Below are 70,844 nucleotides of genomic sequence, written 5' to 3' on the forward strand. Positions count from 1 at the left end.
TTCATATTGACTAAGTTGACAAAGCCCTCCATCCTCGTCAACTTAGTAGGCCCACAAGTCAGCCACCCACTATGGTGGGTCCCAGCTAGCAGGGGGTATTCATTTTTTTGGTGCGTAATAAGGAGGCACTTCCTTGCGTGTGAAGATATAGCTGGTGGGTCTGACCTGTCAGCGGGGGAATGTTTTTTTTCTCGAAATACAGAAGCCCTTCCCACGTACAGTGCACGTACAGTGCGTAATAAGGAGGAACTTTCCTTGCGTGCGACCATGGACCTCGTGGGTCCCAGCCGTCAGGCTCTCCACGTATAGTCCTCTTCCGATGACTCTCGTATGTTGACCATGCCGCACCGAGCACACCGAGGCGGTGGACGACGGCGAGGCCCCAGACTGGAACGACCCGGAGATGGGGAAGACACGGCAGTGGAGTCGCAGACGGAGAGGAATGGGAAACTTGACTGGTTCGGGTGCGGGGTGGGCCTACACTCGGCAGAGAATAACAGGAGGTGCGGAGTGGAGGGATGGCCTGGCCGTCGGCGGGGTAGCGTTTCACTGAGGAGCGCAAAACAACGCCGCTGGACGCCGAAGGCTGGAGCAGGCGGTTCCGGCAGCGCTGGGGGAAGAAGACGAGAGATTGAAGAAGAATGTCGGCCGTTGGATGTAAATCCAATGCCTTCTTAGGCTTTGACCTACTGGCCCACACGTCAGCCAGTCCATTTGTGTTTTTAGTCCATTTTGTGGGCTGGGTGAAACAATGATGTACCATCTATGCAGCCCGTTTAAATCCCATTTGCATTTTTCTCGAAATCCGTGGACTTGCTGGGCTGGGTGAAAATATCATGTTGGGCTAGACGGAGAAATGTTATAAAAACATAAACACATGATTGCACGTCAGTAAAATCTTTGCAAGCTTATGTACGCAATCACTAGGAGTTAACTTGCCAAGTTATGTATAAACAATTATTATTATTATTTTCTAAGAACTTTCAACTTACGAAATAAAATATCATTTTAATTTGATGAGTTAATAGTACGTGGGGTCTTATTATTTTTTAGGCTAGACGTGGGATAGTTGAGTTGGTTCTAGGGGAAAGTACTGGGAGAAAACTCAGTTTACATCGAAAAAGAAAGTGGGAGAAAATTCAGAGACCTGCTGGGTCCACCTGAGGAGGGGAATATGTTGGGAGGAAGGAGATTCAAATCACGGCAGCCGAGTGAACTAGTTTATTTTACGGACAAGTGAACTAGTTTACATACATAAGCAAATAGCCACTAAAAAAGCAATCAGGTTAATGGGTTCTTAAAAGAAATATTTCAGACAAAACAGATAATTACGACACATAGGCTAATGCATGAAACACTCAGATGATAAAGGTGCTTATAAACAGATAAAGTACAACATCTAGACCTTCCTGGCACGCTTGATCATGACGTTGCGGCTGTCGGTGTACTCGTCGGTTACGGGAAGCAGACACGCCCTCATGTCCAAGATCTGCCTGTACATGTTGTAGCATGTGTATGCGTCCTTGGCCGCATAGGTTATGTAGGCTAGATTCAGAGGTATCTCCCACATGTTCAGGTCGTCTTCTTTCATGTTGGCGTATCAGGTTTCGATGATGGTCTCAGCGAGGTCAACCACGGAGTCCTTCTCCTGCCCGTTGCTGATGATCTTGTATTGCTTCTGGATGTCGACAAGCTTGTTGCACCAGATGGCCGACTCATCGCGTTCTTCCTTCTCTCCACAGTAGCGAAGGTGCAGTCGGCGCTGCCGATGAAACGGGCGAATGCTCCAGAACCTGGTGCAGCCATAGGACTGAGGCGAGGCAGAGCTTCACCGAGTCCGTATCGTTGGTGTACATCACATTCAACTTGGTGCAGCCATAGGACTGAACGGCGAACTCAAAGGGGAACTCCTTGCTGAAGTCCATATCCAGCAGGCTCACCCCTTGGATCGCCATTGGAGTCTCTTCGAGTGAACGAGTGTGTAGGCGGCGGCAGCAGTTCGTTTTTCAGCTCTTGGGGAACTGGATTCAACAGTAAGCTGAGTGTGTACAGGCGACAACAGTTACTACCCCTCCCTCGTCCGCTGCACGCCCGGCAGAAGATGCACCCTCGGCCACACGTCGGTTCACGAGCGGGTCTGTATTGGTACTGTAATAACAGGAGTTAGTGGTCACTTTACTTAAATTTAATTAGCTTTAATAGAAATTTATACTTAAAACAAGCAATGCATTCGCTCGTTCTATCAGTGCCACAGGATCAACATGCACGACAATTAGAATTATTATTCTCAGGACGCACACGATCAGCACATTTGTCGCACTTTCACAAAGATAATACTACCATCTTTGAACTGTTTGTTATGGTTGTTGTCCTCTGCATCATCATGCCGTGTTTCCCAGCTTGCAAGATTCAGAACCAACAAATAAGATCCAAATAATAGTTACAACAAAGATGCCTACACATCTCATTGATTCCCAGCTTGCAAGATTCAGAACCAACAAATAAGATCCAAATAATAAGTACAACAAAGATGCCTACACATCTCATTGATTCCCAGCTTGCAAGATTCAGAACCAATAAATAAGATTCAAATAATAAGTACAACAAAGATGCCTACACATCTCACTGATTCCCAGCTTGCAAGATTCAGAACCAACCCATTAGAGCCTTTTGATAAAGTGAATATCGGGATTAAATCCATCTTGGCTAGCCATGTCATACAATCGAAGAACTTGGCGAATGCTCTTGACCGTCACAACATCTGTAGTTGAGTATTCCTGTTTGCACAGCACAAACAAGGAGACAAGAGAGCATGATTTCGCTTTAATAGCGGCCTCCTTGAACTCAACCTCCAGCTCTACTTGGATGAGGTCTGCCTGGAGTTCCATGATTCAATTCATGCGCCTTTTTCTGCAGTTCACCTGAAATGAAGCAAAGATTGCATCATTCAGCTAGCAAGAAGTACTTGCTCTTGTGAGCTGGCAGGTTCTTCTATAGTAGTTGCACTAAAATTGAGGAACATTAAGGTTGGCTGTCCGGCTCATGTAAGGTGCAACTATAATTTTCTTATCCTTTTGTGCAGTTCCACTAAAATAAAGTGCCATTATGGTGACAGTGACGGCTCCATCTTGCAAAGGCTAATAAAATGTTGCACGAGATTACCAGCAGAACTTGACGGAGATTTTGGAAACTCCAATCACCATTTTGTGCAGTTCCACCAAAATTGAGAGATGTTGCCCACGTGACATTTTAGTTGAACTGCACAAGACACTCATTCCAAAAAAAGTGTTTTGTGCAGTTCACCAAAAGGTCACAATAGCAACAAGGTGAAATGGATATCCCTATCTGCACAAAAACATAGAAAGTAAACAGTTGCTAGTCAATAAGAATATATGAAACATATACAAAATGAAAAGAAGCATCTTAATTATGTTCATGGCAATCACGCAAGGACAGTAGAAATTTTAAAACGTCAGCAATGCTTCATGTTACCAGAAGCATTACGATCAACAATGAGATTCGTCAAATATGGGATTACTTTAATGGTGGCATTGCTTGTTTACCAGACACAATAAATCAACAGTAGCTAAAGAGTTGGTTTAAGGGCATGGGACCGTGGGGACACCAGGACACTCAGCAGCGTAAATGAGCAACTTACTTATCATACTAGGGAAAACAGCAGGAGTGCCATTTGTAACACAGTTTAATTGCATCTTATCACTGGAGGCATTAGATTAACAATAACACTGGTTAGACATGTCTCAAAGGTAACAGTGTGATCGCTTCATTTTACATACGCCCTTACATTAACAACAACAAAAGGTTGGTATAAGGACATGCGACAGTGGACGCATCAGCACAATGTACCTACAAGGAGGCATAAAGTGGTGATGCCGAGTTTGTTCATGCTATGTGAGGGCAGCAAACCTAATCCTGGAGACCTTGTACTATGTGAGGGTAGCAAATCTAATCTTGGAGACCTTTTACTATGTGAGGGCAGCAAATCTAATCCTGGAGACCTTTTACTATGTGCGGGCAGCAAATCTAATCCTGGAGACCTTTTACTATGTGAGGGCAGCAAATCTAATCCTGAGACCTTTTACTATGTGAGGGCAGCAAATCTAATCCTGAGACCTTTTACTATGTGAGGGCAGCAAATCTAATCCTGGAGACCTTTTACTATGTGATGGCAGCAAATCTAATCCTGGACATACTCTGTTGACTTGTCCACCAGCCGCCACTTTCTATCCTTTTTTCAACCAATAATAGATCTCTTCCTTATCCAGTTTGTACTACGTTTTCCCATTATTTCCCTTTTCAACCAAGAGACCGGTTGGGTATCCGGTCTCTACTACTTCCACCATATTACTTCCTCTTTGAATCAAGTCCTAGATTCATGCTACAACTTTCCATCCTTTCTTCGTTGTTTGAACAAAGCCCTAGATTTGAATGCATGAAGTAGCTTTACCTCTAATAATACTAAAAATTTAGGTGGCTTTGGAAGAGCTGATGGGAGTAGAAAAAGATGCACATGCAGACACATGGGGAGTTGGGGCAGTAGAGCAAGGCCGCTTTCGAAGAACTTATACCTGAGGGTCGCCGGGATGTCGGCGGCGGCAGGTCGGATCTGCGGACAATACGGCAGGGAGGAAGAAGGGTCGGAGGACCTCCCGAGCCGGCGCTGTGTCGGAGAGAACGGCACGGGCAGAGGATCGGGCCCCTCCGGCAACTGCGGGTTTCCTCCCTCGGCGGCGATGACCGCGTGAACGATGCACCTTTTAGTCCTCTACACACACCGGCCGAAGGGATCCGGCCGGATCTGTGACCAGCGGTGAGCAGAGAGAAAATGTCGCTACCGCTGTCCTGTTTATATCTGGAGAGGATGAGAGAATGAAGAGAGCAACCCTAGTAAAGCAAGCGCTCAGGCCCCTGCGTCCATATATAGTGGAGTGATTATTAAAGAAAAGAAACTCTCTATTTAAGGTGACTATTGTACAACTCCTACTTACTACTAGTAGTACTACAGTATTGTTCACTTGTGCTCCCCGCCCCTCCATTCATTGAACAACCCCACGGGTGAATAAACATACAGTAAGTACTGTATTTATATAGAACGAACAAGCTCGAACTATTTTCGTGTAGTTAAAAGTTGAGGGCGGGGCTTTTCCCGGGCAGTACGCGCGGCAGTTTTCGGGTAGGCGGTTTGACAGAGAGGCGAGGAGGGTGAGCGAGTGGGGCTGTGCGATTTGACGGCGCGTTACTGCTGGAAAGACTTGTGATATGACCACTCACTATAGTCATGAATTATTGGCGCTCCGACCGGGGTGATGCCCCCCTTCCGTTCCGCGCTCTAATCTGGTGCATGAAACGTCGACCCGGATGCTGGCTCTCCCACATGTCGGAGTAGTAAGAAGGAGCAAAGAATGATGCGGTATATACTAGTACTATACTACAGTACTACTCAGGTCAGAGGAGTGCGAACCACGGCAGCCCAGTGAACCAGCAGTGCGAACCACGGTAGCCAAGTGAACCAGCAGTAGAAAACAATGTGGTGATATGGCCATAAAAAACAATGTGCTACGGTCCACACTGTAGCATGTACAGTAACACTCCTCTTTGTTTGGATCCCTGAGTTAGAGCTAGTTTGGGTTGAAATAGCCTCAAATTATCGAAACAAGAGGGGTTAGTTTGAGCTAGTTTGCTCTAACCCAGCTAAAAAAAACTAGCCCGGTGGAGAGGTTCTAATTGGGTTAGTTATCCTCGGGCCCACTAAAAGAGAACTAAAAAAATCTCCCCTGCCCGCACCAGATCGCTCCCCACCTCTCGCACGACTCCTTTCTGTTCCCCATAGGGCCACTCGCCCTCTCTCTCCTCCGGCCGCCCTCTCCTTCCGGCCTCCGCCGCCCTACTCCGGCCGCCCTCTCCCTCCGGCCTTCGAAGGTCGCCCCGCTCCCCCTTCACCAGTCGTTTTTCTCCCTCTGTCGTGTGCGGCGGAGGCGCATCTACCAGGGAGGTCGCGAGAGGGGTGAGTTTGTTCGTTCCTTCTCTGTCTCACGGCCATATCATTGATCTTGCTTGCTCTAGCGCTAATTCTGATTTGGAAAAGTAGATCCTGATCAAACTTGGTATAGATTTGTGGTGCACGCATGGAATTGTTTGATGTTGCTTGAGGAGGTAATAAATCTTTCTAGAGGCCCAAAGATTCAGGTCACCTTTCTAGGTATTTCAATTTCAGGCTTGCATTATTTCTAGAGGCCCAAAGATTCAGTTCACCTTTCTAGGTATTTCAATTTCAGGCTTGCATTATTTCTAGAGGCCCAAAGATTCAGTTCACCTTTCTAGGTATTTCAGTTTCAGGCTTGCATTATTTCTAGAGGCCCAAAGATTCAGTTCACCTTTCTAGGTATTTCACTTTCAGGCTTGCATTATTTCTAGAGGCCCAAAGATTCAGTTCACCTTTCTAGGTATTTCAGTTTCAGGCTTGCATTATTTCTAGAGGCCCAAAGATTCAGTTCACCTTTCTAGGTATTTTAGTTACAGGCTTGCATTATTTCTAGCGGCCCAAAGATTAAGTTCCCAATCGGCGGCAAGCGGCCCTGCTACCCATGCCGGTGTCGACCTCAACTCGCAAGGGTCGGCGTCGGAGGAGTTCCCGGGGGTTGGGCTCTACAGAGCCTTCCTCCAGAGCGACGATGGCGAGCTCCTCCCTCGGTGCGTGAGGGGCTCCGGGCTCCCTCCCTATCGTGAATGACTTCCGTGATGAGTTAGCTCATTCTTTGTTTCATGAAGTGTTTTTTTATTTTGTGAAGCTTGATTGACGACTTGTATGTTTAAGTGGGATATCTCATTTGTATGGACAAAGTAAAAATTATCATGTTTTGCATGCTTGATTTGTATAGATGGTTCGTTTATGTCAATTGTGAGCGGGAGGAGGCCACAGAAGAGCCGGCCACACCAAGAGGGTGCTTGGATCCAAGGGACTTATTTTAGTCTGACTAAAAATAGTCTCTTTAAGAGGCTAAAGTTCCAAGCACCCCTGACTCAAGAGGGGCTAAAACTAGTCTTGAGACTAAAAAAATTTAGTCAGGGGTACCCCTACTAAAATGTGGATTAGTCCTCTCTCTCCTTATTTAACTCCTCTCCTTTTAACACATGCGAGTTCTGGATTGGAGGGTTTGGAGGATAATAAATGCTCCTTAACTTGATTTAAGTCTCTTTAGTATTTGGATCCAAGCATGGGTGAGTCTAGCAAGTTTTAGTCCCACTACTTTTAGTCATGGAACTAAAACGTATCCAAGCATCCTCCAAATCCGGCAGGAAATAGGGTCCAAAGTAGTCAAATGATTGAGATAGAGCATTTATTGTCAATCTAACCCTGCCATCCATACACCTCTTTGGTTTAGAGTTAGTTCAGGGTTAGAATCTAACTCTAACCTCTAACTGAGTTAGAGTTCTCCTCGTCTCGGTTCATTGCCATCATACTTTCCCCATTCCTGTGTTTTCAGTATCCTGCGAATCAAAGAGGCCCTTTTTTGTGGTAAAAATCAAAGAGGCCCTTAGACTGGTTTCGGTCCGGTCATTTTTTATAAACGTGTTATGTCCAAAATTTAATGAACGTGCTCCGGTTTCCACAAAAATAATCCGGTTTCATGTAGTAATTCATTCATTTATTTATTCTTCTGCGGGGGGTTTGCATGTAATTCGTGAGGTCTGAAATGTAAAGTACCCTGGCATATGCTCCGAGTCATGCATGCACTACGACCCAGATGCTCTATGTCCCACATTCGGCGAATGGGAGCACGTGGAAATAGCCTAGGAGTACATATAGGAGGATAAATGCGTGAAATAATATGTACTGTGAAGCGTAGCCGCGGTTCGAAAAGGAGACCTAAAGTGATGACAGCTATAGGTCGCACGCACCCAACTAGTGGTACTAGACATACGACTAATTTTTCCCTCAAAAAAGAGAGGCACGAGTGCTCAGTACTCCTATTCTATAAACACGAGTCACATCTGACAACAGCGTACGTGCTACAGCTAGCTCTCCTCCCTTGTTTCTCTCTTCTTGTAATTCTAAACTCGGCCGACGCCCGGTGGTCGGGGTGGGTTTGCTCAACTGCGGCCCCACCTCACAGTGAAAACGTTACGACTGGAATAAAAATGCCATATACTCCCTCCGTTCATAAATATAAGCCTTTTTAGATATTATTTCAAATGGAATACAGCATACAGATGTATGTAGACATAGTTTAGAGTGTAGATTCACTCATTTTGCTCCGTATGTAGTAGTCACTTGCTGGAATCTTTAGAAAGACTTATATTTGGGAACGGAGGGAGTACTATACTAATAAAACATTAAGGCCACGAGGCGATGCAGTGCTGGTTATAGGAGGCAAGAAGAGATGCATCCATCGACGACGTCCACCTCCTCGACTCAGGGCGCCGACCCATCGAACGGCGCCTAAGTAGCTGCTGCTTTCGTGGCCAGGTCGACGTGCTTCTGAACCATGGCGTCCAAAGATTCCAGCCGCTGGAAGAAGGCCAACGTCTTTCTGTCCTCGCTTGCCTTGTCGTGGCCTATGTAGACGATTTCCTCGTAGACGTGGATGTGCAGGTCGACGGTTTCTTGCATGGCGAGGCGCTGCGCGGCGAGCGCGGCCTCGAGGTGCACATTCTTCGTCGCGACCTCCGGCACCTGCGGGGCCACCAAGGCTTGAAAGAGTTCGTCACCATGGAGGCTGATGAGGGTGGCAGGCAATGAGGAGCCTGGGCGCGCGGGCTGGAGCAGTACGGTAAGGTCGTCCGCGCACTTCCTGACGGCGGTGAACTTGCGGATGGAGTTGACCATCAAGTCGTCCATGCGAGAGGCAAAGCCGGTGTCGGCGAGGGCTACGATGCCTGTGGTCTCCAGCACCGTCTGGAAACGCTGCGCGGTGCGGGGCCGCAGGCCGGCGCCTTGGATGATTTGGCACAGCCGACTGCCGCTCGCGTCCATCGCCTCCATAGGTGCTTGTGACTTCTGGTCACTTGGTCTTGGATTGGAGAGAGCAGTGTTGCGCAGAGACTTGGGAGTAGATGGATTGGAGTGGTGGGGCGCCTTTATTATATGAGAGTCCAAACTCTGTTGCATTCACATTGTGCTGGCTCTATTCTGCTTCTCCAAGTAATTCCCTCTGCATGTAATTGACGATGCATCATTGACCGTTCAACGTCTCGGGAACCGCTACCCTCTCCCTCCTTGGCATTCAAGCACCTATGGACCCGTCGACGACGAGGTGCCTATGGTGACTTCGTAAATTTCAAGATGATAGTGTCATGCGTGTGTGCGTTCATAGGGGTGAGTGTATGCACGTGTATATGAGCGCTTGCGTCTGTACTGTGTAAAAAAAGTAAATGCGTGTCAAAAAGGGACTAGTCAGTATACTCAATATTGTGCACCTCGGAGAGGAAAACGATAGAACTAGTACGTATTTATTTACGGTGCAGATTCACTCATTTTGCTCCATATGTACTCCGTCTCGGTGTAGTCTAGTCACTTGTTGAAATCTCTAGAAGGGCAAATACTCCTTTCTGGTTTACAGGGCTATACTAGCAAGTAGTTGTACGTACTAGTACAATAGTGGGCTCACATAGCAATTTTGTCTCATGCAAGAGCCTGGCTATATGCATGCTCCAATGTTCGCAACTGCAACATTTGGTTTGCGCTTGGCTCTTCACCTCTTCGACAAGACGAACAATGATGTTACTACTACTGCTTTTACAGTGTCGAATCCACTGCTGCATGTCCGTACACCGCGAGCGGGACGGATAGCTTGTTGTAGAAGTACTACTAAGCAAAATCCTGTCCTCGTTTGCGAGCAACTGCGCGCATGGGTGAGGGAGAAGGTGTGTAGTAAAATCAAGCTTCTCCTCGTTGTACGAGTTGACGCGACACATCATAGCACTGGCCCCACATGCTTGCCTCTAAACTTGGCTGAAAGACCCGCAGTGTCGTGGAATAGTCACGGCAGATGCCCTCGTGAAAGGACTTAGTCGTGGAGCCATCGCAACTAGGAAGCTTAAAGGGGTTAAAACGGGACAAAGGACATGAGGGTTATACTAGTTCAGCCCCTTACGGTGAAGGTAAAAGCCTACTCCAGTTGAGGTGGAATTGCTAGGGTTTCGATGACCAGGGAGCGAATCCGCTATGCCTGGCTACCGATTTGATGTTACTTGCCTTAAGCCGCCGGCGGGTCATCCCCTTATATACAAGGGCTGACGCCCCGCGGCCTACAGAGTCCCGGCCGGCTTATAAACAGTATCCAGCTCGGTGACTAGTTAATCTTGCCTTACAACACAAGTCACGCCATTATGGTGGTTTATCACTACGGGCCTTAAGTCGCCTACGGGCTTTAAGCCCTTTATTGAACCGCCATCTTCAAGTTTGATATTGGGCTTCATATAATGAATTGCTATAGCATAACCTGGCCCCTCCTGGGCGGGTTACACCAGTAGTTATATCCCCAACATTAGGCCCCAGATTGATTTGAACCGGTTCATGTCAATCTTCAATACCTTAAGAAAAAAACCTTCCGGCTTCTGTCTGTGCAAAAGTTATAACCCGCCATGACATCATCTTCTGGATTCATGATAACCCGCCATGACGTCATCTTCCATTAAATTCATTTTTATTCCGTCATATCACAATAGATCTTTATCTTAATGACCATCCCAAAAATCGAGGCGTTAGAGTAGCTGGATATCCACGTCTGGCCACCTCGTTTCTCGCGCCCTCTCTGTCAGTCTTTCCTTATAAATAAGCACGACCTTTAGGTCTTCATTCACCCCCTTTCTGTCGTCTTCTTCCTCTCGCGACTCCGCTGCTGCTCGAGCTCCGCCGCCGCCGCCGCAGCAGAGCACCTCATCTTCGTCGATCTTGGCCGCTGCATCAACCTGAATCGACCAGAGAACGGCGGCGACCCTCCGCAGTAGATCTACAGCCGTAAGTCTTCACCTTCCCGCACTTCAGATATGCATTTAGGGTTTTCAAGTTCTTCCGTGTTCTTCATGGTTCAACACAGTTTCTTGGTAGCTCCTCCACCGCGGCTTTATTTGATCCAGAAGTAGTATGGAACTCATGCGGTAGTTGCTTCGCATCCATTTTCAATACTAGCAGATCCCTTTTGCTTGTAACAAGACCTCATTAGAGCTCACGAACTCATCTGTACTAGTTTTTAGGTCTAGAATATTTTCTTTTCTGAACCACTGTTTGATCCAAAATAGCAGCTGCAACCTGTGAAACCTGTTTGTGCGATACTTAGGCAAAAAACTGTATCCGTTAGCCATGGCGACTCTTATCGCCGGCTTAAAGAGGCAATGCTCAATGAATAATCCTGACGCCCATGGTAGATTTAAATAATTTAATTGCTACTGTTTCTCATGGCAGCTTAAACAATCTGACACAATTAGCCATATGTCATTAGGCCCCTTCGTAAGCCGCCATCTTGAATATAAATTGAAATACTTTCTCCGGCTTAAATTTGAACCGGAAATTTTTATTTTGTCATAGGCTTACATCATTCATAATGCCGCCCAAGGCTCCCAAAGCACCCATCACATGCAACTGGGTTAAATCCACCGTCACTGATAGCATCTTAGACGGTTTTGTGAAGACTGGTCATCTGCCGAAGAAAGAGATCTTGTCTTATCGTGCTCCTGACCCATCAGAAGAAAAACCTCAACCCAAGGATGGGGAAGTTGTCATTTTTACTGATCACATGAGCCGGGGCTTTGCTCCACCCGGCTCAAAAAAAATTAGATACGTCTTGCACTTTTTTGACCTGCGGCCTCAAGACATCGGACCCAATTCCGTGTCAAACATCTGCAATTTCCAAGTATTCTGTGAGGTGTACCTTGGAGAAGAACCTAGCATACTACTCTTTAGAGAGTTATTTTATCTGAACCGTCAAAACGAATGTGCCCACGGGCCCAGCTTGGAGCTTGGCGGAATCTCAATCCAGCGACGTAGAGATTGTCTCTTCCCTTATGCCGAGCCGCCGAGTCACCCTAAAGATTGGAACCAGACATGGTTCTACTGTCAAGACACTTCTCCGGCTAATGAGAACCCTTTGCCCGGCTTTCGCGCCCTGCGCCTGGAGTCAACTCATCCCTTACCAGATAAATTATCTCCGGCTAAACGTCAGACACTTGCCCCCACCATAAACAAGATCAAAGCTCTTCTGGGAATGGCCTAAACGGCATTGACTTGGTCCGGGTTTGGATTGCCCGGCGGGTGATTCCTTTGAGCCGCCGCCCCGGCTTGATGTGCGATTATACAGGCCAGAAAAATGATCCTCTACGGCACAGTCCTGACGAGTTACCTGAAGATGTTGTTGATGACATGACCAAGTCTCTTCTGAATGAGAGCCTGGCAGATTGCGGGAAAGCGGGCTTAAGTCCTTTCTGCAAGGCTAATCCGGCTCCAGCAGTAAACCATTAACTTGAGCATCTTACTTTCCACTTCGATAATTTCATCTTTACTCAAAAGCTCTTGCTATATTTTACAGGCTGGTGATAAATTTTGGAAAGTCAAGTATGACCATGAGGCTGCAAAGAAAGCCAGAAAGGCCAAGAAAGCCGCCAGGAAAGCCGTTGCCCGTAAGAAGGGAAACAAACCTAGCGCCTCGGATATGTTTCATCTGGACGATACCTCTGAGTCAGAGGTAACTCTTGAGTCTTTAGTCTCCTTCTTTAACCATCTTATTGACACTGATTATCAGCAGATGGATACGGGAGGAAGTCATGCAGTTACTGAAGAGGTAACTATAATTTCCTCCGACTCCGAGCCTTTGCCGAGACAGAAAGTCCGAAGGGTAACCCGGAAAGTAAGATTTTCACATCCTTTAGCTTATCAAGATCCTCAATTTCTTTTGAAGCAACAGATTCACGAGAGTCGGAGGTAGACTCGGACCAGTAAAGATGCGGACCTCTCCTCCGGCTTACCCGATGCAACAAGAAAACGCCGGACTGAGGTTATCTCTGATTTATATTCTTTGTATCCTTTGGCGGGATTCACTCGTCAACCACTCAATTCCTCTGACTCAAACTATCAGGGAACTTCACCTTCCTCCGGCGAATCAATGCAGTCCAGCATGCCGGCTTTTAAAACCGTTCCAGGGTAATGATAATCTGTTTATCTTGTGCTTATCTTACTCATGTTTTTGTGCTAACCCTTTAATTTTTAGTGTACAAGTAAAGCCCAGCAAGAGATTCACGAGATATATATTTGCTGCAACCTCTAACATTTACCCACCACAAATTAAAATATATGTGGCCGTATGCATCGTTCTGATGCAGAGGCCGGGGAGTCCCCCCTTTTCGAAAAAAACAAATTAAAATATATATTCCTGTCTTGACCAGATGAGGGTGCAAACTACAATCACCAGGGTGTCAGGTAGGGCCAGAAGACTATTTCAATTATTTAAATAAACTTCGAGACGGCCACATAGCATGGAGCCGACCCCAACGATTTTAAGCTTACAGGCACGGTACACGCTATCCTCGACTACTCTACACATGAAACTGCCACACAAGCGTCCGGGCTGCACTTGGCTCTTCGCCTCTTCGGGAAGTCGAACAATGATGGAGTACTACTGCATTGGAGGAGTACTACAGTACGCATCTGGCCATCTGACACCGATTGAACTGCTGCATGTCCACCGCGTGCGGGAGGGAGAGCGTGTAGCGAAAGCTTCTCCTAGTCTTGCCAGCCACCACGCTCATGGGCGAGGGAGGGATGCTCCTGCCTTTACGTGTATGACAGGTGGGCCCGACAGGTGTGTGGCCAACCTGTCATACAGCCAAAGGCAGGTGCAGTTAAGTCCGCGAGGGAGAGAATAATCAAACTTCTCGTTGATGTACGAGTTGACGCGACACATCAAAGCACTGCACTCGATATATTTCAATAATTTGCGCTTACCGATGCATTAATTACAACGCATGCATGCATGCCGTGACTCTCCTTTTGATACTTGCATGTGTTGATTTAATGCACCTTGAAGTAGTATAAAATATGTGACGGTAAAGCTTTGTAATACCCCGGCCCAAGTCGAGAGATGGTTGTGCACGAGGAGGGCGAGATCATGCAGACCAAACAGGACCCGACGATGGAGCTCTCTAAGGTCTCGATGGACCTCACCGTGCTCCACTGCCCCTTGTGCCTCCGCCCCTTGACGCCTCCAGTGTATGAGGTTCGAATACACCTCGTCCGCTCGGCTGATTGAGCAAGGTGCAGGTTTCTTGATTGATGTGTTGTTCGATTGATTTCTGCAGTGCAAGGGAGGGCACCTGGCCTGTGCGGACTGCCGCGTCGAGCGCCCCGGGAACCAGCGGCAGTGCCAGAAGTGCGAGCACGGCGGTGGCTTCGACATGCGGAACACGGCGGTGGACTCCGTCCTTTCGTCGGTGAAGGTGGAGTGCCCGCACGAAGGCTGTGGGCTCTACGTCACTTACCACAAGCTCGCCGATCACCAGAGCGTGTGTCCGCTCGCGCCCTGCAAATGCCATGTGCCCGTCTGCGGCTACGAAGGCCCGCCGCCGGCGCTTTACCATCACATCAGCACCGCGCATCCCATGGCCGTGCACAGGATCCAGTACGGCAAGGTGCTCCAGCTGCAAGTGCCATTGTCGGAGCCACGGCTCTTGCTGTTTGCGGAGGAGGACCGCCGCGCATTTTTCTTGGTCGGCGGCGTGCTCGACATCGGCGCGCCTATTGCCGTGTCGGTCGTCTGCATCAGAGCGGGGGTGTCCCCACTGCCGCACTACGTGGCCAAGCTGTGGGCGAAAGGCCCGCCGGGGGAGCCCAAAGGCACGACCGATGCCGTCAAGGTGGAAATGGATGTGACAAGCAGCAAGGATCCCGGCGACGTCGACGTGCAGGAGCTGACCTTCTTGACAGTTCCGCCCAAGCTGCTGGCCGGGGCTAAGCTTGTGTCCCTCCACATTCAGATTGACAAGCTCACGTCCTAAATGTTTCTACAGTGCCTTCTGTTTATCTTAGTAATATGCTAATATAGGGATTACCTTGGTCTACTTTAGCTTAAGAAATGGTGGGTTTTGGTGGCGATGCAGCAATTACTTCGACATTAGATCAGTAATTTCCAACAATCGAACGGATATTTTGTGTCTGTTGGATATAAAGTTTCTTTGGGTAAGAAGTACTACTTGTCATCAAAATGGATAAAAGGAGATGTATGTAGACGTATTTTAGTTCTAGATACGTCCCTTTTTATCCATTTTGATGACGAGCACTCCCTCCGTTCCACAATACATGCCTTCCATTTGTCAAAATATAGATGTATCTAGACATGTTTTAGTATATAGGTACATCCATGATAGAGCCAATCGGATGGTTGAGAACACTACAATTCGTAGCTACAGATGCGTGTGTGACTCCCAGATGCAGAGGCCAGGGGTCATCATCCTCCTTTTCGAGAAAAAATAGACGCGTATGTGAGAAGACGAGTGCGTGCGTGCACCTCTTCTCTTCCTGTATAACGTACTACTAAACTCAGAGTACAAGTTTTTGTGGGTGGCACGATGGTGCGTGCGAGAAGTCCCGAGAGATAGGTTTAATGCGTCTGAAAAAAAGACTAGCCTAGAGCTCGCCACGTGGCTATTCCTGTCGAATGCCCCATTAACCGTAAGATATGTATACGACGGTGCCAGTTATTGCACGTACACAGCAGTACTCCCTCCTTTCTGGTTTATAGGGCTTAATTCAAAAATCTCACCAACCAAGATGGTGAGTGGTGGAATATTTTTTGTAGTTTGCAAAAGCACCTAATTAATGCTCTTGTTTTTCTCAAAAAATTATGTTTATCAATGCATTAATTGCAATGTATGCATGCATAAAGTACATGCATTGGTCAATTTTCTCTTAATACTTGCATGCAATGATTTAATGCACCTTGGAATCTGAACATGTGTTGGGGAACAACCAAATTGAGCCTTATAAAATGGAAAAACTAAAATTTTGAGATAAAACCAGAAAGGAGGGAGTAGAAAAAGAAGTACTCCATCCAGGAATAGTGCCGCACTTCGAAACTAGAACCGTCAATAAATATTGAGCTTGCGTCTCGTCACATTCCAAATTACTCCACACTATATTGAATTGCAAACCTGTTCACACCGATCATAACATAAACGGTTTCCCACTTAGGAGCGTATTAGTACTCGGTTATAAATACTAGTATGCCAAGATGACTGCACATTCCTCCTCAACTCCTCATCCACAAAAACAAACAAGTCATTCAGCATCCTTCCCTTGCGTCTGCCATGGCCAGCGTGAGTTTTGGGTCGAGAGATTGCCACCAGGGAGAGGCGAGCATGGAAGCGGAAGCACGAGAGATGTCCCGCCTCACTGCGAGAGCAGCCGACATGTCCCGCCGCGTGGAAGTAGCAGCATAGAGGTCCCGCCGCGCCGCTAAAGCGGCACGGAGGTCCCGCCGCGCCGCTAAAGCGGCACGGAGGTCCCGCCGCGCCGTCGATGCAACAGACTGGTCCGGCCGCGCCGCGGAAGCAGCAGAGATGTCCCGCCGCGCCACGAATGCAGCAGAGATGTCCCGCCGCGCCGCGGCGGCCTGGGAAAATTTCTCGCGGGCAGGTGACGACTGTTACAGGCGCATGCATGCGATCGTCCATAGCCAGATGGATCAGATCTCCGGCTGGGCGAGGTTGTAGGACGACATGAAAGCCTCGTTTGAACAGGCTACGGGCGTCATCCGGCAACTAAGGGAGGGCAATGAGAGGCTCCGGGCCGAGCGCGACCTGCTGAGGGAGAAGATCGTCCGAAGTGCAGACCAGCAGGAGGAGACCAGTGCCTTGTTGAAGAGGACCGGCGTCATCGTCAAGAAACTTATGGACGAGAATGACATGCTCCACAACGAGCGCCAAAGGCTGGTGGAGGAATCCGTGGATGTTCTCAAGCAGCGTCTTGAGGACACAAAAGAGCTCATCACCGCTCGCTGCGGAGGCCAGTTCCCGCGGCCTGCAGCAACGCATCAAGAAAGTAGAGATCAGCGAGCCAGATCCTTGTCTTCCATCTTCTTTTGCCCTTGTGTATTTCGGGCGTAGCCGCATGTGGCTTCTTTAATTTTCTTTCTAATTATGTAAGACAATTAATCGTACTTATCTTTCTGTGGAAGATCAATGTTGCGAGGCTGGAATGAAGAAAACTCTTGCTGTGGCGACCCTGGCGTTGCTGTTCTTCTAGTTGCTGCTGGGCTTCCTTCAGTTTCCTGGTTTCTTTTGATGTAATAATCGGTTTAGGATGTGGATTGTGTCGTCGGTTGTGAAATGTTGGGTTCTAGTGCGGATGTTTGGCCTTTGTTGGCCTCTTGGGATGTTGCGATTTCAATCTGGTAGCTTCTAGTCCTTCGTGTTAGGCTGGAGTTGTGCTGAACTTCTTGTGAATTGTGGTGGTTTTCAGTAATGAAAATCGGAAGGGGCAAGCCCTTCTTTGATCAAAAAAATCGTCCTTATATATTCATCAGTCTTGCTATAAGTAGCAGTAGATTCTATATAGGTCCGTCGGATCTTACATCAAGATCCATGCTTTCAGATTTTCTTTTTTCTCTCTTAAATCTCAGTCGAGTGAGACATAGCCATGCCATTAAATAGAGGCTCGGGCGCCAGTAATGGAGACCTTGGGAGAGAGGTGGACGGCAGATGGAGGTCAAAGGGCTCTCCTCCCGATAAGCACGCGCAGGGGTCTGATCGCACACCTCTCGTACTCAAATAGCTACCCTGCACGGCGCCTCCTAGCTAATAAAAAATGGGGACGCTTGGCGGCACGTAAATGGTACTAGTAAGTAGAACGCCCACGGTTTCAATAATACTTGTGTTTCCGATTGTAACGTGACAGCACTTGTTCCAAAATGACTTTGTTGATTGTTAATGTGTGGGCCTTCGGAAATCGGACTGCAAATTTACCACAGCATGTTGGTGCCATGTCATGGCACCAAGCCAAGTTTCATTATTTTCATGCGTGTTTTGGATTTACAGGAATTAAAAAACTAACTTTCTCAATGTTTCCAACCCAGCCACGACGCCCAGAATTTTGAATTTCATTCCCATTTCTTGCATGGAACCTAGAAATTTACCCGAGGACACACATGTGATTTTTCAACCAACTTTGGTGCACTGGAACATGTGCTTGTATTTAAAATTTGAATTATGCACACAAAGGTGACACGTTCCCTCCCAGAACCACGAGCCTTCTTGAGAGAAGCTCCGATTTGCAAGAAGCTTATACCAAAATGTGTTCCTATTCGGCCAATTTTTTTTACCACGCCATGGTACTACCATGACATGACACCATGCCAAGTTTCATGATTTTAAAACCAAGTTTCTCAATGTTCTCGACCGAGCCATGATGCCCAGATGTTTGAATTTTATTCTCATGTTTTGCATGGGACCTACTCCCTCCTTCCATCTATATAGGGCCTAATGTGTTTTTCAAGACAGCCTTTGACTATTGACAAGATTAATAGCACATGAGGTGTATACTATGAAAATTATATTATTGGAAGCTCCTTTGACATACAAATTTGAAGGTATGCTTTGTCTAAGTTGCATGTCATATATTATTGCTCTAACGTTTGGTCAAAGTTAGCCTCGAAAAACGCATTAGGACCTATATAGATGGAAGGAGGGAGTAGAAATTCACCCGAGGACACAAATGTGATTTTTCAACCAACTTTGGTGCACGGGAGCATGTGCTTGTAGTTCAAATTTCTATTATGGACATTAAATGACCAAAAACTCAATTAATGTGTAAATAAGGCCAAACAGAGCCGGAATAATTCCAAAATTTAACAGGGCACTCATGTAGTTCTATGTTGCCTTTGTAAATAAACTCAAGGGGGACAACGTATATCGTTTCGCACTCAAAGGTGGCGCGTTCCCTCTCAGAACCACGAGCCTTCTTGAGAGAAGCTTCGGTTTGCAAGAAGCTTATACCAAAATTTGTTCCTATTCGGCCAATTTTTTTACCACAACATGGTAGTACCATGACATGACATCCATGCCAAGTTTCATGATTTTCAGACGTGTTTTGGATTTACAAGAATTTTAAAACCAAGTTTCTCAATGTTCTCGGCCAAGCCACGATGCCCAGATGTTTTAATTTTATTCTCATTTCTTGCATGGGACCTAGAAATTAACCCGAGGACACAAATGTGATTTTTCAACCAACTTTGGTGCACGAGAGCATGTGCTTGTAGTTCAAATTTGACGTATGCACATTAAATGACCAGGAACTCAATTAATGTATAAAAAATGACAAACGAACCCGGAATAATTCCAAAATTTAACAGGGCACTAATTAAGTTCTATGTTGCCTTTGTTAAGAAACTCAAGGGGGGGCAGCGTATATCGTTTCACACTCAAAGGTGGCACGTTCCCTCTTAGAACCACGAGCTTCCAAATCGGCCCAATTTTTTACCACAACATGTTAGTGCCCTGACATGACACCATGCCAAGTTTCATGATTTCCAGGCGAGTTTTGGATTTACATGAATTTAAAATCAAAGTTTCTCGATGTTCTCGGCCGAGTCATGACGCCCAGATGTTTGAATTCCATTCTCATTTCTTCCATGGGACCTAGAAATTCAACCAAGGACATACATGTGATTTTTCAACCCACTTTGGTGCACCGGAGCATGTGCATGCAATTCATATTTAGATTATGCACATTAAAAGTCCAGAAACTCAATTAATGTATAAAAAGGCCAAATGAACCCGAAATAATTCCAAAATTTAACAGGGCACTCATATAGTTCTATGTTGCCTCTGTAAATAAAATCAGGGGAGAGGCAGCGTATGTCGTTTCGCACACAAAAGTGACACGTTCCCTCTCGGAACCACGAGGCTAGTTGAGAGAATCTCCGGTTTTGCAAGAGGCTTATACCAAAACTTCTCCCAATTCAGCCAAAAATTATACGTATGAAAACAGGGTTTAGATTATCCCAAACATCTCGCTACCTAGACCAATAATGTACTATGATTTGAATTCAACATAAAATGGATACAAATATTTGAATTGGAGAGCGTATGGTACATGTAGTTCATAGTGAAATATGATTACTGCTATATGTATGTTTTTTGTTATCAAGATAATATTTAAATTATTATATAACTTGACATCAATCGTATTCAAATAAGCAAAATTGATTCAAATTTAGTCCATATGGTAGACGACAATATATATGTTCACATGGTGGAGTAAAATGTTCATATATGATGGACGATCAAAATGTACGACTACATCAATTATAGACCACAAGGTAACCTAATGATATATTCGAATTCAACATAACGTGGATTCAAAAATTGAAATTCGAGATCATGGCATCTGTAATCATATAAAAAGGGACATTACTCTTTCTTTGGCGGGAATTGATTTTTTTTTGTTGTTCAGGGAAGTGCGAATCGATTTGGTATTGTGCAGGGTAATCTTGTTCTCCCGATTTTTTTTACATTTTTCTTGTAGTTTTTTCAATGGCATCTATAGCAATATAGTAAAAGGGGACATGACTCTCTTGTGTCTTGTATGAATTGTTTTTTTACACGTTAAGTTTGTTCTGCCGAACAAGGAATCCGCACCTTGTTATCCCGAAATTTTCAAGCTCGAGTATCTTTTGTCTCACCTGCTTTGAAACTCCCAATTCTTTAACCCGTGCCGCGCCTTGTTATCCCGAAATTTGGACGCGCGCGAGAACTCCCTCCTCATCCAAAATTGCTCCCGCAGCCCAGACACGCGAAATCCCCCTTCGACCCCTCAGCCGGAAATGAAGCTCCACGTCGCGGTGTCAAAACCGGTGGGGGTACGCTGGTAACTTACCCTACATTTCGGACAAGCGTGTCCCTAAGCTTGGCTCCCCCCTCCCCCTTCGCTCCCCCATTCGTACACCGAGGCCGCCAAAACCCGCGAAACCCCACGCTCCTCCGTCGGCCTCCCGACCGCCGCCCAGTCGGAGACTCTTCCCCGACTACGTCGTCCACCGCAACAGCTCGCCGTCCCTCATCCACCGCACCGGATGAGGATCCATTGTCGATCTCGTCGTCCCGCCGGATCAACCGCCCCATCCTCCACCTCCAAGGAGCTGCCACAATGTTCGCCTCGTCTATCGCGCCACCTCAATCCCCAAAGCGTCGTCTTGACCTGCCCCACCGGAACCGCAGCACCCTCACCAATTCCTCCGATGAAGCCGAGGCCAACTCGGCACCACCAAGGAGGTTCTGCACTCACCGCTGCATTTTATCTTTTATTCGATCTCACGGGGCTGCCGGCCACATCATCCATGGCGTCTCTCCCCCATGTCATTGCTTCCTCGGCGGCGAATTCCACAACGGCACTAGCTGCAGCTGCTTCGGCTCGCTCGCGCTGCGGCTCTGTTCTTGCTGTCGGTCGCGCTGTTGCACTGCTTCTGCTTTCGTTCGTGCTGCTGCTCTGCTCTTGCACTGCTGCTGCTGCCGCACGACCTCCGGCAGCTACAGGAGTTGCTGCTTTAGATTCGCTCGCGGTGCTACTGCATGACTTGCTCTCTGCTAGTGCGTTCCCTGCTCGAGTGTCTGCTGATTTAGATCACTGCTTCTCTGCTACTAGTGCTCGAACGCCCTAAACATCTATTGCAATGCTCTGTTACTAGTTCAATCAGTTTCGACAGTAAAATTCAGTTTCAACTGTGAAGTTCATTTTCTTCAGTTAAGTTCAGAGTGAACAGTACTTACAGCATCTGTTGGAGCGGCCGTGGCGCGGCTGATGCGTTTTACATCTAGCACTTTTTGGTGATGCATTTTACATCATCTATTGCAGATGATATTAGGGTCCCACTTCAGGTTAACGTTGTCAGTCTTGTCAGGCTTCAGCCTCGTCGCCGTACACCTTAGCGGAGCTGCTCCAACGACGGAACCGTCCATCACAGCGGAGCAGTACCCTCGGCGCCGTTTCCAGAGGCCTCGGATCTTCTCCCCGCCTCCGACAGTCACACCAGCATCATGACCATCCTCCACGTCCAACCCAATGATGCTGAGGTCCACAAGGCTATGCCAAAGAGGTTGTACACTCGTCGCATCACTTTGTTTCTCCATTCCTCTGTTCTTCCAATTCATGTGAGCCAAACACCCAGGTTGACTGAAATCCTATGTTTCCAAATGCTCTGTTTTGCACGTGCATTCCTATCCTATTCATGTGTTTTTCCTATCCCTGCGTTTATAGAATCCTCCAATTCTAAGGAGCCCTTACAGATTTACTTCATTTTTAGATAGGCGTCAAAGAAAACTCTGTGTGTTATGTCCTGCTCCTACCGTGCCGTCATCCACCCCACCTGAGGTGCACCATCGATAGAAGCGTTCACTGCAGCAGAGATCCCCCTGCAGACTTCCTTTCGCCGCCTCAAATCATCTTCCCCGTTGCTGGCAGCCACGCCAACTGCATTACCATCATCGACTGAGCAGATGAACCTGAGGACCACACAGTTCCGGAAGAGAGGTCGCAGTCTTTCGTGTTTGCTTACGTTATACATCGGTTATTATTACCTACTACTTTATCGTTCAATCTTGAGTTTTGAATTGCCCATGGGTCTCATATCGAGCCAGCAACGAATAGTATCTGTCTACTATCTGGTTCATCTTGGGTCTTCTATGTGGTTCATGTTGGGTGGGCAACAAACAATAGATGATCCATTGTCTATCTTTTCAAACTGAAGCTATACTCTACCTGCTATCATTAGTTTTGGATCCATCCACTCGTTTGCTACCATCAGCCTTGATTTTTGTATGCACCCCTTAGGCCTTACAAAATCTAACTATTTTTTTATTACGCATGTCAGATATTGTACACAATCGTACTGAACATGTAGAGAAAAAGAGAAGACCGTTGCGTGCGAATATAATGTCATGCAGACGCCGCTCCATGGTGGGCGAAGTGCCCCCCCCCCCTCCTGCATTTCCAGATTGTATTCCAGAGGAAGATAACTGTTCAGATGGAGATTCAGAAGGAGCCGAGCACGCCTGTTTACCACCTGAGGTGTTTGCTCTAACCTGGCATGCTGATGTTGGTCATATCATGCATATGGCGCCTTGCATTGCTTACATTATACATCTTATATGTCATCAGCTTAGTTTAGATTTGCTTTGTGTGAATGCCACCTGTTTGGTTTCTATATCATACTCCCACCATTCCTAAATATTTGTCTTTTTAGAGATTTCAACAAGTGACTACATACGGAACAAAAATGAGTGAATCTACACTCTAAAATATGTCGATATACATCCGTATGTGGTAGTCCATTTGAAATCTCTAAAAAGATAAATATTTAGGAACGGAGGGAGTATATGGGAATTATGCAATGCCATCTTCTTTAGCCAGGCATCATATACGTGAATCATGCAATGCCATCCTGTTTAGCCAGTCATCGTATATGTGAATTGTATTGTGCCATATTTTTTCCATAATGTATTCCATTCGTCAACAATGTTTATACATTCATCTACTCTTCCTGTGCATCAGCCATTTGAGTCGGTCATGGGAAAATCTGGAGTGAAAACAAGGTCTTCTGAGCAGCCAGTGCTACCTGTCGATGCAGATTTCTTGCTGGTTACAGATAGCTCCTCAGAGGAGGATTCAGAGAGAGATGACCAGTCGTATCCCCCCCCCCTGAGGTGCATGCTCTAACTTGGCTGGGTTATATTGGTCATATCATGCATATGGTGTCTTGCATTGCCATTCCATCTGCTTAGATTAGACATGCTTTGTGTGAATGCCTCCCGTTTGCTTTCTATATCAGATATGTGAATTATGCAATGCCATGTTTTTTAGCCAGTTATCATATATGTGAATTATGCACCGCCATGGAGCCAGGCATCATATATGTGAATTATCTCATGCCATCTTTTTTTTCATTACGTATTCCATTTGTTGACAATCTGTGTATATTGAACTACTCTTCTGTATCAGCCATTTGAGTCGGTTATGGAAAAACCTGGAGTGAAAACAAGGTCTTTAGAGCAGGCAATGGTACCTGTTGAAGCATATATCTCGATGGTTACAGGGAGCTCCTCAGAGGAGGATTCAGAGACAAATGACCCGTCCTATATCCCACCTGAGGTGTATGCTCTAAGTTGCAATGTTTATATTTCTCATATGATGCATATGGTGTCTTGCATTGCTTAGTTTAGACATCATATGCACAATATTGAATTCTATCTGCTTAGTTTAGAGATCATACATGCGAGTGCCAGCTGCTTAGTATATGAATCAATTGTGTCAATTATATCATGCCATCCTGTATACTTAGACAACATGTATGTGAATTATTTCATCCCAACCTATTTTAGAAAGACATCATACAGTTTTGTCATGTCATCCTGTTTAGGTACTCATCATATGTTGAATTATGCCATTATATCCTGTTAAGTTATCCATCATATATCTGAAACTGTGTCATGCTATCCTGTTTAGTTAGGCATCATATATGTGAAATTGTGTCATCCTGTCCTGTTTGGTTAGACAACATATATGTGAATTACCACATCTGTCTATCATACAATGTATGTACGTTCAATTTCTTTTCTTGTTTATCAGCCATTTGAATTGGAGGGGGTGATGGCAGTATCTAAGGGAGCAAAAACCCGTTCTTCACAAAAGACAATGCTACCCGTCGATGCGGATAGAACCATGGTTGTATTGGCCCACAAACTAGCCCCACCACACATAATCGAGACTCTTCCAGATTGCACACTTACACCGTTTGGTAGAGAACCAGCTACAACCCATCTAACCGCAACCCTAGCGGATAGTAACCCACTTATAGTTGACAAAGCACCATGTCCACCACAGAGTACCCCCACACAAGCAGTTGTAAAGCTACTGCAGTGCCCAAAGCACGAAGACCACCACAGCTAACCCAAACTCCACGATTAAAGCAGAAGAGCAACTGTTCTCAGGTCAGATTCCATAGCTATGGTCCATACTCCTTTGCTGTTGCATCACTGTATTTACTCATACCAACTACTTTCGAATTTGAAGGATCCAATTGAAACTCCAATGGCGCAACAGGTATGTTTTAAACCTATTTCTTTAACTGGATTGCTGTCCTAACTTCTTGCTCTATGTTGATTTCAGTTTAAGTTGTATAAACAGTTATGTTCTCGTGTGATGCATATTACAAGTGCTGCCAATGTTGTGTAGTTTCTCACACTTATATTCTGTCTATGCTGATGTGTCTTAAAAATATATGAGTTGAACTGTGTCTCTATCTTGATTAGGGAACATAAACTAGAATGATATGGACAATACAGTGACCATAGTACATAGATATATGTTTGTTTCATGTTGTTATCCTGTCCACCTTACTACTGAACCGGTTTACCAAAATGAGTTTCGTATACTACAAGCTAAACCTGTGATGTGTCTGCTTGTTTCTCTTGTAGTATGCAAACAGAATATTGGAGAAGAGCACCCCACTATGCAATGGTAGAGAAAGTAATGCAGATAAGGTTCAAGATAGTGAGACAACCCTATTGGTCTCCAAGAAAGGTGATAAAAACGATCTTGTAGACAGTGAGAAAACCCCACAGTCCTGTGTTGATGAAGTGTTCGAGTTACTGGCCAGTACCGCTGGCACAAGCTCTTCGAACTCGATGCCTGAATCACTTCGGCTTCTTCAGTCTCAGCTACAAGCTAAAAGGCATCAGTCAGCTGTGCTGCGGCAAGAAGCCGAAGGACTGAGGAAGTCCCTGCAGAATTCAGATGCGTACTTTCTTGTGCAACAGCAAACGCTGGAGGATTTAAGCGTCAAACAAGAGAAAGTTAATAAGCTTGCGAAGCATCTTGCCAGCATTTTGGGTACCCGGGATATTGTTTCTTGAACTCTTCTGAAGTGGTTTCAGTTCTGGACTTGTTTTGCTGCGGCGTTTATATGCTGCTTTGTTCCCTATATTTGCACTGGTGGCGAACTTTGATGCCCAGTGGATGTAATATGTGTAATAGCCGTGATAGCCTAGCATAAGTTGCTTGCTTATTTATTTCCTTGTTGTCTTGTTTATTTCTTTGCTTGTAGTCAGTGCAGTTCTTTTTCCACGGTTTGCTAGTGGCTGCAATAACCTATTTTTTAAAACTACGCCACAATAACCATGGGCTAATATTTACTGTAGTGACACTGGGCCTCCTATGGGCCATAGAAACAGTGGGCCTTCTACGGGCCGTAGAAACAGTAGGCCTTCTACGGGCCGTAGAAACAATGGGCCTTCTACGGGCCGTAGAAACAATGGGCCTTCTACGGGTCGTATCATCAATGGGCCTTATACGGGTCGTATGATCGATTGGCCAAACATGGGCCAATAACAGGCCGCATTATGGCCGTAAACGGGCTAGAGTTGGAATCGTCCGTTCATGGGCCAACCATAACGGGCCATCATTAATAGGCCGTATTTGATGATGATGTGAAAACGGCCCAACGTATTAACGGACCACAAACGGGCCGACTGTAACCACGGGCTGAATTTGGCCCACAAGCAGAAAATGACAGTAACGGGCCGTAAGTAAACGAATGCTGGAAATGAGCCCAAGAATAAATGGGCTCTGAGAAGGCCGAAAGATAACATGGGCTGGAAACGGCCCAACGGAATAACGGGCCGTTAATGGGTATAAAGTGATACACTGTTCATTACAGGCCAGTTTCACCACGGGCCGTTAATGGGTGTAAAGTGATACACCGTTCATTACGGGCCAGTTTCACCACGGGCCGTTAATAGGCCAAGAGTTACATAGGGCCTCATATGGGCCGAAAGACGTCATGGGCCATACATGGGCCAGAAGTGAAAACGGGCTGGAATCATATTGGATGGCCCAAATGAGGCTACTGGGCCTAATTCGGATAGGGCGTAACGGGCCTTGGGTTAGCGGGTTGTAAATGGGCTATATGCGAACAGGCCGTTAACAGGCTTTCCATGGGCCGGCCCGCCACCTTTTGACCAAGTCAAACGGGCCGGCCTTTTCACATGAATGGGCCTCTGTTGGGCCGTGCCACGTGTCGATGTATCATAGGCGCCTTCTATCCAATGAGTGGATGACATCTGTCCCAACGATGAGCCGACACGTGTTTCCTCCAGCCAATGATGATTTTACACATGGAAAATCCCCATTGGTCGGGGCTGTTAACGGGTTATCGGATCCAAAACCCGACCCGATAGCTTAACGGCGTTCCGTTACGGTGGATGCCACGTGCCGGTCACCCTTGACGAAAGCACTTCTGTGACGCGCGATTTATCGTCATGGAAGTGCACACTTCCGTGATGATAATTTTGGTAATGTCATGGAACACTTCTACGACAGCACAGGTATGACTATCTTGATTCGGTCATAAAATCGTCATGGATGTACATGCATGACAAAAAACGCGACCTACTGTGGCAAACACGTATCATCACGGAAGTGTATTTTTTTGTAGTCATACGTGCTTATGGAAAAGAACTTGCTTGACATTTTGTCCTACCCTCCCGTGGCAGCGGGGTCCTAGCGGAAACTAAGGGATATTAAGGCCTCCTTTTAATAGAGTACCGGACCAAAGCATTAACACATAGTGAATACATGAACTCCTCAAACTATGGTCATCACCGGGAGTGGTCCCGATTATTGTCACTTCGGGGTTGCCGGATCATAACACATAGTAGGTGACTATAGACTTGCAAGATAGGATCAAGAACTCACATATATTCATGAAAACATAATAGGTTCAGATCTGAAATCATGGCACTCGGGCCCTAGTGACAAGCATTAAGCATAGCAAAGTCATAGCAACATCAATCTCAGAACATAGTGGATACTAGGGATCAAACCCTAACAAAACTAACTCGATTACATGATAAATCTCATCCAACCCATCACCGTCCAGCAAGCCTACGATGGAAGTACTCACGCACGGCGGTGAGCATCATGAAATTGGTGATGGAGGATGGTTGATGATGACGACGGCGACGGATTCCAATCTCCAGAGCCCCGAACGGACTCCAGATCAGCCCTCCCGAGAGGTTTTAGGGCTTGGTGGTGGCTCCGTATCGTAAAACACGATGAATCCTTCTCTCTTATTTTTTTCTCCCTAAACACGAATATATGGAGTTGGAGTTGAGGTCGGTGGAGCAACAGGGGGCCCATGAGGCAGGGGGGCGCGCCCAGGGGGGCAAGCGCGCCCCCCACCCTTGTGGACAGGTGGAGGCCCCCCTGACGTGGATTCTTCTTCCAGTATTTTTAATATTTTCCAAAAATAAGTTCCGTGGAGTTTCAGGTCATTCCGAGAACTTTTGTTTCTGCACATAAATAACACCATGGCAATTCTGCTGAAAACAGCGTCAGTCCGGGTTAGTTCCATTCAAATCATGCAAGTTAGAGTCCAAAACAAGGGCAAAAGTGTTTGGAAAAGTAGATACGACGGAGACGTATCAGCCAGCATAAGGGACGAAGGCAGGGGTAACATGTTCGATGCAATCATACCAGCACTAAAGCACCGGATGCAATTAGAACTCCGAAGCTAAGCGTGCTTGGGCGAGAGTAGTACTAGGATGGGTGACCTCCTGGGAAGTCCTCGTGTTGTATTCCCTTTTTAATTTTTTTGCGCCGCGTGCAAAACAAAGCGCACGTGTGCGGCGTATATTTACTATGTTTTACTATTTTCCACATTTGCGGTAAGTTTTAGTTGGGTGGTCATTATTCACGCGTCTAACGGCGGCGTTGTGGCGCGGCAAGCGCGTTCTGAAAGGGGTCGAAACAGTGGTAAATAGGCGCTGGTGCGGTTAAGAGGGAGGGGTGGAAACCGTGGTAAACTCGTCTCCGTAGTTGAGCGGGTGCGACCAAAACAATGTACAATCGTCTTTGTAGTGGACCTCGGAGGGGCAAGCATAAGGGACGAAGACGGGGGTAACATGTCAGATGCGATCATACCAGCACTAAAGGACCGGATCCCATTAGAATTCCGAAGTTAAGCGTGCTTGGGCGAGAGTAGTACTAGGATGGATGACCTCCTGGGAAGTCCTCGTGTTGCATTCCCCTTTCAATTTTTTTTGCACCGCATGCAAAACAAACCGCACATGTGCGGCGTATATTTACCACGTTTCATTATTTTCCACGTTTGCGGTAAGTTTTAGTTGGGTGCTCATTATTCACGCGTCTAGCGGCGGCGTTGTGGCGCGGCAAGAGTGTTCTAAAAGGGGTCGAAACAGTGGTAAATAGGCGCTGGTGCGGTTGAGAGGGACGGGTGGAAACCGTGGTAAACTCGTCTCCGTAGTTGAGCGGGCGCGGCCAAAGCAATGTACAATCATCTTTTTAGTGGAGTTGGGAGGGGCAAGCATAAGGGACGAAGACGGGGGTAACATGTTGGATGCGATCATACCAGCACTAAAGCACCGGATCCCATCAGAACTCCAAAGTTAAGCATGCTTGGTCGAGAGTAGTACTAGAATGGATGACCTCCTGGGAAGTCCTCGTGTTGCATTCCCTTTTTAATTTTTTTTGGCCTCGTGCAAAACAAAGCGCACGTGTGCGGCGTATATTTACCATGTTTTATTATTCTCCACATTTGCGGTAAGTTTTAGCTGGGTGCTCATTTTTCCCGCCTCTAGCGGCGATGTTGTGGCGCGGCATGCGCGTTCTTAAAGGGGTCAAAACAGTGGTAAATAGGCGCTGGTGCGGTTGAAAGGGAGGGGTGGAAACCGTGGTAAACTCGTCTCCGTAGTTGAGCAGGAGCGGCCAAAGCAATGTACAATCGTCTTTGTAGTGGAGCTGGGAGGGGCAAGCATAAGGGACGAAGACGGGGGTAACATGTCTGATGCGACCATACCAGCAGTAAAGCACCGGATCCCGTCAGAACTCCGAAGTTAAGCGTGCTTGGGCGAGAGTAGTACTAGGAAGTCCTCGTGTTGCATTCACTTTTCAATTTTTTTGCGCCGCGTGCAAAACAAAGCGCACGTGTGCGGCGTATATTTACCACGTTTGTGGTAAGTTTTAGCTGGGTGCTCATTATTCACGCGTCTAGTGGCGGCGTTGTGGCACGGCAAGAGTGTTCTGAAAGGGGTCGAAACAGTGGTAAATAGGCGCTAGTGCGGTTGAGAGGGAGGGGTGGAAACCGTGGTAAACTCGTCTCCGTAGTTGAGCGGGAGCGGCCAAACCAATGTACAATCGTCTTTGTAGTGGAGTTAGGAGAGGCAAGCATAAGGGACGAAGACGGCGGTAACATGTCGGATGCGATCATACCAGCACTAAAGCACCGGATCTCATCAGAACTCCGAAGTTAAGCGTGCTTGGTCGAGAGTAGTACTAGGATGGATGACCTCCTGGGAAGTCCTCGTGTTGCGTTCCCTTTTTAATTTTTTGCGCCTCGTGCAAAACAAAACGCACGTGTGCGGCGTATATTTCCCACGTTTTATTATTTTCCACATTTGCGGTAAGTTTTAGCTGGGTGCTCATTATTCCCGCCTCTAGCGGCGACGTTGTGGCGCGGCAAGCGCGCTCTGAAAGGGTTGAAACAGTAGTAAATAAGGGCTGGTGCGGTTGAGAGGGATGGGTGGAAACCGTGGTAAACTCGTCTCCGTAGTTGAGCGGGAGTGGCCAAAGCAATGTACAATCGTCTTTGTAGTGGAGCAGGGAGGGGCAAGCATAAGGGACGAAGACGGGGGTAACATGTCTGATGCGACCATACCAGCGCTAAAGCACCGGATCCCGTCAGAACTCCAAAGTTAAGCGTACTTGGGCGAGAGTGGTACTAGGAAGTCCTCGTGTTGCAATCACTTTTTAATTTTTTTGTGCCGCGTGCAAAACAAAGTGCATGTGTGCGGCATATATTTACCAAGTTTGCGGTTAGTTTTAGCTGGGTGCTCAATATTCACGCGTCTAGTGGCAGCGTTGTGGCGCGGCAAGAGTGTTCTGAAAGGGGTCGAAACAGTGGTAAATAGGCGCTAGTGCGGTTGAGAGGGAGGGGTGGAAACCGTGGTAAACTCGTCTCCGTAGTTGAGCGGGAGCGGCCAAACCAATGTACAATCGTCTTTGTAGTGGAGTTGGGAGAGGCAAGCATAAGGGACGAAGACGGGGGTAACATGTCGGATGCGATCATACCAGCACTAAAGCACCGGATCCCATCAGAACTCCGAAGTTAAGCGTGCTTGGTCGAGAGTAGTACTAGGATGGATGACCTCCTGGGAAGTCCTCGTGTTGCATTCCCTTTTTAATTTTTTTGCGCCTCGTGCAGGCACGTGTGCGGCGTATATTTACCACGTTTTATTATTTTCCACATTTGCGGTAAGTTTTAGCTGGGTGCTCATTATTCCCGCCTCTAGCAGCGACATTGTGGCACGGCAAGCGCGCTCTGAAAGGGGTCGAAACTGTAGTAAATAGGGGCTGCTGCGGTTGAGAGGGAGGGATGGAAACCGTGGTAAACTCGTCTCCGTAGTTGAGCGGGAGCGGCCAAAGCAATGTACAATCGTCTTTGTAGTGGAGCTGGGAGGGGCAAGCATAAGGGACGAAGACGGGGGTAACATGTCTGATGCGACCATACCAGCACTAAAGCACCGGATCCCGTCAGAACTCCGAAGTTAAGCGTTCTTGGGCGAGAGTGGTACTAGGAAGTCCTCGTGTTGCATCCCCTTTTTAATTTTTTTTTGCGCCACGTGCAAAACAAAGCGCACGTGTGCGGCGTATATTTACCACGTTTGTGGTAAGTTTTAGCTGGGTGCTCAATATTCACGTGTCTAGCGGCGGCGTTGTGGCGCGGCAAGCGCGTTCTGAAAGGGGTCAAAACAGTGATAAATAGGCGCTGGTGTGGTTGAGAGGGAGGGGTGGAAACAGTGGTAAACTGGTCTCCGTAGTTGAGCGGGAGCGGCCAAAGCAATATACAGTCGTCTTTGTGGTGGAGCTGGGAGGGGCAAGCATGAGGGACGAAGCCGGGGGTAACATGTCGGATGCGATCATACCAGCACTAAAGCACCAGATCCCATCAGAACTCCGAAGTTAAGCTTGCTTGGGCGAGAGTAGTACTAGGATGGGTGACCTGCTGGGAAGTCCTCGGGTTGCATTCCCTTACAAACGCACGTGCGCGGTATATATTTACTACGTTTTATTTTTTTCACGTTTGCGGTAAGTTTTAGCTCATTGCTCGTTATACACGCGTGTAGCGGCGGCGTTGTGGCGCGGCAAGCGCGTTCTGAACGGTGTCGAAACAGTGGTAAATAGGCGCTGGTGCGGTTGAGAGGGAGGGGTGGAAAGCATGGTAAACTCGTCTCCGTAGTTGAGCAGGAGCGGCCAAAGCAATGTAGAATCGTCTTTGTAGTGGAGCTGGGAGGGCAAGCATAAGGGACGAAGACTGGGGTAACATGTTGGATGCGATCATACCAGCACTAAAGCACCGGATCCCATCAGAACTCTGAAGTTAAGCATGCTTGGGCGAGAGTAGTACTAGGATGGGTGACCTCCTGGGAAGTCCTCGTGTTGAATTCCCTTTTTAATTTCGTTTGCGCCGCGTGCAAAACAAAGCGCACGTGTGTGCCGTATATTTACCACGTTTTATTATTTTCCATGTGTGCGGTAAGTTTTAGCTGGGTGCTCATTATTCACGCGTCTAGCAGCGGCGTTATGGTGCGGCAAGCGCGTTCTAAAAGGGGTCGAAATAGTGGTAAATAGGCGCTGGTGCGGTTGAGAGGGAGGGGTGGAAACCATGGTAAACTCGTCTCAGTAGTTTAGCGGGAGCGGCCAAAGCAATGTACAATCGTCTTTGTAGTGGAGCTGGGAGGGGCAAGCTTATGGGACGAAGACGGGGGTAACATGTAGGATGCGATCATACCAGCACTAAAGCACCGGATCCCATCAGAACTGTGAAGTTAAGCATGCTTGGGTGAGAGTAGTACTAGGTTGGGTGACCTCCTGGGAAGTCCTCGAGGTGCATTCCCTTTTTAATTTTCTTTGCGCCGCGTGCCAAATAAAGCGCACGTGTGCGGCGTATATTTAACACGTTTTATATTTTCCACGTTTGCGATAAGTTTTAGCGGGGTGCTCATTATTCACGCGTCTAGCGGCGGCGCTGTGGCGCGGCAACCACGTTCTAAAAGGGGTCGAAATAGTGGTAAATACGCGTTGGTGCGGTTGAGAGGGAGGGGTGGAAACTGTGGTAAACTCATCTCTGTAGTTGAGCGGGAGCAGCCAAAGCAATGTACATTCGTCTTTTTAGTGGAGCTGGGAGGGCAAGCATAAGGGACGAAGACGGAGTAACATGTCGGATGCAATCATACCAGCACTAAAGCACCGGATCCCATCAGAACTCCGAAGTTAAGCGTGCTTGGGCGAGAGTAGTACTAGGATGGATGACCTCCTGGTAAGTTCTCGTGTTGCATTCCATTTTTAATTTTTTTTTGCGCCGCGTGCAAAACAATGCGCACGTGTGCGGCATATATTTACCACGTTTGTGGTAAGTTTTAGCTGGGTGCTGATTATTCACGCGTCTAGCGGCGGCGTTGTTGCGCGGCAACCGCGTTCTGAAAGGGGTCGAAACAGTGGTAAATAGGTGCTGGTGCGGTAGAGAGGGAGGGTTGGAAACCTTGGTAAACTCGTCTCCGTAGTTGAGCGGGAGCGGCCAAAGCAATGCACAATCGTCTTTGTAGTGGAGCTGGGAGGGGCAAGCACAAGGGACGAAGACGGGGGTGACATGTCGGATGCGATCATACCAGCACTAAAGCACCGGATCCCATCAGAACTCCGAAGTTAAGTGTGCTTGGGCGAGAGTAGTACTAGGATGGGTGACCTCTTGGGATGTCCTCGTGTTGCATTCCCTTTTTAATTTTTTTTGCGCCGCGTGCAAAACAAAGCGTACGTGTGCGGCGTATATTTACCACGTTTTATTATTTTCCGTGTTTGTGGTAAGTTTTAGCTGGGTGCTCCTTATTCACGCGTCTGGCGGCGGCGTTGTTGCGCGGCAAGCGCGTTCTGAAAGGGGTCGAAACAGTGGTAACTAGGCGTTGTTGCGGTTGAGAGGGAGGGGTGGAAACCGTGGTAAACTCGTCTTCGTAGTTGAGCGGGAGCGGCCAAAGCAATGTACAATCGTCTTTGTAGTGGAGCTGGGAGGGGCAAGCATAAGGGACGAAGACGGGGGCAACATGTCGGATGCGATCATACCAGCACTAAAGCACTGGATCCCATCAGAACTCCAAAATTAAGCGTGCTTGGGCGAGAGTAGTACTAGGATGGGTGACCACCTGGGAAGTCCTTGTGTTGCATTCACTTTTTAATTTTTTTTTGCGTCGCGTGCAAAATAAGACGCACGTGCCCGGCATATATTTACCATGTTTTATTATTTTTCACATTTGCGGTAAGTTTTAGCTCATTGCTCGTTATTCACGCGTGTAGCGGCGGCGTTGTGGCGTGGCAATCACGTTCTAAAAGTGGTCGAAACCATGGTAAATATGCGCTGGTGCGGTTGAGAGGGAGGGGTGTAAACCGTGGTAAAGTCGTCTCCGTAGTTGAGAGGGAGCGGCCAAAGCAATGTACAATTTTCTTTGTAGTGTAGGTGGGAGGGGCAAGCATAAGGGACGAAAACGGGGTAACATGTAGGATGTGATCATACCAGCACTAAATCACCAGATCCCATCAGAACTCTGAAGTTAAGCGTGCTTGGATGAGAGTAGTACTAGGATGGGTGACCTCTTGGGAAGTCCTTGTGTTGCATTCCCTCTTTAATGTTTTTGCGCCGCATGCAAATAAAACGATCGTGTGCGGCATATATTTACCACGTTTGCGGTAAGTTTTAGCTCACTGCTCATTATTCACGCGTCTCGCGACGGCGTTGTCGTGCGGCAAGCGCGTTCTGAAAGGGGTCAAACCGTGGTAAATAGGCGCCGATGCAGTGGAGAGGGAGGGGTGGAAACCGTCACTAGTAGAAACAGGGCTTTGGTTGGGGCCTGGCCAGCTCATTATTCCCGGTTCAGTCACGAACCGGGACCCATGGGGGCATATGTTCCGGTTCGTGAGCCCAGGGGGCCGGCCGGGGCCTCGTGGGCATTGGTCCCGGTTGGTCTCGACCCATTTGTCCCGGTTCCTGGCACGAACTGGGACCAATAGGCCTCGCTCCTGGCCCACATACATTTGTCCCGGTTCGTGGCTCGAACCGGGACAGAAGGGTGGGCTTTAGTCCCGGTTCCAACCACGAACCGGGACAAATGAGTTTCCTATATATACCTCATCGCCGCAGCAGAGCACTCCACAGTGTTCTGTTTTTTCTGGCCGGCGAGGGGAGGGCATTTGGGTGCTCTAGCTCACCTCCCATGCACATGAGGTGTTCGATGAAATGCCCGAGCCACACTAGTTAAGCTTTCTCCTCTAGAAGCTCGACCTCCAAGCTCCATTTTCCCCGAGATTTGCATAGGTTTAGTTGTCCGTCACGTCCTGTCCCCGTCTTCACTGCCATCGATCGCCCGCGCCGATCTCGTTGCCGGCACCACCGTGGTGAGCCTCTTGTTCTTATCTTCTTTTTGAAAGAAAAGAATTCTTACTTTAGATAGATACTTGTCTAATTATATATAATGCATGCAGATGAACCGGCAATGGATGTATGGTGACAGACACACCTCCGGGTACGTTAAGGGCGTGCATAATTTTCTCGAAGTGGCTGAGGCAAACAAGAAGAATGGTTTTATGTGTTGTTGTCGGTGTACAAAAGTAGGGGCTCTCCTTTTGACCCCTTTACTTGTGCACGGGCAATCAGAGCCACGCACCGCGGCCACACCTAGCAGGGCAGAGGAGGGAAGCCGGAGAGAAGCCGAAGCACAAGACAACCAAGACAACGCCAAGATCAGAAACACAAAGAGCAAGAGGGCGAGGTGGCCTCCCCCGGCAAGACCCTTGCCAGGGCGGCCTCCGCGGCCCCGGCAAGAGCTTTGCTGGGGCAACTTGCCCAACGCCAGCAGAGCGAGCCACCCTTGGGCCCAAGGGTTCCAAACGCCGTAAACAACTACATTTGAACCAGGGCTCGGGAGGCACCACCGTGGTGGCATGCAGATCTTTGTCAAGATCATAAACACACAAGATCAGATGAGGATCAGAAGACGATGACCCTCGGCGGGATCCTAGCCGAGGAAATCCACAAGACCCCCGGCAAGCGCCTTGCTGGGGACGACTGCAACGCCACGGCAAGACCCTTGCCGGGCCCCCGGCAAGACCCTTGCCGAGGGCATCAGCGGGGCCACAGCCAGGCCCGCACCAGCTAAGACTCCACCACTGTCCCCAAGCAGCTGCTAGCTCAGCCAGCTGGGCAGGCACCCGCGTGGCGACGGGCGGCCTCTACAACGACTCAGCAAGCACCTGCGTGGTGGCATGCGACCCTTCAAGAAGGCTCCACCACCGCGCCAACCCAGCATCCAGCCAACGTGGCACCGCGACGCCTCGTCAAGCTCGGACGCGTGTCAAGGCCAGGCAAAGCGGCGACAGCTGGGACGTGCTTCCTTGCCGTCCCCGATAAAGGAAGGGGGACATGTCGGCAGTGCATTAAATGTGTTTGTCCTATGGTTCCATAGGATAGGATTATCAACTGTAGACCTTTCCACCTCCTGTGTGCCACTGTGGCAACCCCTTTTTCCTATAAAAGGAGGCCCAAGGCGACCAGGAGAAGGACTCGGCTCTTTGGAACTACGCAGTCACCGTAGCTAGTTCGAGAGCTCAAGAACACTCTGAAATACACACCAAAGCAGGACTAGGGTATTACGCATCCTCGCGGCCCGAACCTGGGTAAACGACCCGTGTGCTTCCTGTCAGACCTGCTCTTTGCACAACCCCGCGCCCGCCGACCGTAGAAGGGATCCCAGTGACCCCATAGGTGTCGTTCCCACCAACAGTTGTCCATGCCCTAGTTGTGGGAATACGAAGTCTTACTCTGACCGGAAAATCCTTCACACCCGCCTGCTTTATAAGGGTTTCATGCCACACTATAATGTTTGGACGAGGCACGGAGAAATAGGGGTTATGATGGAAGACAGCGAAGAAGAAGAGGATGATGACAACTATGTGCCCCCTGAATACGGTGATGCTGCAACGGGGGAAGCTGCTGAAGATCAAGATCAAGAACCAGACGATGTGCCCGATGATGATGATCTCCGCCGGGTCATTGTTGATGCAAGGACACAGTGCAAAAGTCAAAAGGAGAAGCTAAAGTTCGATCGCATGTTAGAGGATCACAAAAAGGGTTGTACCCCAATTGCGAAGATGGCAACACAAAGCTCGGTACCGTACTGGAATTGCTGTAGTGGAAGGCAGAGAATGTTGTGCCTGACAAAGGAGTTGAGAAGCTACTGAAAATATTAAAGAAGAAGCTTCCAAAGGATAACGAATTGCCCGACAGTATGTACTCAGCAAAGAAGGTCGTATGCCATCTAGGATTGGAGGTGCAGAAGATACATGCATGCCCTAATGACTGCATCCTCTACCGTGGTGCGTACGAGGATTTGAACGCATGCCCGGTATGCGGTGCATTGTGGTATAAGATCAGACGAGATGACCCTGGTGATGTTGACGGCGAGCCCCCCAGGAAGAGGGTTCCTGCGAAGGTGATGTGGTATGCTCCTATAATACCACAGTTGAAACGTTTGTTCAGAAATGAAGAGCATGCCAAGTTGATGCGATGGCACAGAGAGGGCCGTAAGAAAGACGGGAAGTTGAGAGCACCCGCTGACGGGTCGCAGTGGAGAAAAATCAAGAGAAAGTACTGGGCTGAGTTTGCAGGTGACCAAAGGAACGTATGGTTTGGTTTAAGCGCGGATGGCATTAATCCTTTCGGGGAGCAGAGCAGCAATCACAGCACCAGAAGGTTGACCGCAATCATAAATGCGTCAAGCGTTAGTTTGGTTCAATTCTTCACAACATGACTGCTATCCACAATGCAGTGAAGAAAAACCACTACTACCTTCATGAAATCCTCAACCGCACCTGGGTTGTTCTGTCTCAAGTCTATAGTGAAGAAGATCTGAAGACAATGGGTCTCAAGGACGATCTTGACTGGGCTGCACCTCCTCCGAAGAAGTACAAGAAGGTCAAGGTTCCTTCCTTGGTGGCCAGCTCCTATTCTTCATCACGTGACACTGATGAAAATGAAGATTTGGACGACACTGCGGCAGGCCCTACTCCAACAACCGACCCCAACAATCCTGACGCTCCTTCATCACCTTGATATTCTTCAGGGGCGTTAGTCCTCATTTTTGACCCTTTTGGTCATTTGATGACAAAGGGGGAGAAATTTGTGTTAGTCTTCAAGCGGGTCTATCTTATATGGGCGTTTTTTTGTCTAAGTTACAACTCTCGTTCTTCTGATGACTTTGTTGGATCGAGTTGTAAACTTAAAACTCTATGGTGGCCTGATACTTTTGTTGTTTCTTTTGCATGCTTATTCCTCGTTAATGTTATTGCACGCATACTGAATTACATTAGTCACCATATTTCATCATGCATTTCAAATTCTTCATATATTATGTCAAATGCGTGTATGAATTACAAGATATAGGGGGAGATCTCCATGATTCAACTCTTCAAGTGTGCATTGCTTCAAAAGCAAATTCCTCACTATGCACATCTTCAGGGGGAGTTCTTCTATATCTTGCAATCAAATTCCTCAATATCAGTATTTACACTTCATATGTTTATCCCCGTTGAAAACTTAACCTATATTGTCATCAATCACCAAAAAGGGGGAGATTGTAAGTGCATCTAGTGCCCCTTAGTGATTTTGGTGTATTGAAGACTTATAGGTTAAGGGACTAATGCGTTTGTGAGTGTACACAGATCTAAGAGTCTATGAGGAGTTTGATAATTACAGTGAAAGTTGACCCCTAAAAATGAAGTTCTTCGACTGAAGACTTTGGATTTCTGAAGACTTTCTGAAGACTTTGAAAGTGAAGAAATTGGTGTGACCTTGAAGACTTGGTATTCATTTGAGGAATATGAAGCGTGAAGACTTTTGTTTTCGTAGTTTCATTTTCTCTTTCTTGAGTCATAGGAAACACCGTACTGTTAAAGGGGGTCGAGGAAATGCTAAGGAAAATTTTCCATGTGATGCTCAACTCAAAATCCTACACCTACCAATCCCTTCGAGTGAAGCCATTGGAAATCTCATACAGTTCAGTCATATTCTTCAGTGACAGAGACGAAGTTCTTCTGGTCTCTGAGGAATTTGTTCTGACTGAGGAGTTAGGAATTCGCCAGTGCGGATTGCCTACACAGTGAGGAACATGATAGCCATGAGGAATTTGAACCTCAAATTTCCGACCGTTGATGTGCTATGCGCCAGCTGTCCCAAAATATCTACCCACCTAACGGTCATATCATTGAAGGGCATTTATGTCTTATCATGCGGGCTGCTCCCTAGGCTATAAATAGTCGCCCCCTACAACCACTAGCTGGTTGGCTGCTCTGAGAGAAACTGACACTTGTCATTTGAGAGCATCCCATCCTCCGAGGACTTTGAGCGAAAATCATCAAGTGAGGAAAACCCCAAACCCAAACACCTACAAACCCAAAGTGATTGAGCATCACTGAAGAGATTGATCTTGCATGGATCCGACGCTTGTTACCTTTGAAGACTGTGCTTCTTCCAGACGGTTAGGCGTCATGCTCTAGAGCATCCAAGAGGAAATTGTGGATCGCCGAGTGACCGAGTTTGTGAAGGTTCGGAAGTCACCTGAAGACTTACCACGAGTGATTGGGCGAGGTCTGTGTGACCTTAGCTCAAGGAGAATACGGTGAGGACTAGGTGTCCTGGACTGTGTGTTCAGGACTGGGTGTCCGGGACTGTGTGTCCTCAGGTTTATATACCTAGCCGCTCCAACCAGATGTACAACTGAGACAGCAGTTGGAACTGGTCTACCAAATCATTGTCTTCACCAAGCCAACTGGTTCTATTTCCTCAACTCTTTCATTTCCTCATTCCTGTGTTGTGCAATTGTTCATATCTGTGTTTGAAGACTTTGACTGAAGACATTCTCAATTTCCTCAGTTCAATTTCCTCAGTCTGTTTGTCTTCATCCTGTGTTATCCTGTGTTTACGCTTTCTGTACTCTGTACTTGTTTTCATTTCATCATGATGACTATGCTTGTGTTCTGCTATGCATACTTTTGAGTACTTATTCCGCTGCAAGTAGTTCTTCGCTAAGGAATTTCCTCACCCGCAAATTCCTCAGTGAAGAATTCATAAAAATCACCTATTCACCCCCCCTCTAGTCGATATAACGCACTTTCAATTGGTATCAGAGCTAGGTACTCCCTTGTTCTGTGTGATTTTGGTTTAACCGCCTAGAGTTTTAGTTATGTCGACCGCAGGTATGAAGAAAGTGACATGCCCCATCTTTGATGGTCATGATTATCCCAAGTGGAAGGCCATGATGAGGAAACGCCTCATGGCAATGAACAGCGAGCTGTGGACCGTCACTGAGATTGGTCTTAACGATCTATGCAAGATGGCAGACACTGATGATATTCGCAAGTACACTCGACTTGACATCATGGCGAAGGATATCATCTGTTCCTGCCTATCCAGAGATGAATTCAGGCGCATTATGCATCTTTGCAATGCGAAGCTTATCTGGGACCGAATCTCTGACGTCTATGAAGGTCATCGAACTTGTCATGATCCCTGGTTTGAGGATTTCAAGGAATCACTCAAAACGATGACTTTCAAACCTGAACCATCATCTTCTGCACCATGCCTCATGGCAAAAGGTGCCAAGGTAACCGAATGTTCCTCATCCGAGTCTAGTGATGATGAATCTGATGATGATTTTGGACCTAGCTATACCAAGCTTGTTTGTATTGCCACTAAACAACAAAAGGCCTTGGAAAAGGTTCAAAACATGCTAGACAAGAGTGATGATATGTTGGGTGAAGAAATGGATCGCACTAAAACCTTGACTGAAAATCTTCAGAGACTTCAGTCTAAGTTTGACAACCTTCAAAGTCATCATAACACTCTCTTATCTGATCATGAGAAGCTTTCTTATGAATTTCTTCAAAGAAAGCAAGATCTTGAGAAGCTAAGAGTGAGTTATGAAGATCTTCAGAAGGAGCGCGATTCATTACTTGCTCAACAAATCAGCTGCTCAGGAAGAATTTGTTCCTCCATGTTTGAAATGCATTGAACGTGAATCTGCTAATTCTTCACCTAAATGTTCAAATGCTTCTAATGCTACAAATTCTTCAACTGTCTCTGCTATCACTAATTCCTCATCTCAGGACATTACTAGTATCACTGACGATGCAGGGCTGAAGGAGTTGTACATGACAGGCATGTACAAAAGCCTCAAAGGGCATCAGACTCTTTGTGATATGCTTAAAAAGTAGATCCTCAACAAGAACCCTAGGAAAGAGGGTATTGCCTTTGAGAGGAAACTCAATGTTGATGGTACATATTGGAAGCCTGAGCAGTACCCCAAAACCTCATGGGTTGCTGCAAAGGGACCTCCAGTTGATCCATCTAATTTATCTGGCTTTACAAGTGAATCTTCTCATTCTTCTGATGAGTCATTTGACTCCAACTATAAACTGTTTAAAAATCAGAATGGTGAAGTATTTGCTAGATATGTTGGCACTAACTGCAGGAACGGTTATCCTATGAAGAAAATCTGGGTTCCCAAAAGGTGCCTTGAAAGTCTTCAGGTGAATGTCCTCATGACACCACCCGTGAAGAATAGGAACCCGAGATCAAATTCTTCATATGGACCAAATTCTTCATATGGATCCAAGTCCTCATACGGACCAAATTCCTCACGTGGATCAAATTCCTCAAAAGGATCAAAGTCCTCATATGAACATAATCGTGCTAACAACTCTGTTTCGCAGGGAAGAGCCAAGGGCTATGAATATGAGCATTATTCTTCTAACCATTATGTTCATAAGTCCTTGAAGAATTTCTCTGCTTATTCATATGCTTACCCTAACTTCTCTTATGTGAAACGAAACAAATTGGCTTCTATGCCACCTTTCTCATATGGAGCTCACAAAGTGATGAACTCTTTGCCACCCCTTCAGATGTGGGTGGTGAAGAAAAAGAACTAATCTCTTCTGCAGGGTCAGGTCTCCAGACGTACTTGAACGTTTGAAGAATTTGCTGGAGACCTGAAGTGTGCCTGAAAGGACGCAGGCTAATCATGAAGAAATGAACTTTCATTTCTCACATCCTCATACTGCTTTATCTGTTCTATTGCTTGATGAAATTGATCTGATGAATTGATGTCATATTCTTCACTGACGAAGTATATGAAGTTCGTAAGCTGGACTAATTCATTTGCAGGATGATCAACCCAAAGCCACTGAGTGGGTCCTCGATAGTGGATGTACAAATCACATGACTGGTGACAATAATCTATTGATTAATGCTCCCTTATCACCATCGCATCTGAAGCATATCATCTTCGCTAACAAAGGCAAAAGTCGGGTATTGGGTCTAGGTAAGGTTGCGATCACAAAGGATCGACACATGGACAAAGTCATGCTTGTCGAGTCCTTAGGATACAACCTCATGTCTGTCTCAATGCTTTGTGATCTTGATATGGTAGTTGTCTTTGGCAAGTATCGTTGTGTTGTGGTTATGGAAGCTGACAATTCCAAAGTCTTCGAAGGCTTTAGGAGAGGAGACTTGTATATTGTTGATTTCTCTACAGGACCGCAACCAGCCGTGTGCCTACTTGCAAAAGCTTCAGAAGGATGGCTATGGCATCGACGACTTGGTCATGCAGGCATGAGGAATTTGCAAACGCTTGCGAAGAAGAAGCATGTCATTGGCATTGAGAATGTCAAATTCCTCAAGGATCACCTATGTGGAGCTTGTGAAGCTGGAAAGATGACCAAGGCTAAGCATCCAGTGAAGACTATCATGACCACTACTCGACCATTCGAATTGCTTCACATGGACCTCTTTGGTCCTAACCATTACTCAGCTGTCACAAATGACGCATCTCTCTATGGGCTTGTTATTGTTGATGATTACTCTCGTTACACATGGGTACACATTGTTACTTACAAACATGAAGTGCAGGAAGTCTTCAAACGATTTTCCTCGAGGGCTTCAACCAACTTTGGTGTGAATATCAAGCACATCAGAAGTGACAATGGAACTGAGTTCAAGAATTCTGGTCTTGATGACTATCTTGATGAACTTGGTATTACTCATGAGTTATCTGCTCCTTACACTCCTCAGCAAAATGGCGTCGTGGAGCGCAAGAACAGAACTCTTGTTGAGATGGCTCGCACTATGCTTGATGAGTACAAGACGCCTCGTCACTTCTGGATTGAGGCAATTTATACTGCGTGCCACATCATCAACAGGGTATATCTTCACAAATTCTACAAGAGGACTGCCTATGAACTCCTCACTGACAAGAAACCCAATGTGAGTTATTTCAAAGTCTTCGGTGCTAAATGTTGGATTAGAAATCCTCATCACAATGCTAAATTTGCACCGAAAGCACATGAAGGTTTTATGCTTGGTTACGGAAAGGACTCGCACACCTACAGAGTCTTCAACACCGTTCTTCACAAGGTTGTGGAAACTGTAGATGTGCGGTTCGATGAAACTAATGGCTCGCAAAGAGAGCACCTACCCTCTGTGATAGATGAACCAGCACCTGAGGAAACTATCAAGTTCAAGGCTACTGAGGATGTCATTCCTACAGAAGAATCTGCTGAAGAATTCATTCCAGAACATGAAGAACGTCGAGCTAATGCACCTGAAGAAATTGCTGAAGAAAATGGTGCTAAAGAAAATGCTGATCAAATTCCTTGACGACAACCTACTCATCCTCGTGTTGCAAAAGAAGTGCAAGTTGAGAAGATCATCGATGACATTGAAGCACCAGGTCGTCTCACACGCTCAAAAGCTTCACATTTATCTAACATTTGTGGGCACTATGCTTTTGTCCCTAATCTCAGAGCCCACTAAGGTAGATGAAGCATTTCTGGAGCCTGAGTGGATTCAGGCCATGCAAGAAGAATTACATCAGTTTGAGCTCAACAACGTTTGGGAACTGGTCAATCGTCCAGATCCTCGCAAACACAATATCATTGCCACAAAGTGGATCTACCGCAACAAGCAAGATGAAAATGGCCTTGTGGTGAGGAATAAGGCACGGCTAGTAGCTCAAGGCTACACACAGGTTGATGGAATTGATTTCGATGAAACTTTTGCACCTGTTGCTAGACTTGAAGCTATTCGCATATTACTTGCTTATGCTAACCATCATGATATCACTTTATATCAAATGGATGTGAAAAGTGCATTCCTCAATGGTAAGCTTGAGGAAGAAGTATATGTTGCTCAATCCCCAGGTTTTGAAGATCCTAAGCATCCTGACAAAGTCTTCAGACTAAATAAGGCCCTCTATGGCCTCAAGCAGGCCCCTCGGGCGTGGTATGATACTTTGAAGGAATTCCTCATGAAGAAAGGCTTCAAACCCGGTTCACTCGACCCTACTCTTTTCACTAAATCATATGATGATGAATTGTTTGTATGCCAAATATATGTTGATGACATCATCTTTGGCTGTACTGACCAACGTTATAGTGATGAATTTGCCTATATGATGAGTGAAGAATATCAAATGTCTATGATGGGAGAGTTGAAATTCTTCTTAGGTCTTCAAATTCGTCAACAGCGCAATGGCATATTCATATCTCAGGAGAAATACCTCAAGGATGTACTGAGGAAATTCGGCATGCAAGATTGCAAAGGCATCAAAATTCCTATGCCCACAAATGGCCATCTGTGCACTGATGAAAATGGTATTGACTTCGATCAAAAGGTATACCGCTCCATGATTGGTTATTTATTGTACTTATGTGCATCTAGGCCAGATATTATGCTTAGTGTTTGCATGTGTGCCCGATTTCAAGCTACACCGAAGGAATCACACCATAAGCCTGTGAAGCATATTCTTCGATATCTAGCTCACACACCAACACTAGGATTATGGTACCCCAAGGGCTCGGCTTTTGATCTCGTTGGATATTCTGACTCTGACTATGCTGGTGATCGTGTGGATCGCAAGTCAACATCTGGTACATGTCATTTCCTCGGACGATCATTGGTCTGTTGGTCCTCGAAGAAACAGAACTGCGTATCACTGTCTACTGCTGAAGCTGAGTACATTGCTGCTGGTTCTTGCTGTGCTCAATTGCTGTGGATGAAGCAAACTCTCAAGGACTACGCCGTAAATGTGAAGAATGTGCCTCTCTTCTGTGACAATGAGAGTGCCATCAAGTTTGCTCACAACCTAGTTCAGCACTCGAAGACAAAGCACATTCAGATTCGTCATCATTTTCTTCACGATCATGTGTTGAAGGGCGACATTTCTATTGAGCATGTGAAGACTGAAGAACAGCTAGCCGATATCTTCACAAAGCCCTTGGATGAGAAGAGATTTAGCAAGTTGCGGTGTGAGCTAAATATCTTAAAATCTTTGAATGTTCTTTGAAAAGGACACTCATCCTAACACTTATGCAAAATTGATGACTTAGATGTGCAACACATGAAGAAATGTTTTTCTTCAATCAATGAAGAATAACACTCTAAGTGTGAAGAAATTAATGAAGAATTTGATACTCAGAACCCTACGACAATTGTACGCGGTGTCTGAAATCATCATTCTTATACGGTGGGTCACGCCACCACAAAAGTTGAAAATCTTCAATTTGAGTTTTTCCTCAGTTTTGAAATTCCTCAGTTGTTCATATTCTTCAACTTTGCAAAATCTTCACTGTTTCCGTCGTTTCTCTTCATTGGCTATATATATATATATATATATATATATATATATATATATATATATATATATATATATATATATACATATATATATATATGAGTTTATGTCCTCTACAGCATTCACTTATTGCTATTTCTTCAAGTTGCTATTTTTGCTAAGTGAATGTGATCGGACCCTTCCCCCTCTATGCTATACTCAACCCAATCTATTCACAAATTCTTCATGTGCGTTCTATTTGAAACTCGTTCAAAATCTTCAATGTGTCCTTGTCAGCTGAAGAATTTGCGAACGGAACTTTTAACTTATCTTATCCAAATTTTCGGCTTTGCCGCTCAAACCGTTCCGCTTCCCTCGATATACTTATCTATTCACCCACGATCTAACACGATCTCCACTTCTCAGTACATGGGTGACACATGTCATGCGAATGAGAAGGGTCAGGGGCACGTTCGTCCAATTTCTTCAGGCGAACCGTTTTTTCACCGTGGCTATAAATACCCCCTCTCCCCTTCCTCACTTCTTTTACTCCGCTCGACCTCTCTCCAAGCTCGAGCTTCTCAAACCCTAGCGCCGCCGCTACATCATCGTCGCCGGTGAGGAAGAGCTTCACTGCCTCGACCTCGTCGCTGCCGTACTCATGCCGGCCGCGGAAATCTTCACTCCGCCGCCGCCGTAGCGGTCTTCCTCCGCCAAGTTAGGGCGTGGAAGATCTGCACAGACGAGCTTCACTTCTCCACATCCCAGTTCGTCGTGTTCTTCGTTCAGGGTAATTAAAAGTTACTTTTACTGCCCACTTTGATTCAAATGTTTACTACAAAATCTTCAAAGGTGTTTTTCTTCAAATCCTCACACACTAAACACCTCACATGTCATCTGCTCTTGATTCGTTTCTCTAAGCATCACTTTTCTTCAAGATTCCTCAATTATGTGGATCTTCGATCTACACAACTCTGGAACCTAAGACAAAGAACACTTAGTGAAATTCTTCAAGACTCATCTTGTCAAATTCCTCAAACTTGTTCTTATTGGAAAACCTTCTGAGAATGCATATGACCTCTCCAAATTCCTCGCAACTATATTCTGTTCACAGGTACTCATGTCCGCTGCTGAATCACTAGGTTCTCATCAACTTAACTCATTTGCAGCGTTCCTTGAAGAAAAGTTGCATACTTGTTCAGAGAGTTCAATTGTTCAAATTCCTCAACTAAAGAAAATGGCTAATGAAAAGAGGCCACATAAAGGAGGAAAGAAGCCTGAGGTCAATACTGCCTTTGAAATCCCTGAGGACATTTATGCTGGGTACTGCACACCCCCTGAGGAAGATAAAAATCAGCGCAAGGTGCGCATTCAGAGGATAGAAAGGAGATGGGCAAAAGAGTGGAGGGAGTACAGGAATGTGACTCCAAAATACATGAAGAAATTCGTTGTTACTCCTCCATGCTCAAGACCTCCATTGGCACCTGGCCAAGAGGCAGATCCCACTAGCATCAAGCGCGGTGAGGATTTTCCTGAAGAATGGGCCAAGCGCCAGGCCAAGTTGGCCAAACAGGCAAAAGATGCAGTGAAGGAATTCAACGAAGATTCCACTCCTGCTGCTGCTGAGGCCTCAGTACGGCCGAAGAAATCCATGGCAAAGAAGCCTGCACACAAGCCAAGTGCCTCTTCTTCAATGCCCTCACAGCCAATTTCCTCAGCATGTATTCTTCACTGATTACAACCCTTATGACTCTGCTCGCACAAGGAAGAGGCGTTTCTGGACTGCCAGCCAGGCAAATTTCTATTCCTCAGTGCTGTTCGACAAAGACAAAGTCTTCGATCATGAGCACATTCCTCACGTGGACATGGAATCTCTGCCGTGCTTCGTGCCAGTCCTCAGTGTTCTTCACGACGCTGGACTGTTAAATTTCTGCACTGACATCTGTGATTGGAATGAAGAACTTATTCTTCAATTCTATGCAACACTGCACATCACCGGAAATTCTGAAGATGTGAATTCATGGGTGCTGGACTGGATGTCTGAAAATACTCACTACAAGGCACCAGCTACTGAATTGCTTCGTGCCTTACCTCTCAGTCCGCCCCTTGAAGGTGCTTGTTGCGTCTACAATGAACATGAACTTATCGATCACTATATGCAAGTGTTGATGAAGCCTTTGAAGCCAGGTCAGACCTCGAGAACAAAATTCCTTGTGAAGGAATTGATGTATGCGCCTCGGACTGTCTATCGCATTCTGACAAAGACATTGAGTCCAATCAAGGGCCATGACTCAAATGAAGAAGAAGTCATTGGCATCATGAAGAATCTGCTTTTCAATATCATTCATGGCATACCCATCAACTTCCATGATTTCTTCATGAGGACTCTGGCTAATGTCGCCATGTTACCATTTGAGTTGAAGCCTTATGCACCTTGGCTTATGAGATTCATCAGGACAAGGTCTTCACTCAACTATAAAGCTGATACACTGAACCATTGCAGCTACTTGCCCCCAATTGAAGTCCTCAAACGGACATTTTCCTCAGCTGATGAAAAGGGCAAGGCTACTGCTGTAATTGATGAAGGCATTCGTCCATTGGATGGACAATTTCGCAAGGCTGCATCCTATTCCACCAATGATGACTCTGCCACCCATGACTCTGCCGCCAACGCACCCAAGCAAAATCCTCAAGGCACAGCACCCAGGGTGATGACTGACCGTGAGCTTCTCCTCAGTCTTCACCAGAAGGTTCATCGCAATCATAAATGGGTCAAGCGTTAGTTTGGTTCAATTCTTCACAACATGACTGCTACCCACAATGCAGTGAAGAAAAACCACTACTACCTTCATGAAATCCTCAACCGCACCTGGGCTGTTCTGTCTCAAGTCTATAGTGAAGAAGATCTGAAGACAATGGGTCTCAAGGACGATCTTGGCTGGGCTGCACCTCCTCCGAAGAAGTACAAGAAGGTCAAGGTTCCTTCCTTGGTGGCCAGCTCCTATTCTTCATCACGTGACACTGATGAAAATGAAGATTTGGACGACACTGCGGCAGGCCCTACTCCAACAACCGACCCCAACAACGCTGACGCTCCTTCATCACCTTGATATTCTTCAGGGGTGTTAGTCCTCATTTTCGACCCTTTTGGTCATTTGATGACAAAGGGGGAGAAATTTGAGTTAGTCTTCAAGCGGGTCTATCTTATATGGGCGTTTTTTTCTCTAAGTTGCAACTCTCGTTCTTCTGATGACTTTGTTGGATCGAGTTGTAAACTTAAAACTCTATGGTGGCCTGATACTTTTGTTGTTTCTTCTGCATGCTTATTCCTCGTTAATGTTATTGCACGCATGCTGAATTACATCAGTCACCATATTTCATCATGCATTTCAAATTCTTCATATATTATGTCAAATGCGTGGATGAATTACAAGATATAGGGGGAGATCTCCATGATTCAACTCTTCAAGTGTGCATTGCTTCAAAAGCAAATTCCTCACTATGCACATCTTCAGGGGGACTCCTTCTATATCTTGCAATCAAATTCCTCAATATCAGTATTTACACTTCATATGTTTATCCCCGTTGAAAACTTAACCTATATTGTCATCAATCACCAAAAAGGGGGAGATTGTAAGTGCATCTAGTGCCCCTTAGTGATTTTGGTGTATTGAAGACTTATAGGTTAAGGGACTAATGCGTTTGTGAGTGTACACAGATCTAAGAGTCTATGAGGAGTTTGATAATTACAGTGAAAGTTGACCCCTAAAAATGAAGTTCTTCGACTGAAGACTTTGGATTTCTGAAGACTTTCTGAAGACTTTGAAAGTGAAGAAATTGGTGTGACCTTGAAGACTTGGTATTCATTTGAGGAATATGAAGCGTGAAGACTTTTGTTTTCGTAGTTTCATTTTCTCTTTCTTGAGTCATAGGAAACACCGTACTGTTAAAGGGGGTCGAGGAAATGCTAAGGAAAATTTTCCATGTGATGCTCAACTCAAAATCCTACACCTACCAATCCCTTCGAGTGAAGCCATTGGAAATCTCATACAGTTCAGTCATATTCTTCAGTGACAGAGACGAAGTTCTTCTGGTCTCTGAGGAATTTGTTCTGACTGAGGAGTTAGGAATTCGCCAGTGCGGATTGCCTACACAGTGAGGAACATGATAGCCATGAGGAATTTGAACCTCAAATTTCCGACCGTTGCTGTGCTATGCGCCAGCTGTCCCAAAATATCTACCCACCTAACGGTCATATCATTGAAGGGCATTTATGTCTTATCATGCGGGCTGCTCCCTAGGCTGTAAATAGTCGCCCCCTACAACCACTAGCTGGTTGGCTGCTCTGAGAGAAACTGACACTTGTCATTTGAGAGCATCCCATCCTCCGAGGACTTTGAGCGAAAATCATCAAGTGAGGAAAAACCCCAAACCCAAACACCTACAAACCCAAAGTGATTGAGCATCACTGAAGAGATTGATCCTGCATGGATCCGACGCTTGTTACCTTTGAAGACTGTGCTTCTTCCAGACGGTTAGGCGTCATGGTCTAGAGCATCCAAGAGGAAATTGTGGATCGCCGAGTGACCAAGTTTGTGAAGGTTCGGAAGTCACCTGAAGACTTACCACGAGTGATTGGGCGAGGTCTGTGTGACCTTAGCTCAAGGAGAATATGGTGAGGACTAGGTGTCCTGGACTGTGTGTTCAGGACTGGGTGTCCGGGACTGTGTGTCCTCAGGTTTAAATACCTAGCCGCTCCAACCAGATGTACAACTGAGACAGCAGTTGGAACTGGTCTACCAAATCATTGTCTTCACCAAGCCAACTGGTTCTATTTCCTCAACTCTTTCATTTCCTCATTCATGTGTTGTGCAATTGTTCATATCTGTGTTTGAAGACTTTGACTGAAGACTTCCTCAATTTCCTCAGTCTGTTTGTCTTCATCCTGTGTTATCCTGTGTTTACGCTTTCTGTACTCTGTGCTTGTTTTCATTTCATCATGATGACTATGCTTGTGTTCTGCTATGCATACTTTTGAGTACTTAGTTCTTCGCTAAGGAATTTCCTCACCCGCAAATTCCTCAGTGAAGAATTCATAAAAATCATCTATTCACCCCCCCCCCCTCTAGTCGATATAACGCACTTTCAACCTTCCTCCTTGGATGTGCATGAAGCGGAAGTTCATTATGATGCCAATTCTCATCCAAGGCCCTAAGCAACCCGGGAACGACATTGATGTGTACCTAAGGCCATTAGTTGAAGAACTTTTACAGCTGTGGAATGGAAACGGTGTACGTGTGTGGGATGAGCACAAACAGGAGGAATTTAACCTGCACGCGTTGCTGTTTGTAACCATCAACGATTGGACCGCTCTCAGTAACCTTTCAGGACAGACAAGCAAGGGATACCACGCATGCACGCACTGTTTAGCTGACACCGAAAGTATATACCTGGACAAATGCAAGAAGAATGTGTACTTGGGCCATCGTCGATTTCTTCCGACCAACCATCAATGTCGAAAGAAAGGCAAGCATTTCAAAGGTGAGGCAGATCACCGGAAGAAGCCCGCCAAGCATACCGGTGATCACGTACTTGCTATGGTCAATGATTTACATGTAATCTTTGGAAAGGGTCCCGGCGGACTAGCTGTTCCGAATGACGTTGAGGGACGCGCACCCATGTGGAAGAAGAAATCTATATTTTGGGACCTACCCTACTGGAAAGAGCTAGAGGTCCGCTCTTCAATCGATGTGATGCACGTGACGAAGAACCTTTGCGTGAACCTGCTAGGCTTCTTGGGTGTGTATGGGAAGACAAAAGATACACCTGAGGCACGGGAGGACCTGCAACGTTTGCATGAAAAAAGACGGCATGCCTCCAAAGCAGTATGAAGGTCCTGCCAGCTACGCTCTTACCAAAGAAGAGAAGGAAATCTTCTTTGAATGCCTGCTCAGTATGAAGGTCCCGACTGGCTTCTCGTCGAATATAAAGGGAATAATAAATATACCAGAGAAAAAGTTCCAGAACCTAAAGTCTCATGACTGCCATGTGATTATGATGCAACTGCTTCTGGTTGCATTGAGGGGGCTTCTACCGGAAAACGTCTGATTAGCCATTGTGAAGCTATGTGCATTCCTCAATGCAATCTCTCAGAAGGTGATCGATCCAGAAATCATACCAAGGCTAAGGAGTGATGTGGTGCAATGTCTTGTCAGTTTCGAGCTGGTGTTCCCACCATCCTTCTTCAATATCATGATGCACGTCCTAGTTCATCTAGTCGACGAGATTGTCATTCTGGGCCCCGTATTTCTACACAATATGTTCCCCTTTGAGAGGTTCATGGGAGTCCTAAAGAAATATGTCCGTAACCGCGGTAGGCCAGAAGGAAGCATCTCCATGGGCCATCAAACAGAGGATGTCATTGGGTTTTGTGTTGACTTCATTCCTGGCCTTAAGAAGATAGGTCTCCCTATATCGCGGTATGAGGGGAGAATGACTGGAAAAGGCACGCTTGGAGGGGACTCAATAATATGCAGGGACGGGCATTCTTGGTCTCAAGCACACTACACAGTTCTACAGAACTCTACCTTGGTGACCCCGTATGTCGATGAACACAAGAACGGTCTGCACTCCAAACACCCGGAGCAGTGTGACGACTGGATTACATGTGAACACATTAGGACTTTCAGCAGTTGGTTGGAAACATGTCTCAGAGGTGACAACACTGTTTGTGATGAGTTGTACTTGTTGTCTAGGGGACCATCTTCGACTATATTGACTTACAAAGGATACGAGATAAATGGGAATACATTTTACACGATCGCCCAAGATAAAAAGAGCACCAACCAAAACAGCGGTGTCCACTTTGATGCAGCAAGCAAGAGGGGAAAGGACACATATTATGGTTACATAGTGGACATATGGGAACTTGACTACGGACATGATTTTAGGGTCCCTTTGTTTAAGTGCAAATGGGTCAATCTGTCAGGAGGCGGGGTATAGGTAGACCCACAGTACGGAATGACAACAGTGGATCTGAACAATCTTGGGTACACTGACGAACCGTTCGTCCTAGCCAATGATGTGGCGCAGGTTATCTATGTGAAGGACATGTCTATCAAACCGAGAAAAAGAAAAGATAAGGAAGCGAATACATCATACGATGAGCCAAAGCGCCACATGGTTCTTTCAGGAAAAAGGGACATCGTGGGAGTGGAGGGCAAGACAGACATGTCTGAAGATTATGAAAAGTTTCATGAAATTCCTCCCTTCAAAGTCAAGGCTGGCCCAAGCATCCTAATAAACGATGAAGATTATCCATGGTTACGGTGCAATAAGCAAAGGACACAAGCGAAGACAAAGTGAAGACTTTCTCTCCACAACTATTATGATGATACCATGCCAACTTTCAACCTTTTGGTAGTTCATTTGAAATGCCTATTGTAACAGACGAGTTTCCATATGAAACCCTGATATCTCGAAACAGATTGTCCGTTTTGTACACGAAGTGCATCTAGTTTTTGCCGTAACCCTCTCAACTTTTCAGCACATGCTATGTGGGTGAAATGATGATACCGCGCCAACTTTCAACCTTTTCGTAGTTCATTTGAAATGCTTTTCAATTTCAGGGTCTTATAGCTCAAAAAAATCAGTAAATGCATGAAAAATAACAAATGAAGTCAGAAAGGGTTGAAAATTGATGATGTGCACTCAAGGCCTTTGTAACAGCCTTAGAACCGGAACTAAAGGAATCAACTAAAAAGCTTTTATAAACCTCTAGTATTATTGAAACTAAAATTATATAGAATTCATGCAACTAAAATTATCAAAGTATTTTCTGTTCAAAACATTAAAAGCAAAAAGAATTTTCATAAAATAAATACAAAAAGCAAAAAAGAAAATAAAATAAATAAGTATAAACAAAATAAACTTTTATAAATAAGTAGAAACAAAATAAAATAAAATTATATAGAATTTATGCAACTAAAATTATCAAAGTATTTTGTGTTCAAAACATAAAAAGCAAAAAGAATTTTCATAAAATAAATACAAAAGCAAAAAATAAAATATAATAAATAAGTATAAACAAAATAAACTTTTATAAATAAGTAGAAACAAAATAAAGTAAAATAAATAAGTAGAAACAAAATAAAATAAAATAAACTATAATAAAAAATGCCACCTACTGGGCCACCACGGCCTGAATATGACTAGAAACCCACCCATGGGCCAAGATTCAGGCCCGCAGAAGGCCCACAGGCAGATACAGTGTGTTTAGGCCCGTAGGCCTGCATTCGAGAGGAGCTCGAGAGGGCAGCGGGAGTGGGGCTTATAAACCACTCCTAGCCCCTCTCAACTAGCGAGGTGGGACTAAAGTTTTTGCCGCGGCAGCAGCACCCACCTTTTGTCCCGGTTCGTGGCACCAACCAGGACCAATACCCACCTTTGGTCCCGGTTTGTGCCACCAACCGGGACCAATGCCACCCTTTAGTCCCAGTTCGTGGCACCAACCGGGACCAAAGGTCTCTGTTTCCCGCCCTTTGGGCTGCTGAAAAGAGACCTTTAGTCCCGGTTGGTGGCACACCAACCGGGACTAAAGGGGGCATTGGTCCCGGTTGGTGGCACGAACCGGGACCAATGCTCCGTCTATATAATCAACACTTGTGAAAATTTTCGTTCAGTTCTTCGATCCCGCCCCGACGCACGCCGCCAGGCTGCCCCGCCGTCGTCGTCGCCGTCATTGCCCCTGCCTCCAATGTCATCCCGCGCCGCCCTGACGCCGTCGCCACCCCGCGCCACCCCTGCCCCGACGCCGCCGGCCCTGCCTCCTCTCGTCGCCCGTCGCCGCGCCCCTACCCCACCTTCGCCGTGCCCTGCTTCCTCGTCGTTGTTGCCGTCCCCGTGCCCTGCCTTCTCCTCGCCGCCCCCTGCAGTGAGCTCATCCTCCTCGTTGCCGCCCCCTGCCTTCTAGCTAATCAAGTTTAGATGTGTAGTTGTATTAATTTAGATGTGTAGTTGTATTAATTTAGATGTTTAGTTGTTGTAATTTGTTCATAAAAATAATATGCAAAAGTTATAATTTTTTTCTTTTCATAGTTTTTTTGATGATATTATTGTTGAATATGCAAATGTTTGTATGTTCATATGCAAAGAATATGTCGATTTATTTCATAGAATTTTTATGATTCTTTTCTGTTGTAATTTTGTTCATAGAATTTTCATTTTGTTCATAGAATTTTTATGATTTTTTTGTTGTAATTTTGTTCATAGAATTTTTATGATTTTTTTTGTTGATAGAATTTTCTTTGTCAATTTATGTATATGTTCATATTGTGTATGTATAGGAAAGTTGTGTATGATCAAAGTCATTTATGTATATGTTCATATTTAGAAGAAAAAGCAGGAGAGGAAAAAGGAAAATAAGAAGAGGAAGAAGGAGAAGAAGAAGAAGAAGAAGAGGAGAAATAAATAAGAACATTCTTTTTTCTTCTTCTTTTTTCTTCGATCTCCTCCTCTATTCCTTTCTTCTTCTCCTCTTTTTTTTCTTCTTCTTCCTCTTCTTATTTTTTATCGGGTATGTCGTTGTCGATATACCCCCCCTCCCTGATTTAATATAATTAGTTAGAAAAATAATATAACTAGTTAAACTAGTTTATTTTTAGTAAGTACTACTTTATTTTATTTTTAGTAAGTGCTTAGTAGTTGAACTAGTTGATTTAATAAAACTACTTTATTTTACTATAGAAGTAGTTTATTTTTAGTAAGTACTACTTTATTTTATTTATAGTAAGTGCTTAGTAGTTGAACTAGTTGATTTAATAAAACTACTTTATTTTACTATAGAAGTAGTTTATTTTTAGCAAGAAAATTAATAGAACTAGTTTATTTTTCAGTTCAAGCAATTATTCCCGCATCGACGTCGACGATGCCTATCCCGCATCCTCGTCGTCGACTCGGCGGAGGAAGCCTGCTTGATCAGAGGGGCCATGTCCGGGACTGGGCTCCGCCGGGCTGGTATTGGGAGGTGCTACCTTCTAGGGGGCGTAGGTTGGTGAGGAGCCAGCCCGTCGTTGACCCGATCCTTGTTTGGTGTCGGTCGCGTGGGCCAGTGACGGTGTCGAGGCTTCCGGACACCGCGGAGGTGGTACGTCACCGTGTCAGCGAGGAGGACGAGCACGTCCGTCGCTACATGGTTGCGTTGGAGGGCAGGTTCGACAATACCTAGCAGGTTCTTCAGGGATCTCACTGCAGTGATCCTGTGATGGTTCCTTCTCTTTGGGTGTCCACCGCGCGCGTCGATACCCATCGGGCGCTACGGTTCTAGTTGTATTAGCGATGCTATATGTATGATAGTATTCGAGGTGTATTAGTGATAATATTCGACGATGTACGGACGCAAGAGATGATGTAGTTTTGCTTATAATTGAATGCATGCTAATTTGAATACTACTTTATTTTATGATTTGGTTTTGCTTATTGAATGCTCAAATTGGAAAACTACTCCTACTTTGAATGCTAAAATTGGAGAGCACTATGCAAGGCGTATGCATTTGATTAGTTGATAGCTTATAGGGTTTTTATTTTTGCAGAAATCTAGAAGCCCCCTCCATCATCCCCGCCGTCGTCCCCGTCACCGAGCCCCCTCCGACCTCGAGGTGAGACCAGCCAAATCTCCATGTCAATATGAGTCCTATAAGATATTTTGAAATGTTTTTGCTCATATTTTCAACCATTGAAATGTAATGGCCATCAAGTTTGAATGCTCATATCATGTAGATAAAAACATGTATATTTTTGTTCCGGCAAATTTTAGGCGCTCGATATGTCCTTTTTTAGAAAGATAATTAAACGATATTTCGGGTTGACTTTAAGTCTGTCGAGTCTCCACCATATATGAGAGGACGAAGAATCCCGACTGTTGTCGTGGGGGTAGCTTCTCCTTCATTCTCGTGTGCTAGACAATTTGGTGTAATGCACTCGGGAACGAAAGGAGGAGCTACCATCACTGACGGTCGCAAATGTCAGATAGGAATCAGTGAGGGAGAGTCTCCACCATATATATATGAGAGGACGAAGAATCCCGACTGTTGTCGTGGGGGTAGCTTCTCCTTGATTCCCGCGTGCTAGACAACTTGGTGTAATGCACTCGGGAATGAAAGGAGGAGCTACCATCACCGACGGTCAAATATGTACACCACGTGAGCTCATATTGTTTTCAAGAAAAGACTCGACAGACCGATAGTCAACCCGTGATGAATAATAATGATCTAATTTATGTTTTTTAGTACATATATTTCATTGTACAAGTTTAATATTTGAATTATGAACATAGGAAATGTCGTACTCAGACGAGAAAGTCTCCTGGGGGAGTGCGACTGGTGCCACGACGACCGAGGTCTGTGCGACAGGCCTCACCTGGACGAAGATCGGCGCTTCAGCATTAAGCTGGAGGAGACCTTCGATGTTGAAACGGTACGCAACGATGACAAGTGTTATTTTTTTCGTAATTAAGCACGACTTCAAATATTTCAACATGTACTTTTCATCTTTTACAATTCGACTAGCTTATCCCATGCCATGCAAGACGCTATGTCTTGGAGAGGATGGGTTTTGAAGACCATGAAAGTTCCGAAACAAAGAAAATTCACCTAAGGACCCATCATGGTGTGGATTTTGAAGTAAAGTTGTACAATTCTGAGAGTGTAACCCATTTTGGTTGCAAAAAATGGGAAGCACTTTGCAAGATGTATGGTTTTGATGAGGGTATGCTTGTCACCATGGATCTTGGTGATCCTGAAATCGAGCAAGACAATATGGACATTTGGGTCCTTGTTGATACGCCTCCAATTCTACCGCTATGTGAGTTTCTCAAACATAGTTATTAGCTAATTTATATTGTTTATTTCAAAATAGTTGACAGCTTATTTGCATTGACAGCTTATTTTCATTCTTCAAAGAATGTGCGGAAGATGGTAGACATAACCTACTACACCGAAGGCTCCGAATTAACTTATCAGGAGAAAAATCATCTGGTCGCATTTTGTACTGATCTTGAGAATTATAATATCTACAATCAAACTCCTCAACATTATGGTCAATACGTGCCACTAGTGCACGTGTTGAACTACGGTAACTTCCATGGAGATGCCCTGGTAAGATTTTTTACTATTACGACATCCGTGCATCTTTTGCATACTTCTAAAACTAGTACATCATTGCTAACTATGAAGTTATTATTATGTTTTTCAACAGAGAATCCCGATGGCTTGTGTGCCCCATTTGATGTATCAGAATGGTAGCCTTGATGTTTTGAACATACAGCCAGGTCATCCTACGAATCTCAACTGTCCATACCAGATTTCTAAAAGAAGTGGAGACATGAAAATCAAAGAATGGAAAAAATGTATGGACAGTCGTAAGGAGGTTCTTGGAAGCAAAAGGAAGCGAAGCGCAAGAATTGGAGATAGGATGATCTCCATTCTCCATAATGGAGAGTCAGGGTCTATATTGTTTTATGCTATTTTACCTTAAAGAGGGTATTTAGGTCCTACCTAATACTGATGATCATGTGCTAAGAACAATTAAGTAGGGTTGGTTCGATGACTATGAGGATGATGATCGCATGACTTGTTATTAATAACGAGTAGAAAGTTGTATGATGATGATTAGTAGAACTTATTATTATAATGATGCATCATGCGAGCATGAAGAGTTATTATATAGTAGTGAGTGAAATGAACATGGATTGGATTGAAGTGAAGGCAACATGCATGTGTGGTGCATGTCGAAAGTAGTACTAATCCAAACTTGATCAAGTTAGGATTAGTATTACTTTCGACACGCACCACATCTTGCCTTCACTTTAATCTAAGCCATGTTTAGGCATAGCAGTAGCATTGATAAACCAAGCACAGAGATAAGAGAGGACACTTCTCTCTATTAGCTAGCTAACACACCCTAAATTACCCCCTAAACCACCCCCTTTCAGAAAAAAAAAAACCTCAGCCCCTGCCAACTGCTGACGCGTGGATGCCTATTGGTCATGGTTGGTGCCACCAACCGGGACCAAAGGCCCTCCTGCCTGGGCTCGCCGCACCGGCCACGTGGAGGCACATCTGTCCCGGTTTGTGTAAGAACTGGGACTAAAGGCCTAGGGCTTTAGTAACGACCCTTTAGTCCCAGTTCAGCAACCGAGACAGATGGGCCTTACGAACCGGGACAAATGGCCCTTTTTCTACTAGTCGTGGTAAACTCGTCTCCATAGTTGAGCGGGAGCGGCCAAAGCAATGTACAATCGTCTTTGTAGTGGAGCTGGGAGGGGCAAGCATAAGGGACGAAGACGGGGGTAACATGTTGGATGCGATCATACCAGCACTAAAGCACTGGATCCCATCAAAACTCCAAAGTTAAGCGTGCTAGGGCGAGAGTCGTACTAGGATGGATGACCTCCTAGGGAAGCCCTCGTGTTGCATTCCTTTTTTAATTTTTTTACGCCGCGTGCAAAACAAAACGCACGTGTGCGGCATATATTTACCACGTTTTATTATTTTCACGTTTGCGGTAAGTTTTAGCTCGCTGCTCATTATGCACGTGTGTAGCGGCGGTGTTGTGGCGCGGCAAGCGCGTTCTGAAAGGGATCGAAACCGTGGAAATAGGCGCTGGTCCGGTTCAGAGGGAGGGGTGGAAACCGTGGTAAAATCGTCTCCATAGTTGTGCGGGAGTGTCCAAAGCAATGCACAATCGTCTTTGTAGTGGAGCTGGGAGGGGCAAACATAAGGGTCGAAGACGGGGGTAACATATCGGATGCGACCATACCAGCACTAAAGCACCGGATCCAATCAGAACTCCGAATTTAAGCATGTTTGGGTGAGAGTCGTACTAGGATGGGTGACCTCCTGGGAAGTACACGTCTAGCGACGGCGTTGTGGCGCGTCAAGCGCGTTCTGGAAAAAGGTCAAAACCGTGGTAAATGGCGTTGCTGCGGTTGAGAGGGATGGGTGAAAACCATGGTGAGCATAAGGGACAAATATAAGAATACCATGTGGTATGCCATCATGCGTACTAGCACTAAAGTACCGGATCATCTCAGTACTTCAATGTTATGCTTGCTGTGACGAGAGTAGTACGTAAATGGGTGTTTGCTAAAAATAACTTGCTATTCTCACGACAACATAAATTGCCATGAAAACCATACATTTTACCATGTCATTCCAGAAAATGTCTGCACAATTACATTTCTCATTAAATATTTACATTTGTCCCGGGAGGGCTAGAAATGCCGAAATGTGCAAATCAACTGCCCGAGCCACTGAGAACATGCCGTTGAGGATAAAATTCCCGAATTACATACAATCACCACGGCAACACCCCCAATATGACATCAGCCAAATAAAGTAATAAACTATGTACATCATCGAATGCAGCACCCCTAATCTATGATCACATCGGCGAAAACTTTGGCTGCCTCTGTGAAACATAGATATTGGTATGCCTTTCTTTAATTTTGCTCTTATTCGCACTCTCCTCTCAGCATACAACATATTAGAGTGGTGCAACTTCCTGCAAGCCAACTCCTATCTTGCAGCATCATCATGCATGAGGATCACCAACCAACCTTAGATACAAAGCTTCACCGGCAAGCATCGGGTAGCCTACCCACAGAATTTCAGTCAGCTTGTGTTCAACGTTCTTGAAGCAGCAAGAGAAACATTTTGGTCCATCATTGTTTGCCTTTTCATGAAGATGGCGTACACAAGCTCGTTCCAGGTATCAGGAACTCCAGGCAAGCACCAATGGCTGCAATCCTGTCTGCGCAGGGGGACAGGCCCCGAAGGGCTGATGTAAACTGACAGGTGACCATCTTTTCGTTGCGCCGTCATTTGTGTCACGTTCAGTATAGCTAACCCAGGCAGCTTGGGTCTTGTGCTGCTCCCAAGAACATTATGGACAGGCTCAAGCTTGTCAGCCCATTGCTCCAGCGATTTAAACGGTGTCGCATCAGGAAGAGTTTCCAAGTGGCAACTCCCTCCACTCTTCCAGTCGCCACCTCTAAGGAAAACATGGATTACTCTAGTTATGGATCAGTCAATTTGTCCACCTATTGTTAAATTGGTTTGAAAATGGGAATGTGAGAAATTAATCCAGTGTTTTATAGCACAGAAGTCAGGAAGCCTCTATTTATTTGCTTTTCAAGTTCCTATACAAGATACAAGAAGCAGCACTTTCCAACAAAAGCCCAACCCGTATTGTCATATATTCAGTAAAATTGTAAAACAGCTGGCGAAAGGTGGATCATATATCAAACAATAATGTTTTGGCGAAGTTCGAATATAAACCATAATGAATAAATTCTGAGCCCAAAACATATTGTGTCAAGCCAGTAACACGCGATGATTGTTTGGTGCCTTGAAACATAATCATTGTCAATGAAAATGCTATATCAAGGAAACATAAAAAGGAATACGTAGCAGTGATGGATAAGTGGTTCATTAGACATACCTGAAGTGCACAGGAGCATAAGTACGGAAGATGACCTGGGTCTTGCTTGTGTTAACTTTTTTGTGAACCCAATTGAATAGTGTTTGTATTGATTTTTGGTACGCATCAATAACAGTCATCTTCATCTTCACCTTACCGCCTTCTTGAAAATAGGCACCCCTGGCATAGATAAAGAAACCATCGTTTGAAGTCAACTACCGAAGGTGCAATTGTGTTGTGGTGGTTCCAAAAGAAATGGACTACAGATACGATGCATAGAGCATGTTGGGGACAAGAAATCTCATACTAGTAAGTTCAAAGTATGTAATTGAAGAACAAAAGAGTTCTTAGGCCTCTTTATTACCCATTTAGCTCTAACCACATCTTAACATTCCATATCCTCAATAGTCTCATGAATCATGCTATAATAGTTCTGTCAATAACTATCAGAAAAGTATACACATGAACAAATTAAAATATGAGTGAAATGCGTCATTAGTCCATGAACTCAAATTGATTGCACACTTTAGGCCAACAACTCAAGAAGTGATCGAATTTGGTCCGCAAACTCGTTGATTTGATCAAATAAGGCCAAAACCGGCCCGAGAGTAAAAAAACCGGCCACGCGGATGCCATGTCATCATTCCGTTGACCATTCATGAGTTCACTATTTTTACAGGGGTGTATCTGCAAATTGACCGATTTTTTTTACAAACCATCCTAAGGGCGTATATAGACTGAAAAAGTATTAAAAAAACCATGCATCGCCCAGTACTTGAACTTGGGTCAACCGGAATTTTGATTGCCTCAGTGACCACCGCACCTACACCACACACGCACAATAAATTTCAGCCTACTACATATGTACGTAGAATCAGGAGAGATAAAAAAAAGAAGATCCCTCCAGATCGTTTTTCAATCATGCGATCCCTTTCCAATCATGCGATCCCTTTCCTTCTGTTTCGCTTGACTGTTGCCTTGTTTGTCGCTAGATCGTAGCGTTCCATGGTTTCATCTGCCTTCTGTGACAAGCAGGTTAGGACGACGCACCTCCGCAAACGACCACAGCGGTCGTCCTCTCGACGCCGTCTAGCCGCAGATGGCGCCGCGGCTGCGCGAACGGAGCGCCCCCGCACCCTCATATGGTATGTATCTTCTTCCGTTGTCCCAGAGAGAGACAGAGTTCGTGTGTGTTCTGGCCAGGAGAGTTGATCTCACCGAATCGATCCAATCCATCAGAGCTAGTGCAGGCGAGAGTCACTTATATGTATAACAATACGCGGCTAGACGTGCGAACACTGTCAAGCTGTCCGCTTGCTTGCTTGCTTGCTTTGCACAAATACGTTTATTAGCTTCTGGGCAAATCATGCTAGCTATGTGAGAAATCATGATGACTGGACGTTAGATCAGAGAGAGGATGCATATAATTGTAGTGCGGATTTTTTATTTGAACTGAATATGTGATCTATGTTTTCTTGTTTGTCGTGGAATGCAGAAATTGATTATGGTTTGTTCACCCTGGAGGTACATCACAATGGCTTTTTCTGTGGCTCGGGAAGCAATAGGACATATTTGGATGACAGAGTTGATTTTTTCGATTATTGTGAGGCAGAGGACATGTCTATTTTGTGGCTTGTTGATTTGTTAGAGCGACTCGGTTACCCTGATAGTGAAAAGTACAAGATATATTTGCTCATGCCTGGGAGAAGTATTACTGAAGGACTTTCCTATGTGTGGTGTGATGATGATCTTCAGAAGATGATGAGTACAGTACCGAAGAACTGCAACAGCATAATAATTTACGTCGATCAAATGTTTGAAATTCCTGTTAACATATGTGATGAGGTTTCCATAGAAGAAAAGGTTTTAGAGGTAAAGAAAACTCTATAATGATATTGTGTTACTATTGTTTGTCTTGTTATAGTTCGTCACCATTTTTTATGCTGTTTTGCAGCCCATTGTAGGTGAGGGGGTCGATCCTGAGAGCATTGTAGGAGAGGACATGTTGCAGGCAAATCAAGGCAGGTTGCGGACAGAAGAGAAAAGGTTGCAGAGATTGCAGAAATTGCAGAAATTTAAGAAACTGAAGGATGAAGAGTCTGATGACAGCGACCAGTTGGATTCAGATGCAGATTTCTTTGATAGTGACAATGACCCATTAGATGGGGATGATGACATCTTTGCTGCATTTGTGGACCATGATGTCATAGATGCAATGATTACTAGCAAAGGCAAAAAAGTAGTTGAAGTAAATGAGGATGGTAAGGACAAGAGGAAGAAGAAGAAGAAGAAGAAAAGTAAAAAGGAAGATTCTGATGAGGAGTTGCTTCTTCCAGATTCAGATGACGAGAACTTCAATTTTAAGTTCAAGTCTTTTGCTGAACATGACATGGCAGACCCGGAGTTCAAGATTGGAATGACTTTTTCAACGGTTGAGCAGTTGAGAGAAGCAATATCTAAGTATAGCATAAAGAATAGAGTGGCTTTGCACAAGACTAGAAATTGTAGAACCAGGGTTGAGGTGGTCTGTGCTGAAGGTTGCCCCTGGTATTTGTATGTGACAGAAGACGGCAGGTCCAAGAGCTTGCTTGTGAAGAGATATGTTAATGAGCACACATGTAGCAGAGAGTGGGCTATCAAGGCAATGACTGCTCCCTATCTTGCCAAAAAATATGTGGAAGAAATAAGAGACAATGAGAACATTGATGCAAAGTCATTTGGCAATAAGGTGCAAAAGGACTACAATTTGGCTCCTGGCAGAATGAAGCTGCAAAGGGCAAAGAAGAGAGCAATGGCTATTATCAGAGGAGATGAGGAGAAGCAATATAATTTGCTTTGGGATTATGCGGAAGAGATTAGGAGATCAAACCCTGGGAGCAGTGTCTTTCTTAATTTGGATGCAAATGGTTTGTTTGAAACTATGTACTTTTCTCTTGATGCATGCAAGAGGGGCTTTCTGGAGGGTTGCAGGCCAATTCTTTTCTTTGATGGTTGTCACTTGAAGACAAGGCATGGTGGTGTTATGTTGACAACAATAGGTATTGACCCTAATGATTGTATCTTCCCAATTGCCATGGCTGTGGTAGATGTAGAGTGCAAAAACAGTTGGAAATGGTTCATGAACACTTTGAAGCATGACCTGAACATCCACGACCACACAGCAGCCTTTACTCTTATGTCAGATAAGCAGAAAGGGCTGATACTTGCAGTGCAGGAAGAATTTCCAGACAGTGAACATAGGTTCTGTGTAAGACATCTCTACCAAAACTTCAACACGATTCACAAGGGGGAAGTTTTGAAGAATCAACTTTGGGCTTGTGCAAGATCTAGTAACAAGCCACAATATGAAAGAAACATGGACAAATTGAAGGCTCTGAGTCCTGAAGCATATGGATGGCTTGATAAGCACCCACCAAACCAATGGTGTAGGGCTTTCTTTGATTGTTTATGTAAGAGTGACACACTCCTCAATAATCATTGTGAAGTGTTCAACAAGTAAGTTACCGAATGATTGTATTACGTGTTCTCAATAATGTAGTTTTGTTGTTGTTGTTGTTGTTGTCGTACAAATCACCAGAGTTATTGGAGCATGATAAAATCTTGAGAAAAAATAGATAACAGAACCACATATGTCTAATATTTTTGCTAATAATTTCAGAATTTTATAAGTTTCAAAAATATGTTTAAAATTAATTCTTTGCATGCTGGTTTGTTTTGACAGATTCTTCTGCAACTTGTATGTTAGCGTGAGAGGGACAGGGACAGGGAGAGCAAGAGTGAGAGGAGGAGCAACCGATGGTACTGCTACCCATGTTGAAGGAAGTAGTGCTACTGCTAGTAGTGTGCAACAAGGAGGAGGGACAAGTGTTGCCCACGCTGCACCAAGAGCAAGAAGAGCGAGAAAAACAAAAAGACCAGTGCCTGGAGGTGATCATTGGAATGGTTATGAGCACTCAAGATAGTATCAGTTGCTCTACAGAAATAAGTAGAATGTTTAAGTGCAAGTATGTGCAACCTGCTTGTAATGCAATTTCAAATGGTTTCAGAACTATGTTTTGGAAGCTTTTAGAACTACGTGTTGTCACTGTTTAAAAACTATGGAATAAGTGCAAGTATGTGCAACTTGCTTGTAATACTTTTTCAAACGGGTTACAGAGTGATGTGTTGGATGGTTTTAGAACTATGTGATCATTTGGATTTTTTAAAAACTACGAATGATATTGTCATTGAAGTCATGTTCTATATATTTTCTGTAGTGTGGGTGTATATTGAATGTGAGGTTTTGTATTGTCGTCAAGATTTATACATATTACTTTGATATTCTCTGAAACCCACTGATTTTATATACATATTTAACAATGATTACGTGAAGATATATATAGTAGACTGCCTATTTGAACATAAATCACATCATGGTGCATTGGTCTGGAAGCCAACTTCTAACCCAGACTGCCTGTGTTCAAATACTACAGGACACACGTTTTAATATTTATTTTTTCTCCTGATTCAGCATAAATATATACTCGGCACCATGTTAGTCTGCGAACTTTGTGTTATTCCAGTGGTTGGTGATGTGTTGCCTGTTCGGAACGGCCAAGGTTCAAGTCTTGGGCAACACAATTTTTAATACTTTTTCGCTCCAAACGCCCTCAATTAGCATGGTCTATGAGAAAAAAAAAACCCGACCAATTTGCAAATAAAACCCTATAAAAATAGTGAATTCACAAGCACTCAAAGGATCAATGACATGGCATCCACGTGGCCGGTTTTTTCCTGGTCAGACCGGTTTTGAACTTATTTGATCAAATCAATGAGTTTGCGGACCAAATCTGATCACTTCTCGAGTTCTTGGACTAAAACGTGCAATCAAGTTGAGTTCATGGACTAGTGGCGCATTTCACTTAAAATATTGTGTATACTAATAAAATACTACTCTGCTGGCGTGTATACTAATAACTAGTACTATGTTAATTTTGAATTTGAAAGGTGAATTCATGAACGTGGAGAAGGTATGGTAAAAATAAAAGGACGACATCTACAAGAAACATTTAACAATGAAGTAGGACAGGTTAGTAAGTCAACATAATGTATATTATTAGCTGCTTACCCTCTAATTGTTTTCTCGTAATTCCACCAATGCCCAGTGTTAAAGATCAAAATATCAGCATTGCTCCACTTACCACGGTCTGACATCCAATCCATGGCATCCACCTTAATTGTGTACTTAACAACCTTAGGGGCTCCAGCTGGTGCACGGCCTTGAAGGACTATAAAAGGAGATCTGTAATACTCCACAGTGCAATTGTAGTCGCTAAACTTGAAAATCAAGAAACCCGTGTGCTTTGTGATGGGACTTCCATTAATTTCATAAATGGACTTCTTGTTGGGAACACCACTAGAGAGCATACAAAGCAGAGACTCCCATTGGTTCCTTCCAATTGAATCACCAACGAATACTACTCTTCTATTCCGTAGCTTCTCGAGCATAAATTTGGCATCAAATCTAAGAAATGGGAGAAAAATAATAAGTTAGAAAGCAGAGATAAATTATGCTTAGAGGAGAAAAGCAAATTGTTCTGGTTGCTCCGCTCACATAGACATGATTAGAAGTAAGCAAAATCTTGAACTTACATAATACAAAGAAATTGACGGTCACTGTCATTGGTAGCATTCACGTTTGCAAAGAGTTTGAAGTTGACATTCTCAGTAAGATTACTACTACGATTATTCCAAGTAAAAGTAGACTGTCACAAGCACCACATGTACAAGTTCAAACTTAATTACAATGCTCTGTTCTTCAGCTTCACCATAAAGGCTCTTGATTTGTCTGTCCATCAGTGATGTGCAAAACACTGTTGAGTATATTGATTAGATTGGAAACATAGGTTAGACTAGGAAATATTCTACCTTGCCTTGTACTCAAAGATAATCATGTACTTCTATATATATGTCCATGAGGCTCAAGCAATACATCAACTATTCCACCAAATCCCTCTCTCCCTTTTAACATGGTATCAGCCTAACCGATCCAAACCCTAGCCGCCGCGCGCCACCCCCGGGGCGGCCGGCCTCATGACCGCCGCTGGGGGCCGCGTCACCCGTACCTAGGGTTCGTCTGCCGGTCATGTTGACCGGCTGCCCTAGAGAGTCTTTTTGCCGATCCTTTGATCCGGATTTTCTCTCTTGCCGGTTGTCTTAGTCGGCGTTTCTTTTTTATTTTCCGATCTAAAATCGGTTTGCGTCGCCCATCGTCATTCGTCATCTACGAAGCGCGTCTACTTCATCAACGTCTTCCTCAACTCCGACGAGATCGGTTGCGCTGGCACGGCGGTCGCGTACTGTCTTGCGCTAAACCGTAGTGTTGGCAACATCGCCCGAGGCCACTCTGTCCGCCCGAGTGCGTCCCTTGTCGCTCCGTCCGCCTTTTCCCGTGATGCTAGTCGCGTCTTTGGTCTGTTCAACCACACGCGCTTCTCGGCAGGATCATATGTGAAGATCATCCTCAAGTATGCACGTCCTTTTACCGATCGAGCAACGAATTGCAGTTGCGTCGTCCCTTGAGACCGCAGCGTCGCTGTCATATGGTTTTCACTGCGGCCGCATCGACCTATGTGCTACCACTGCGTCGCCCCTTCGGGCCGTAGTGCCGCGGTCCGCCGCCGCCCCGAGGCCGTCCGCTCTAGGCCTTTCCGTGGCTACACCGACCCTCGCGCTGCCGCTGCATCGGCCCATCGGGCCGGCGAGCGTGGAACGCAGTCTCTGCCGCCGCCCCGTCGTTCTCCATTTGGATGCACCGCTCCGCGCGCTACCGCTATGTCGACATTCGTGCCATAGTGCCGCGGCCCGCGGTCAACCGCCGCACCGAGGCCGTCCGCTTCAGGCCGTCCCCGAGGCTGAATTAACCTCGCGCTGCCGCTGCGTCGCCCCGTCGAGCCGTCGCGAGCGTGGCATGTGATCCCTGCAACCGCCCTGAGGTCTCCCCGTCGTCGCCCCGACCCGCCCGCCGCTGCTGTGTCGTCCCTTCGGGTCGTAGCGCTACGGCCCGCGGTCCACGGCCGTCCCCGCGCGTCGACTTTAAGTGGTATGCGCCGCGCTGCCTCCCTTGGCGCAGGAACGCCACTGTCCGCGCCGGTCTTCGTCACGATGTTGGGTTCTTTCTCGCCTACTTCGAGCATCGCCGTCGCACTTCCTTCCTAGCCGCCGCCGCCGCCGTCGCTCTTCTTCCGCGGCTACACGGCGCCTACCTCAACACCGGCGACCCCCGACTCAACATCGACCACGGCATCTCTCGCACGGCTACCTCGACCACGGCATCTCTCGCACGGCTACCTCGACCACGGCATCTCTCGCACGGCTACCTCGACCACGGCATCTCTCGCACGGCTACCTCGACCACGACATCTCTCGCACGGCTACCTCGACCACGGCTAAACCACCCTACGCTCTCGGCTACATCGACAAACGAAACAAAGGGCTACCGCCTTGCTTGAGCGACCTCGTCGGTTGCCACTTCAGCCACGACTCCGTGATGCATCGACCGTTACGACTGTTGGAGGGTGTCTGTCGGCTTGCCTTCGGATTCTTCTCCAGTCTCACAGTCTGCGTCGTTACCGTTGTGACTGCGGGGATGTTGAGTATATTGATTAGATTGGAAACATATGTTAGACTAGGAAATATTCTACCTTGCCTTGTACTCCAAGATAATCATGTACTCCTATATATATATATATATATATATGTTCATGAGGCTCAAGCAATACATCAACTATTCCACCAAATCCCTCTCTCCCTTTTAACAAACACAACAAACTATTTGCTGCAGTCACATGCATGAAAACAAGAAATTTAACTGAGAAAGCTAAACCAGCAACATATCCCAAATTTCACCGTGCAGCTGAACACATCTTAATAACAATAGAAAGAACAGAGGACTCAACAAACTACAGGAAACGGTCCACATCCAGTCACATGTGGCAAGAAAGATGGTAACATTGTTGCCACACGCAAAAAATTGTACAATACCATTCAGTTAACTAATATATTTACATGTTGATTGCTAGATTGCATCACGATTTAACAAAGCCATCACCATCCCAATTTCTTCCTTTTGACAAGTTCGCCCTGTTGAGTATATGTGTTATGTGCATATTATGTATTGGGCACGTCTCCTAATTCTTTGTATAGTTAAGGTCCGTGGCCCACCTTTATACATCATATATACATGCCTATGCATGAAAAGCAATACATCGTGCAATTACAACATCATACATGGTATCTAGGTTTTCTTCCTCCCTTCCGCTCCGCCGCCGCCGCCGCCGCTCGCGCCCCTGTCGCGACCCGCCGCGTTTTGCCCATCTCCACGCGCTTCCGAACGCATCGCGCGAGCCCGTCCCCACGCGCTGTTGCCGCTTTTCCATCGCGCCAGCCGCTCCCGCCGAACCTGCCTCGACCCGTGGCGCTGCTGCCTCGTGCCTCTCCATGGCCGGTACCTCCCAATCAGCTGCAGTACAGGTCGTGGCTACTCCGTCTCCCGTCAACGATGAATTTGCTAGCCCGCCAATAGCCCAAGCCATCGATGGATTTGCTAGCCTGCCAATCGCCCAAGAAGCCCGGCCCCCAGATGGATTTCGTCCGCAGCCCCCACACGTATACGGCGCCCATCAATTATACGGTGCCCTGCAGCCTGCTGGTGCTCCGTCCGCGGTCAACCCCTGGTGGGGGTACGCCTCTGCCGACCCGCCGCCGGCGTTCTACAGCGCGGCCCCGTCGCCATACGGGGTGGCCGTCACCTATGACGCGTCCGTTCCCACGTACGGGAATCCTATGTACGGGGCATACGGTACTCCGCCCGCATCCACTTACAGGTCTTCACATGCGTACGGGGCTCCGCCCGCGTACTGGTGGGGTCATCAGCGGGCCAGCACTCGCCCGCTGGGCAGCAGCCAGACGGCGTCTAGCACCTGCAGCATCTGTCAGCGGGCCCGCAGGTTTTTTCGGCGGGCCATCCGGCCTACCCGGCATCGTAGTTGCAGTTGGGACTGTGTGGAGCGTACCCACTGCCGCCGTTGAGCGGCGGCTACGGCTTCCCCATGGCGTCTCCGTCCTCCTCGCCGGCCCTGCCGCCGGCGCCTTGGGACCCGGTGCTCCTCACCGGCCTGCATGCCGCTCCTATGCCGAACAATTACACTGGAGGTGGTGATTGGTACATGGACACCGGTGCTACGGCTCACATGTTTGCTCATCCTGGTAACCTTGCCTCCTTCACTCCTGTCTCCACCGACCGCCGCATCATTGTCGGCGACGGTTCCACGCTTCCTATCCCACATGTTGGGCACACTTCTTTTCCTTCTACTTCTACTCCATTATCTTTGTCTAACATACTTGTGTCACCTCATCTTATTAAGAATCTCATTTCCGTTTGTTGTGTCATTCGTGAAAACCCTGTTACCGTTGAATTTGACGAGCTTGGTTTTTTGTCAAAGATGCTCGAACCAGAATGGTACTTCACCGATGTGACAGCCCCGACGAGCTCTATCCGGTGCACTCGCCTTCATCCTCCACCACCGCACCGGTTGCTCTCTCCGCTG

The 70,844-nt window shown here is 45.9% G+C and overlaps 1 protein-coding gene, 13 non-coding genes and 4 pseudogenes across 16 annotated transcripts in view; 17 read left to right on the forward strand and 1 right to left on the reverse strand.

The window, feature by feature from the left end:
* Nucleotides 1-28,517: 28,517 nt before the first annotated feature.
* LOC120973012 (5S ribosomal RNA) lies at nt 28,518-28,636 on the forward strand. Its single transcript, XR_005767140.1, has one exon. It is a non-coding gene; the product is annotated as a 5S ribosomal RNA (ribosomal RNA).
* Nucleotides 28,637-28,964: 328 nt separating this feature from the next.
* LOC120972966 (5S ribosomal RNA) lies at nt 28,965-29,083 on the forward strand. The gene has a single exon (XR_005767098.1). It is a non-coding gene; the product is annotated as a 5S ribosomal RNA (ribosomal RNA).
* A 329-nt stretch (nt 29,084-29,412) lies between these two features.
* LOC120972955 (5S ribosomal RNA) lies at nt 29,413-29,531 on the forward strand. Its single transcript, XR_005767088.1, has one exon. It is a non-coding gene; the product is annotated as a 5S ribosomal RNA (ribosomal RNA).
* A 328-nt stretch (nt 29,532-29,859) lies between these two features.
* LOC120973090 (5S ribosomal RNA) lies at nt 29,860-29,961 on the forward strand (annotated as a pseudogene).
* Nucleotides 29,962-30,272: 311 nt separating this feature from the next.
* Nucleotides 30,273-30,391, forward strand: LOC120972912 (5S ribosomal RNA). Its single transcript, XR_005767049.1, has one exon. It is a non-coding gene; the product is annotated as a 5S ribosomal RNA (ribosomal RNA).
* Nucleotides 30,392-30,717: 326 nt separating this feature from the next.
* On the forward strand, nt 30,718-30,819 carry LOC120973118 (5S ribosomal RNA; annotated as a pseudogene).
* Nucleotides 30,820-31,130: 311 nt separating this feature from the next.
* On the forward strand, nt 31,131-31,249 carry LOC120973018 (5S ribosomal RNA). Its single transcript, XR_005767145.1, has one exon. It is a non-coding gene; the product is annotated as a 5S ribosomal RNA (ribosomal RNA).
* Nucleotides 31,250-31,569: 320 nt separating this feature from the next.
* On the forward strand, nt 31,570-31,671 carry LOC120973101 (5S ribosomal RNA; annotated as a pseudogene).
* Nucleotides 31,672-31,984: 313 nt separating this feature from the next.
* Nucleotides 31,985-32,103, forward strand: LOC120972933 (5S ribosomal RNA). Its single transcript, XR_005767066.1, has one exon. It is a non-coding gene; the product is annotated as a 5S ribosomal RNA (ribosomal RNA).
* A 299-nt stretch (nt 32,104-32,402) lies between these two features.
* LOC120972922 (5S ribosomal RNA) lies at nt 32,403-32,521 on the forward strand. Its single transcript, XR_005767057.1, has one exon. It is a non-coding gene; the product is annotated as a 5S ribosomal RNA (ribosomal RNA).
* Nucleotides 32,522-32,850: 329 nt separating this feature from the next.
* On the forward strand, nt 32,851-32,969 carry LOC120973024 (5S ribosomal RNA). Its single transcript, XR_005767151.1, has one exon. It is a non-coding gene; the product is annotated as a 5S ribosomal RNA (ribosomal RNA).
* A 326-nt stretch (nt 32,970-33,295) lies between these two features.
* Nucleotides 33,296-33,414, forward strand: LOC120973123 (5S ribosomal RNA). The gene has a single exon (XR_005767237.1). It is a non-coding gene; the product is annotated as a 5S ribosomal RNA (ribosomal RNA).
* Nucleotides 33,415-33,727: 313 nt separating this feature from the next.
* On the forward strand, nt 33,728-33,846 carry LOC120973117 (5S ribosomal RNA). Its single transcript, XR_005767233.1, has one exon. It is a non-coding gene; the product is annotated as a 5S ribosomal RNA (ribosomal RNA).
* A 329-nt stretch (nt 33,847-34,175) lies between these two features.
* Nucleotides 34,176-34,294, forward strand: LOC120973126 (5S ribosomal RNA). Its single transcript, XR_005767240.1, has one exon. It is a non-coding gene; the product is annotated as a 5S ribosomal RNA (ribosomal RNA).
* Nucleotides 34,295-34,623: 329 nt separating this feature from the next.
* LOC120972944 (5S ribosomal RNA) lies at nt 34,624-34,742 on the forward strand. Its single transcript, XR_005767077.1, has one exon. It is a non-coding gene; the product is annotated as a 5S ribosomal RNA (ribosomal RNA).
* Nucleotides 34,743-59,135: 24,393 nt separating this feature from the next.
* LOC120973000 (5S ribosomal RNA) lies at nt 59,136-59,255 on the forward strand. Its single transcript, XR_005767129.1, has one exon. It is a non-coding gene; the product is annotated as a 5S ribosomal RNA (ribosomal RNA).
* A 326-nt stretch (nt 59,256-59,581) lies between these two features.
* On the forward strand, nt 59,582-59,700 carry LOC120973115 (5S ribosomal RNA; annotated as a pseudogene).
* A 256-nt stretch (nt 59,701-59,956) lies between these two features.
* LOC109773232 (protein trichome birefringence-like 11) overlaps nt 59,957-70,844 on the reverse strand; it is a 16,499-nt gene continuing 5,611 nt past the window's right edge. Inside the window, exons 2-4 of one of the 3 annotated variants that reach the window (XM_020331932.4) lie at nt 66,365-66,760; nt 61,279-61,437; nt 59,957-60,828 (exon numbers count right to left, since the gene is read on the reverse strand). In XM_020331932.4, coding sequence (XP_020187521.1) covers nt 60,450-60,828; nt 61,279-61,437; nt 66,365-66,760 — 934 coding nt within the window. In that variant the 3' untranslated portion in view covers nt 59,957-60,449. Of the gene's footprint in view, nt 60,878-60,926; nt 61,185-61,278; nt 61,438-66,364; nt 66,761-70,844 lie in introns of those variants that run through there. The other 2 variants (XM_020331934.4, XM_020331933.4) reach the window with 2 other exon arrangements.

This window comes from Aegilops tauschii, chromosome 1 (assembly GCF_002575655.3).
Source record: "Aegilops tauschii subsp. strangulata cultivar AL8/78 chromosome 1, Aet v6.0, whole genome shotgun sequence".
Lineage (NCBI taxonomy): Eukaryota > Viridiplantae > Streptophyta > Magnoliopsida > Poales > Poaceae > Aegilops > Aegilops tauschii.